Genomic DNA, 70882 nt, shown 5'->3' with positions numbered 1-70882 from the left:
ATTACGTAGGAAGGTGTGGGCATTCAGGGCTACAATCCGGGTCTGGTCTGGCTGGGCCACATCGGCAAAGATCACATCCACCATTGCTAGGGAGAAGGAAGTGGCAGTTAAAAGCTGGGTCTGCTGATCTTCCCAGCTCCTCCAAGGGGGCCTGCAGACTCCTGGCAGTCTTCCCTGCTTCCAGTCTCACTTCCCCCAACTGATCCCCCTCCGTCCATGGTGCCCCCAAGATGGGTCCAAAACCCAGTCACATTATTCATTCACGCCTCTTGTAACCCATGGTTGCCACCTACTCTGTGGCCAACCCTGGACCTGGCATGGGGGACAGAGAGATGAGTCATACCCGGACCCTGCCCTTGAGACCCTCCAGGGTCGGGGGGGGAAGGAGGGGAGGAGGGGGGGGGCGACAGACACATCATCATAAAGGCAAGGCAAATAAAGGTGAGCACTTACAGGCAAGAGCATTTGCAGGATTGTCACATGAAAACAAGTTGCAGGACAAGGGGTATGGTACAGGTGCATGGAAAAAAACTCACAGAAACCAGCAGAATGCAAAATAATATTTTTAAGGCAGTATGATTTAAAAAACCCAAAAACTTAAAAATATGGGAAGATGCTGTAATGAAACTAACTTTTTAAAGTTGGAAAAAGCAGACATCAAATTGTTCAAATGTCACCTCAGTGGGTGATTTTATAAAGAACTCCATTTTTACATCTTGCTTCTGAGTATTTTTAAAAAAAATCAAAATAATTGATATTTACAATGGGCTCCTCTGGGCCAGGCCACACTCAGTTGTGCTTTCTGGGTTATGATCTCAAAAAACGAGGACCTCTGAAGGAGGCTTTTTTGGTTGTTGTTGTTCTTACTCCTCACCCAAGGGTATTTTTTCCATTGATTTTTTTTAGAGAGCGTGGGAGGGAGGAGGGAGGGGTGTGTGAGAGAGAAACATCGATTGGTTGCCTCCCACACCTGCCTGGGGATTGAAACTGCAACCCAAGTATGTGCCCTTGATTGGGAATTGAACCCATGACCTTTCAGTGTGTGCGCTGATGCTGTAACCACTGAGAAACACCAGCTAGAGCTGAAAGAGGCTTTTCTACATAAGCCAGGGGCAGTGTAAAACTACCATATTTTAGAGGGAGGAAGGAAGTATGGGGCGGCCTAGGGAGAGGGGCACGAGATAAGAGAGGAGGCTGGCATCTGAAGGTGCCAGAGACCTTGAAGCAGAACCACCATCTTCTCAACCTCACCTGGCTCCCCCCACCCTTTTTATTCCTGCAGACTCAAGAGGCCTGCTCATCCATTCCAATTCCATCCAAATTAGGGCCCTGGCCTCTTCCAGGAAACCTGGAGTGGCCTATCCTACCCCACCTGGGCCAACCCCTGATCCCTCACCAATGAGCATGCGGTATTTGTGCGGGTGCCGAGCATCTTCAATGACAGGAATAATGTTAGTCCTCTTCTTAGCCAAGTTAATGAGGTCACGGCCAGAGCGGTGGGAAAACTCAACTGCATAGACCAGACCATCCTAAAATAAATCAAATAACAACAATGATACTAGTTCTCATGTATGGAGCACCTACTTTGGGCCCATACACTGCATGTAGCATATCTTCAAATCTCCAAATCTAAACCCTACCACTTAACAACTATTATTATTATGTCCATTTTACCGATGAATAAACTCAGGTCCAGAGATATGAAGTCGCTGGCTGAGGTTTATTCACTCCCACTTTGCCTGATCTGAAAACCCAAGCCCCCAATACAGGCTTAAAACCAGGAAGCTAGCGCACAGAGATGAAGTCATAACAGCTAAGAATATCTGCAATAGACCAGGCATTGCTCTAAGCACTTTACAGGAATTAACTCATTTATCTTCACAATAACCCTATTTTCCAGAGGGGTAACTTGAGGCCCAAAGAGACTTGTGAAAGTCATGTCACTGTTAAATGCCTGCACCAGAGCCTGGATTTTATAGGCTCTTAATGTAGATGAGCTGGAGGTCATGAAATGACATGCACAGGTAGCCTCTAAACAGGGAGCTTGTACAGCCACACCAAAATGCAGGCCCAGAAAATGAGATTTGTTCTTTCAAGAGAAACTAGAAGATCAGATTTTGGGGGCATAAATTTTTTAAAAGGGCAACTAAATCAAGTAGTCTGGTATATCCACGGTAGTCTGGTGTATACTCAGTTCTGGGCCTGGCTAACAACAGTCACCCAATACCCATGCCCCTTTCCTCTGGGCCAAGAATTCAGAAATGAAGCTGAATGAGGCTTTGGAGAGCAGGTAGTTCAAGCTGCTTCTTTTACTCACAGGCACTCTAGTAGGGAAAGGCCTAGCTCCATGCCATGCAATGCAGGGAAGGAGCCAGGGCCTCTGACTCCAGGTTGGCAGAAGCAGCAGCCTTCCTCTCCCTCCTACCTTACCACCAGCCCTTACTCATTATCTAATCCCCATAACTTCATCCACTCACCGGGCCTACGATGTCAGAGACATGAGAGACGGTGGTGCCCGAGGCAGCCCCAAGGTAGAGCACTTTGGCCCCTGGCTTGATGTGGATTTGGTCCACTCCGCCCAGGATCGCTGCTGCCAGCTTGGAGCGGAAGGGGTTCCAGGCACGATACTCGATTTTGTCATCTCCCTCCTAGGCCAGGAGAGATGGGATGGAAGTCAGTGCCAGGCTCTCCTGCAAGCCCCCACTGCCCTTAACCCTAGGGCCCTCAAAGAAACTCAATCACTGTACAAGAAACAAATGTGGGCACATATCAGTGACCACAAGAGATGCAGTGTCTGCCTTATAATGGAAGCTACTAACTCATGGAAAAGGGGCAACACTAGACAATAAACACAGAGACAAGATCATACCAGATCTATGCATTCCTTCCACAAACATGTGCCGTGCCAGGACATGCTGTGTGCAGACTCTGTATTAGGCACTGGGGATACATAGTTACCGAGACAAGACCCATGCCCTGAAAGAGTAAGTATGTAATGAACTGACTGACACACACAGTTGACATAGAAGCCAGTGACGGGAACTAAGGAGAAAGGATCAAGCCAGAGAAGTAGATATGAAGTACAGGGAGCAGGGCGAGAGACAGGTGAAAATGAGAAAGGGTGGCCAGGGAAGAGCCAAGAAGCAGACCTGAAGAAGGTGAGGGGCATTCAAGTTATCTTGGGAGGGAGAGCTCATTCCAGGCGGCAGGAAATACAGCAGAAAAGCCCTGAGGCAGGAATGCGCCTGGCCATAAAGAAGATGACATGGGATAATAGGAAAGGGGAACCTGGCCTGTGTGGCTTGGTTGGTTGGGCTTCAGTCTCCTACACAGAAAGGTTGCCAGTTCAATTCCTGGTCAGGGCACATGCCCAGGTTTTGGGCTCAACACCCAGTAGGGGTGTGCAGAAGGCAGCCAATTGATGCTTTGCTCTCACATCAATGTTTCTCCCTCTCCCTTCTCTCTCTCTCTGAAAATCAATTTTAAAAAATCTTTGAAAAATAGGGCGCCCTAGCCAGTTTGGCTCAGTGGATAGAGTGTCGGCCTACAGACCAAAGGGTCCCGGGTTCGATTCCAGTCAAGGGTTTGATTCACGTACCTCAGTTGCAGGCTCCTCCCTGGCCTGGACCCTGGTCAGGGCTCGTGCAGGAGGCAACCAATCGATGTGTTTCTCTCACATCGATGTTTCTCTGTCTTTCCCTCTCTTTTCCACTCTCTCTAAAAATCAATAGAAAAATATCCTCGGGTGAGGATTAACCAAGAAAAGAAAAATAGGGCAAGAGATAGGTGGTGAGGGCTGTTTTTTTTACAGACAGGGTAGTGAAAGATGGCCTTTGAGAAAGACAAGATCACACCTGACCAGACACGCTGGTGTAAGAGGGAACCAGTCACACACAGAGCTGGGAGACGAGTGTTCCAGGCAGGGGAACAGCAAGGTCAGTGGGCTAGAAGACACTCAGTCAGGGGGACAGTGGAAGGAGGTGAGGCCAGGGAGTGGCAAGGGGAAACAGAAATGTGAAGGGTCTTCCTGAAGGCAATGGGAGTCATAGAAGGCATGTGGGGAGGGAAGTGCATGATCTGACTTATGTATTAAGACAATGCCCTCGCTGTCCCATGTAGGACACATGGTGGAGGCAGGGAGACCAGTACAACATCAGCTGGGGCCCTGGTGGATTTGAGAGGAGCCCAGGTCTCACCGAAATTGAGACTCTCTTTTCTCCATAAACTGATTCTCCAGGGACCAGATTCTTGGTGACTAGGGCATCTTCCTTTCCACGACAAATGAAGACACCTAAGTGAGGGGATCAGAACAGCGGTGAGGACTCTGGGCCCCGCCCCACCCCACCCCACCCTCAGCAGGTTCCTTGCCTTCTTCACTCACCCTCATGCCGATGAGGTTCCACCATCACATTTTTCCCTGACTGATTTCCTCTTTTTCCTCCCCTACCACGACCCCGGTTGCCACCAGACTGGAACCCGCCACCTACAAGGGAGAGACCCAGTGAGAGAGGGAGACCCCACATTTATTCCCACTCCACCCCCCAAGCTCAGGGAAAGCCTCCTCCATCATATCTCCCAATCTCACTCACCTCTTCCTCCTCCTCCTCCTCCTCCTCCTCCTCGTCCACGGCCTCTGAAGCCTCCACCACGACCTCGGCCCCCACCAAAGCCACCTCGGCCCCCACCAAAACCACCTCGGCCTCCACCTCGACCCCCACGGTCACCAAAGCCCCCTCGGCCACCAAAGCCACCCCCACGGGGGCTGAAACCTGTAATGGAAACAGAAACAGGAATCAGGGCAACGAAGCTGGAAATGTTACTCCTGCACCTCACAATTCTACTCAGGAGAGAAAATGGAGAAACGTGTACCAGGCAGCATGTACATGAATGTCCACAACAGCAGAAAAATCAGAACTAACTCAAATGTCCACAGGCACAACGGACAAAAAAAAGGAAAAAAAGGGAAATATTTACAATAAAAATGAAAAGGACCTATAGCTACCTGCCAAAGATAGATAAATCTTAGAATCAAAATGTTACATGACAAAGCAAGTCTAAGAAAACCACATTCAATATAATATAATATCCTAATAAAGAGGGAATATGCAAATTGATAGTCACGCCATCACAAAGATAGCGGCGCCCAGTCCCCTCAGCCCCTCCAGAGTCCCCAGTCCTTTCAGCCCCATGGGGGGTGGGGGTGGGGGGCAGAAGCATAGTGCGGCTGGACCCATCCTCAGGTGGGTCTGGCCGCTCCTTGTGCCTGCCACCAGAGTCCCACAGTCCTTTCGGGGGGGGGGGGGGGGAGCAGGCGCATGGTGTGGGCAGACCCGCCCTCAGCCCCCCAGCTGCCCAGGGCCAGCCCGAGGCACAGGCAAGCCTCGGATGTTGGCTGCCCAGCCGCCCAGGGCAGGTCCAAGGTGCAGGCAACTGCCGAGGCTCAGGTAACCAGGGCCAGCCGAGGCTTGTGCTGCTGGCAGTGGCAGCAGCAGAGGCGTGATGGGGGCGTTGCCTTCCCCTGATCACCAGGTCACTTCCCGCCCCTGAGGGCTCCCAGACTGTGAGGGGAGCAGGCCGGGCTGAGGGACCACCCCCCTCCAGTGCATGGATTTTCATGCACCGGGCCTCTAGTCCTTTCTATAAAGTTCAGCAACTGAAATGAAACAATGCTATGCTGTGGTGACATATGTGGTAACTGATGTCCCACCTCCATTCCACAAAAGTCAAGGGATGATAAATGCAAAACCCATGATACTGGGTAATGGAAGGGAGAAATTATGGGGTTAGGATAGGGGAGGGGTACAAAGGTAGATGTATCTTACTGTCAATATTCTGTTCTTGGTTGAATGGTAGATGCACAGAATTCATTCTATATTCAACTAGAGGCCCAGTGCACAAAATTCGTGCACTCGGGGGGGGGGTGGCGGGGACCCTCAGCCCAGCCTGTGGCCTCTCGCAGTCCAGGAACCCTCAGGGGATGCCATGGAGGCAGGAGAGGCTCCCACCACTGCCACTGCGCTCACCAGCCATGAGCCCGGCTTCTGGTGCACTGACCACCAGGGGGCAGCTCCTGTGTTAAGTGTCTGCCCACTGGTGGTCAGTGCGTGTCATAGCGGCCAGTTGTTTCACATATTAGCCTTTTATTATATAGGACTAGAGGCCCGTTGCACAAAGATTCGTGCAATAGGCCTTCTTTCCCCTGGCTGCCAGCACCAGTTTTCCTCTGGTACCCGGGACCCAGATCTTCACTCTGGCCACCGCCTTCCATCTTCACTCTGGACACAGTCTTTGCTACAGCTGGAGCCTTCAGTCTTTGCTCCTTGCTCTGGCCGGAGTCTTCAGTCTCTGGCCAGAGCTGCTCCTGTAGCTCCTTCCACCCCCCACCTTCCCCCTCATAGCTTGATCGCTGCTTCGCCTGCAGACCTCACCGACGGGCTCCTGGGTCCCAGGGGGCCGCCTTGCCTGTGGCCCGGCTTTCTGATCACGATCATGAGCGGCAGGCAAGGCGGCTCCTGGGTCCCGGGGGGGCCACCTTGCCTGCAGCCTGGCTTTACGATCACGATCATGATCACGATCACGGGCGGCAGGCAAGGCGGCTCCTGGGTCCCGGGGGGCCGCCTTGCCTGCAGCCTGGCTTTCTGGCAGCTCCTGGGGTCGCACACAGGGGCCTGGATGGTGGCTCTCGGTGTCCTGCCCTGCCTGCAGTATGCAAATTAGCCGCCATCTTTGTTGGCAGTTAATTTGCCTATTGCGCTGATCAGCCAATGGCGATGGTAGCGAAGGTACGGTTAATTACCGTGTTTGTCTATTATTAGATAGGATAGTAATTAGTCTGCAGAACACTGCGCACGCATGTGCATGTATGTGTGTGCATATGTGCATGTGTGTGCGTGTTAGTGTATGTATGCATGCATGTGCTCCCTGGGATGGTAAGGTCAAACATCTTCCTATGCCTACCCTTGTATCTGAAACAAAAGTGCAAACACCCAAACAGAGGGGAGCTCGGTGTGATGCCTTTCCTGCTAACTGATCTCCTGCTTCCAAGACTGCAGAAGTCTCTGCCAGCTCAGGGAAAAATAGAAGGAAAAAAGAAAAACAAATTGTGCTTTATGGATGGGCAACAGTTCATAAGCAGTTTAGGGCTTATCAACAAGATTGAAAGTTTAAGAAAAAAAAGATTCAGAGACTTAATTTTCATCATTCAGGATAGTGCAAATATTCTTCACTTCATTGAGCACAAAACAATGTTTGAAGCAGACAGACTTCTGGTGCTAACAGATTCAATATGTGACTTTTGACAATTTCAAGAGCTCTTTAGTAACAGTCATGGTCAGGGCACATGCCTGGGTTGATCCCCAGTAGGGGTATGCAGAAGGCAACTGATCAATGGCTCTCTCTCTCTTCACTGGTGTTTCTCTCTCTCCCCCTTCCATTCTGAAATCAATAAAAATATATTAAAGATAAATAAAAATCAATGGGAAAAAATCCTTTAATGAGGATTAAGAAAAAAATTAAAAATAAATAAATAATCTGACTTGATATAAACTCTTCAATAGCAAACTTGCTAACGTTTTTGTAAAGGTACATTATATTCACTTCCTATGAAAACTTCATGCATGTTAATGGCATTAAAGATGAATATGTACAACTTCTTAATAGCTACTCCTAATAAATTGGTAAAAACTAAGTTTCAAAACTCCTACACATAACCAAGATTTGTTAACCTTTTTTCTACCCTCCCTCAGACTACTGTCCATGTGGCAGCTAGTGATGCCCTTTTTAAAATAGGGCATCAAGCCCTAACCAGTTTGGCTCAGTGGATAGAGCATTGGCCTGGGGACTGAAAGGTCCCAGGTTCGATTCTGGTTAAGGGCATGTACCTTGGTTGCAGGCACATCCCCAGTAGGAGGTGTGCAGGAGGCAGCTGATGGGTTTCTCTCTCATCGATGTTTCTATCTATCTCTCTCCCTTCCTCTCTGTAAAAAAATCAATAAAATATATTTAAAAAAAATAAAAATAAATAAAATAAAATAGGGCATCAGATCTCATCAGTACCCTTCCTAAATCTCCTCAGTGATTTCCCATCACATTCAAATGAAATCAAAATTCCTTTCTCTGGCTCCGAATGTCCTAAAAGCAGTGGGTCTAACCTTTGGCTAATCCCCGGAACCTAGACATTCTAATTGTCTTGGGTGGAAGCCTGGGTAGGGAGCTTTTAAAAAAAAAAAAAAAATTCTTTATTGATTTCAGAGAGGAAGGGAGAGATAGAAACATCAAATGATGAGAATCATCGATTGGCTGCCTACTGCACGCCCCTACTGGGGATCGAGCCCACAACCCAGGCATGTGCCCTTGACCAGAATCGAACCCTGAACTCTATAGTCCACAGGCCGATGCTCTATCCACTCAGCCAAACTGGCTAGGCTGGCCTGGGTATGGGAGCTTTTTAAAGCTGTCCAGGTTATCTTAATATGCAGCCCAAATTGAGAACCAACATCACAGGGCTCTGACTTCTGCTGAGTTTTCTAACCTCACTCTCTTTATGCTGGGCACTATGTTCTTCCTCCCAAGAACAAACTCACTTTCCAGCTTTTCAACCTTTAACATCTGCTGTTTCCACTGCCTGGATCCTGAACATCTGCTTGGCTCACCCACTCTTTCACTGTACTCAGGTCCCTGATTAAATTTTCCTTTTCTGGCTTTTTTCTTTTCTTTTCTTTCTTAATATATTTTTATTGATTTCAGAGAGGACAGGAGAGGGAGGGAAAGATAGAAACATAATGATGAGAATCACTGATCGGCTGCCTCCTGCATGCCCCGCACTGGGGACTGAACCTGCAACCTGGGCATATGGCTTGCCTAGGAATCGAACCATGACCTCCTGGTCCATAGGTCGACGCTCAACCACTGAGCCATGTTGGCCCTTTACCCCACTTTCTTTTTTTTCCCTAACAATGACCATCCATGGCATTTTTTTTAATTGATTGATTTTAGAGGGGGGGGGGAGGGAATAAGGAAGAGAGCGGGAGGGGGGAGATGGAGAGAAAGAGAATTTGTTGTTCTACTTATTTATATATATTCCTTGGTTGATTCTTTTATGTGCCCTGACCGGGGATTGAAGCCACAACCTTGGTTTATCAGGATGACGCTCTAACCAGCTGAGCTACCCAGCCAGGGCCTCATCCATGGCATTTTTAACATTATTAATGCCTGCCTCCCCATTAGAACCAAGGCCAAAAGAACAGGGATATTTAATTGTTTTAGTCACCACTGCATCCCCAGCACCCTGCATAACATCTGGCACAAAGTATAGGCTCAAGAAATATTAGGTACACCATCTGCTGATGACTCTTAAGCCTCTGGGTTCTGCTTCATGGAGAAAGCAGCCACTCTGTTCATTTAAGAAGCAGGAGATCCGATGGTGATCAGAGCCCTGGTTCCTCTCCTCAAGTAGTTCATGTATCCCACACAGGGAGATGGCCACACCATTTGCAATCCTAGAGGGTAGAGAAGGTTCCTGGAAGTCTTGAAAACATCTCTAAAATAGAGATATGGAGATAATGCAGTGCCCTCTTCATAGACTTGCAAAGATTAAATGGCAATACACATAAAAAGCTTAGTATACTGCCTAGCACACAGTTTGAATATTATTCAAACTTAAGGCAATGAATCCTCCCTCCTACTTAGGGGAGAAACCATTAGGTGTAAGAGACTTCTCTACTCAGGCCTGACAGAACAGAGGCCTAGAAAGTAGGGGCATGGCATGGAGTACAACGGGCATGACAATAAACTTTTAGTCCCAGACACTCAAAACCTGTCTTGATCCATTTCAAATCCTGGGGCTCTTATAAAAAAAATGTACTGAAATTACCCACTCCTCACCAAAAGCTTCTCCTCCCACAGCCTTCCCCATCTCAAAAATGGCAACTCTACCCTTCCAGTCCCACAGGCCAAAACCCTTGGTTATCCCTGACTCCTCTCTCACACCCACATACAAGCTGTTGATTTTGTCTTTAAAATCTATTTCCAAATGGTAACAATTTGTCAGCCAGGTTGATTGCTACTGCCCTGGTCCAAGTCACATCATCTCCTTGTAGATTATGGGAACCAACTTCCTACTGATGTGCCTGTTTCCACTCTAGCTCCCTTAAACTCTTTTTACAGGGGGTCCTTTAAAAAAACAAGCGTCAATCAAGTCTGACTGACATCGGGTCCTTGCTCAGAATCTCCCCAAAGCTTCCTCTCTTATTCAGACTAAAATCCCCCTGAAGAGCTGACTTCTGACAACTTCATATCCAAGCACACTGAGGGGAAGAGTTGGGAGGAATGTGTAGCCTCCATTCCTGGGAGAACCAGATCACAGGATGCCTGTGGCAATGCCAGGGTCTCAGTGGAGATACACTAGCACCTCCCACCCCACTCCATCAGCAGATCCCCAAACACGGAAGAGGAAGAGAACTTGGAAGGGTCCATGGATCCACAAACCCCCCTCACCAGGTGACCCAACCTCTCCACAGGCTGAGAGGGGGCAAAAGTGTCGGTAGCAGAAAACAGACGCTTTTGGTCCCAAGTGGGGAGACTTCCCCAACTCCAGTGGAGCAAGTTGGAGGGATGGGCGCAGGCTGACTGAGGAAGAGCTGAGATACCAGGAATAAGGGTCCTAATTGTGTTCCCCTTGAGAAAAAATATAAACATAACAATTGGAGCCAACACTATTGTGTCTCAAGCACTGTGCTATTTTTATCAGCTTTACTGAGCTATAATTTTCACATAACATTGTGTAAGTTTAAAGTGTACAACCTTTGATCTGATACACTTATATGCTGCAAAATGATGACCGCCCAGTGCTATTTTTTAACAAGACCTTACTAAATTGTAACTGGGCGCCATTTTATTGATGAGAAAACTGAGGCACCAAGAGGGAAAACCACTTGCCCAAGGTCACACAATAAGTTAAAAAGCAGAGCCGGGATGGAAACTGAACTGGGGCCTTTCTGCTGTCAAAGCCAGGGCTCTCAGCATTCCCTCCTGAGGGTGGTGGGGTGGGATCATCATCATCTGGAGAAAAATCGGATAAAGAAAAGCACTCCCGCCCGGTGACTCCCTCCCTCCCCGACCCCGCTAGTCCTACCCCGGACTTGGAAGTTTGCGCGCCGCGTACTTGAGCAGCACCAGGCCCACGCTCTCCACTCCATCCTCAGGGACCCGCCCCCCTGGGAGGAAGCGGAGCGGGAAAGTGGGCCAGAGGGAGGCGGACAATCAAGCCGGGAGTCCCCACCGTCTCCGGCCCCTCCGAGAAGGTAGTGGGTTGGGGGCCAAGGGGACGGAGTAGCGGCGGCAACCGGGGGGCCTCCTAGACTCAGCTCTCGGAGACAACACCTCCGAACCACGAGATTCCCCAAACCGAAGCCCGCAGAGCTCCGACCCCAGACGCCTGGACCCAAACTCGGGTCACGAACACCGACTGCCGCCCCGCTCCAACACCCGAGAACCTGATCAAGACCCCAATGAGACGGGTGTCAGTTCAGGACGCCCAGCCCAGGACAGACTCTCGACACACGACCGTGACCTCCGAAGCCAGTCACACACTCCCACGCCTGGACCCTAGGCTCAGAATTAACCACAGCGCGGAACCAAGACCCTCTCCCACACGGCACGGAACCAGGACTCCCTCCCCGCCGCGGACCCGGGCCTCAGAACCCCTGCCTCCAGGCCAAGGCCCCGCACCCCATTCCCGCCGGCTCCAGTCCCTGACCTCCGACCCCCGCCCCGCCCCGTCCCGCACCTGGCTTCATGGCGAGAGCAGAGCGGCGCGGGTCCGGTTTCTGCGGCGTCCGGAACCTCACGAGTAGGGGCTTTCGCACGTGGAAAGGAGCGCACGCGCGCGGCGACGTACGACGTGTGACGCAATCACGTAACTCCGCCCCTTGGAGCTCCAGCCCAGCCCAGACCCTGCGCTCTGTGGGCGGGATGCCTGAGCTCAGGGCTTTGGGACCGCTGGGCGCTACTCTGTTCCAAGCTTCCTCCTTCACTGGTTTGAGCACTCCAGTAATCAGGGCTCATCCCTAAGCCTTCGCGTGGGCTGTGCCCTCTGCCCCTCTTCTCTAGTCCTAGGTAACTCCCTAAGGTCCCCTCTACCCCCAAAACCTTTCCCTGACCCATTTCCATCCTCAAGAACGTGGGCCGACTCTGGACTCCCATTAATACATTAGAAAAGCATTAACTTTGCGCCTGTCTGTACCAGACACTTTCCTAGGTGCTGGGAATACAGCGGTAAACAAGACACGCAAATCCCCACTCGATACTTGCATATTAGCCATATATATATTTGATTTTAGAGAGGCGCGGGGGTCGGGGGGGAGAGAAAGAGAAGAGAAACATCCATGTGTGAAACATCTAAGGCTGCCTCCTGCATGCCCCCTACTGGGGAACCAGCCCAAGACCTACACACGTGCTCCCACCAGAATGAACTACCACCTTTTGGTTCAGGGGAGGACGCTCAACCAACTGAACCGCACCAGCCAGGCCTGGAACTCATTTTCTAATGGGGAAAGAGACACCAAACATGTTGATTGTTATAAGGCAATACGGGTGCTTTGGAGAAAATAACAGCAGGGAGGAGGATAGGGACCGTTGAGGGAGGAGTGAAATTTCTCATGGGGTATCCAACAAGCAAAAAGCTAAAGGTGATGAGGAGTGAGGCAAGCTCTTGCCTGGGGGAAGAGAGTTCCAGGCAAAGAGGATTGCAGGTGCATAGACCCTGAGGCAGGAAAGGGAACAAGAGTTGGAGAAACAGCAGTGTGGTTGGGGAAGAGTGGGAGGAGATGAAGGTAGAAAGGTAACAAGATATTGTGTGCAGCCTCCTGGACCATGGTGAGAACTTCGGCTTTTACTCTGGGTGGGAGGGACCTATGGGAGGGTCCTGAACACAGCATAAGCATGATCTGACATGGGGGTCATTCTGGCGGCATGTAGGAAACAGAGTGTGGGAGTAGGGATAAGAATAGGAAGGCCTTGGAGGGGCCTTCTTCAATGGATCAGGTAGAAGACAAGGGTAGACAAGATCAGGGTGGGGGCAGAGAAATGGCTGAAGCTTGAGCAGATTCTGCATAAGTATTGAGAATTTTTTTATAATATTAATATTTATGCTTAAATTCTTTCCACAAATCCAAAGAGTGCTATTATGAGAAGTTACAAATAACCTCCAGGAGAATCCACTGGTCTTTCATTGTTGTTTCACTCATAACTAGAACAGGGCCTGGCGCAGAGTGAGTGGGTGTTCAGTGGTGTTTTGAGTTCTCTGGGAAGGCTGTTCCAGAGCACAGAATCATTCCTGAAAATTTATTAACATGGAAAATCTGCTGAGTCTATTCCAGATTTCTAGGAGTGGTGTTATAATTCAAATGGCTCTGATCCAGGATAATGGTCCATACTTACGAATTTTACTGTTTGCCTTCCAATTAAACTTTTTTTTCCTTAAAGGACAAAAATACTCAGAGTACAGTGCAGATTTAAGGTTGCCAGCTCCAGTTTCTGGAATCTTGGCACTATCTCCTGGCTTGGAGGTATTTCACCTGCCAACTTGCTCCTCAGACCTGAAATTAGCACTCTCAGTGAGTAATTAGTGGGTGCCTTCTGGTCTTGTGCTGGGCACACAATGTTGACTGAAACAATCTTAGGCCTTGACCTCCTGGAGATGCCAGTCCAGTGGGGGAGACAGACTGGTCCCCAGACAGTATCAGCCCAGAGTGGTCAGGACTGGAATGGGGAAGATACAGGCAGAATGGTTAAGGCTGGGATGAGGGAGGCACCGGGGGCTTTCCCAAATACCTCTCCATATCCTTAACTTCCTTTGCCTTCCTTCTCTAAACACATCCTAGCTCTCTCCTGAAGACATGTTTTTCATGCAGCCCTTCTAAGCCGGGGCTATTTTTCTCCTCCTCAACTCTCATGCCTAACGGGCCTTAGATGGGATAAGACCTCCTTGCTCCTCATTGCCACTTTTAAACCATTCACTCTCTCTCTTCTCTAAGTCCCTAACTTTGAAGCTTATACATTCTATAGCACCTTTTCCCATCCTTTTTGCCTGCTCTATCACCACCCAAGTCATGTCATTATTTTAACTCCAGGCTCACTGCCACTCAAGCTGCTCCTATTATAATTCTTGGTGATTTCTAAATATCCAGGACTATTCTGGCCTCTTGGTGCCTTGGCTTCCTCTCCTCTAGAGATCTTGTCGTGTACCCAACCCTTCCTTCTCACAGTCACACCTGGACTTTGTGTGGGGGACTCGGTGGTGACTATGGCAGCCCAGGGGTCCCAACCAGGTTGGGGAGAAAGACCCGTTCCCAGACAATGATGGCGCCCAAACCGCAGCCCCTATGGAATTTTAATTACATGTATCTCGCTGTCTGCCCATCACTCCTGTCTCTCCAGCTAACTCCCTCTAGAGTTATTGCTCCCACAGTCACAGCCCCAACAATTCATTAGCCTGACCACCTTTTCCCCGGCCCTCACCCCCTCATGACCACACTACCCAGCCTGGCTCCCACCCATCATCATCACCACTCCTTTGCTCACACAACATATTCTTTTCTAACTTTGTCTTTTTCACCTTCTGCACCTGCACCCTGGCAGCTGAATGTGGATGGAGAAAAACACACCCACTCTGACTGGTCTCACATTGTGTTCATGACCACAAACCCAAGTGGGCCCTAAGCTGCCCAGCCTTTCCGGCACATGTCCCTAACCCATTTATTTTCCCATATTATTTTCCCCCTATTAGTTGTATTGGTAACCTGTGTTAATTTTTAAGCACTTTATTAAGATACAATTTACATGACATAAAACCCACCTGTTTCAAAAGTACAGTTCAGTGAATTTTAATGAATTTATACAGTTGTGCAACCATCACCACAATTCCATTTCGGGACACTCCCATTTTGTACAAATGGAATCATATAATTTGTAGCAGCATGTGTCCAGTTTTTGTCATTTTTAAAAAATATTTATTGTTCAGATCATTACAGTTGTTCCTCTTTTTTTCCCCCGAAGCTCCCCTCCACCAAGTTCCCACCCCAACTTCTGCCCTTACCCCGCCACTGTCTTCATCCATAGGTGTAGGATTTTTTTTCCAGTCTCTTCCCGCACCCCCACACCCCTTTCCCCCCCACCGAGAATTGTCAGTCCACTCCCTTTCTAAGCCCCTGATTCTATTATATTCACCAGTTTACTCTGTTCATCAGATTTTTTTATTGACTTAATTTTTAGATTCACTTGTTGATAGATACGTATTTGTTGTTCATAATTTTTATCTTTACCTTTTTCTTCTTCTTCCTCTTAAAGGATACCTTTCAGCATTTGATATAATACTGGTTTGGTGGTAATGAACTCCTTTAGCTTTTTCTTATCAGTGAAGCTCTTTACCTGACCTTCAATTCTGAATGATAGCTTTGCTGGATAAAGTAATCTTGGTTGTAGGTTCTTGGCATTCATCACTTTGAATATTTCTTGCCACTCCCTTCTGGCCTGCATAGTTTCTGTTGAGAAATCAGCTGACAGTCGTAGGGGTACTCCCTTGTAGGTAACTGACATTTTTCTCTTGCTGCTTTTAAGATTCTCTCTTTGTCTTTTGCCCTTGGCATTTTAATTATGATGTGTCTTGGTGTGGTCCTCTTTGGATTCCTTTTGTTTGAGGTTCTCTGCACTTCCTGGGCTTGTAAGTCTATTTCTTTCACCAGGTTGGGGAAGTTTTCTGTCATTATTTCTTCAAATAGGTTTTCAATATCTTGCTCTCTCTCTTCTTCTGGCACCCCTATAAGTCAGATGTTGGTATGCTTGAAGTTGTCCCAGAGGCTCCTTACACTATCTTGATATTTTTGGATTCTTTTTTCTTTTTGCTTTTCTGATTGGGTGTTTTTTGCTTCTTCGTATTTCAAATCTTTGACTTGATTCTTGGGATCCTCTTGTCTGCTGTTGGGTCTCTGTATATTATTCTTTATTTCAGCCAGTGTATGCTTAATTTCTAGTTGGTCCTTTTTCATATCCTCGAGGGTATCACTAAATTTATTGGCGGTTTCTAGAAAATTCTTGAAAAACCTTATAACTGTGGTTTTGAACTCTATATCCAGTAGTTTGCTTTCCTCCATTTCTGTCATTTGTGACCTGTTTCTTTTTCTCCACATTTTGGCTGCTTCCCTGTGTTGATAGAGTGGCTTTCTGTGCTAGGTGGCCTATAGGGCCCAGTGGCTCAGCCTCCCCAATTACCTGAGGTGGACACTCTTGGTGCACCCCTTTGTGGGCTGTGTGCACAGTCTTTTGTAGTTAAGCCTTGATTGTTGTTGGTATCACTGGGAGGAATTGACCTCCAGGCCAATTGTCTATGAGAATCAGCTGTGTCTACAGTGAGAGAACTTCTGTGCTGAAGACACCCTTATGGGGCAAGACTTGCTTCAGTGGGGCTTTGGTGCTCACTGAGTCTGCCCCCTGAGTGTGTCCTTTATGGATCTGAGGAGTTGTAATCTGGATGGTCCCAATCTGACCACTGGGTACACTGGCTCTTGGATGTCTAAGGAGGTGCTAATTTAGCCTCTGCCTGAGGCTACCCAGCAGGAGCTACGGAGAGATATGCAGATTCTTCTTCCTTGTATGGGGTTTGGAGGTGCCCAGATGAGGCCCAGCTGTGAAGCAATGCAAGCTGCTGTGGGGCCTTGAGTCTTCTTTTGGATGTTCTGGGTCTCTCTGACCCAGCTGCAGTTTGTTAGGTAATTTTATATCTCAAAGGGCCATCCCATTCATATGCAAAAGCCTCTGCTAGCAGCTTGGGTCCGGTGGGGTCTCAGGGAATTAACAGGGCGGAGCAAACAGCTAAGGCTGATCCTCAGCCCTGCCCTAAGAGGCCCCCGGGTCTCAATGTCCCGCGGTAATCACTGCAAGCACCTCTGAGAGAAAGTTGCCCTCGAGTTCTGCCTGCTGCTAGACAGTCCAGTTTCTCCCCATATGGGTCTGGGTCCCCAGAGACTTGCCCAGAACTGGAGTTCAGAGAAGTCGGGAGCTTGAGACTTCCTCCTGATTGAAAAAGACGCCGGCGTCCTCCATTGCTGGCCCTTTCCACACGCAAGCACCTCCGTACCTCTGCGCTTTACTTCCGTACCTCCTCTGAGTCTCAGTGTGCTTTTCTCTTTCCTTCTAGTTGTAGGATTTCCACTCAGCCAGCCTTCCTGTGGTTCTGGATGATGTCTGTTTTGTCTTTTAGTTGTACTTTTGAAGTGGTTGTGCGAGGCAGCAATTTCAGGTGTTTACCTATGCCGCCATCTTGGTTTCTCCCCAGTTTTTGTCATTTTTATATTCCATGTTGTTAAGTGTATCAGTAGATCATTCCTTTTTATTGCTGAGAATTCCATTGTATGGATCTATCACATTTTGTTTATCTGTTCACCGTTGATGGGCATTCGAGTTGTTTCCAGTTTGGGGATTATTGTGAATAATGCTGCTATGAACATTCATGTATACAAGTATATGTGTGGACATAAGCTTTGATTTTTCTTGAAAAGAGTCCCAGGAATCAATTGGCTGAGTCCCTGGGGTAAGAGTATGTTCACCTTTTAAAGAAACTGACACACTGTTTTCCAAAGTGGTTGGACCTATTTTCTTGAAAGATTATTTTACACTTTCTCCTCTTTCAAAAACCTTCTCCTGCCCTGGCTGGGTGGCTCAGTTAGTTGGAACATTGTCCCATACACCAAAAAGGTGAACATACTCTCAGTCAGGGTACATACCTAGGTTGCAAGTTTGATCCCCAGTCGGGCGCATATGGGAGGCAACTGATAGATGTTTCTCTCTCTAAAAAAAAAGTAAAACAAAACATATCCTCATATAAGGATTAAAACAAAACAAAACAAAACAAAATACCTTGGCCCAGCCAGTATGGTTAAGTGGTTGAGCATCAATCCATGCACCAAGAGGTTGCTGGTTCAATTCCGGGTCAGGGCATGTGCCCTGGTTGCAGGCTTGATCCCCAGTAGTGGGTGTGCAGGAAGCAGCCGATCAATGATTCTTTCTCATCATTGATATTTGTACCTCTCCCTCTCCCTCCCCTGCCTCTAAAAAACTACAGGAAACAATAAAAACATACATTTTTAAAAAGCAACCTTCCCCTCCTCTGTTACTCCTTATCTGATGACCCTGCTTCCTACTTGAATGAGAAGGTAGAAGCAATCACAAGAGAACTTCAATATTCTCCTATCTCCATTTCTACCAGCCAACTGCACCTATTAGCTCATATGCTGTAAAAGAAAATTCTTTCTGTCTTCATACTTTTCACTATGACACCAAATATGTGAGTTTTCCACACCAAGCAATTCTCCAAGTCTCTTCAGACTCCAACTGGTGTCCTACAATTCAGTTCAATCCAGACACTACCTACCCGGAACGAGCATTAGTTCTTACAGTTCAAAGGCTCAGTCCCTTAAGACTGCCCCCACTTCAGACACCAGTGGCAAGTCCAAGTCCCCCATACTTCTGACCAGCTGGTTGTAAATCAGTTTTCACAACCCTCTCCTCTGTTTGGTAATTTGCTAGAACGGTTAATAAGACTCAGGAAAATGATTTACATACTTTTACTGGTTTCTTATAAATGATACAACTCAGGAACAGCTAACTGAAGGAGATGCACAGGGCAGGGTGTGGAGGAAGCAGCATGGAGCTTCCATGCCTTTTCCAGGAGTGTCACCCTTCAAGCACCTCAATGTGGTCACCAACCTAGAAACTCTCCAAAGCTCATTTTTATGGAGGTTTTGTTACATAGGAACAATTGGTTCACTCACTGACCATTAGTGATTAACTCACCCTCCAGTCTCTCTCCCTTTCCCAGATGTGGCAGGTGATGAAAGTTTCAGCCCTCTAATCATGATTGGTCTTTCTGGAGAATTTTTCAGCCTAACACAAGACATCTCAGATTGAACACAAAGTAGGTGTTCAAACATATTTACTGAATGAAGAAATGGCCATAGCAGAGTCCTAAGGGTTAGTCTTATGTACACATTTCAGTGAAAAACTAAATGAGGACCAAGTATTCAGAACTCTTCAGAGGCTATTATGACTGGGACCTTCACGACCTGATTAATTAAAAATATTTTACTGCCCTGGCTGGTTTGGCTCAGTGGATGGAGTGTCAGCCTGCGGACTGAAGGGTCTGGGTTTGATTCCAGTCAAGGGCATATGCCCAGGTTGTGGGCTTGATCCCCAGTAGGGGTCATGCAGAAGGCAGCCAAACAATGATTCACACACACACACACACACACACACACACACACACACACACACACACATACACACACACACTAGAGGCCTGGTCCATGATATCCATGTACTGGGCTGGGGTGGGGGGGTGCAGGGAGCGGGGGTATGTTCCTCAGCCTGGCCTGCACCCTCTCGCAATTCAGGATCCCTCTCATAGTCGGGGACCCCTCGCTCCTTACCGCCCGCCTGCGTGGTGCTCCTTAGCACTTCAGCAGAGGCAGGAGAGGCTCCTGCCACCACTGCGCTGGCCAGCCATGAGCCAGGCTTCTGGTGAGCGGTGCTCCACCTGTGGGAGCGCACTGACCACCAGGGGGCAGCTCCTGCATTGAGCATCTGCCCCTTGGTGATCAGTGCGCATCATAGTGACCGTTCAGTTGATTTGCGTATTAGGGTTTTATCATATTTTAGCTCCACCAGCATGGCTCAGTGATTGACCTATGAACCAGGAGGTCATGGTTTGATTCCGGGTCAGGGCATATACCAGGGTTGCAGGCTCGATCCCCAGTGGGAGGCGTGCAGGAGACAGCTGATCAGTGATTTTCTCTCATCACTGATGTTTCTATCTCTCTCTCCCTCTCCCCTCTTCTATGAAATCAACAAAAATATTTTTAAAAAATATTTTAAACAAAATTTTAAATCCTACACAAAAGTAGAGAATATAAGAAACCTCCACTTACATATCACACAACCCCAACAACTATCAACACTTTGTCAGCCTTATCTATTGCACCATCTTTTTTATTTTTGGCTAGAGTATTTTAAAGCAAATCCCAATATGATGCCTGTTAACCCCATAAACTTAACTATGCATCTCTTTAAAAAAACACATTTTCTTACATTATCACACTTAACAAAATTAACAAGAAATTATTTTTTTAAAGAAATTCTTTTAATAATCGGGTAACGTCTACATTCCTATTTCCTCAATGGTCCAAAAATATGATTTTAAAAAATTGCTGCTTGTTCAAATCAGGTTCCTAACTACCCATCATTTGCATTCTCTCTCTCTCTCTCTCTCTCTCTCTCTCTCTCTCTCTCTCTCTCTCTCCATTTCTTTGCCCAAGAATCTTCAGAGATTATAATTGAGATTAAAATTTATTGATTTAAAACTTTGTTTGAGGTACTACATGCTTACAGAAAGATGCATGTAACTGTGCAGCTTTAAAAGTCATTGCAAAGGCAATAACTCACATAACCATCTCCCTGGTCAACAAATAGGACAGTACCAGTACTCCAGCCCCTTGCTCCTCCTCTTAGGTCTCTTTTATTGTGTACACTGTTCTAACCTTGCTTTCTTCACCTCACAATATATCTTGGAGATAATGCCAGAACAGTGTTTAGAGATCTTTTATGGTTTTCATTTATCTGCATAGTTGTCCAGCATGTAGATGAAGTGTAATTTAATCAACCAGTCCCCTACGATGGACATCTGAGTTGTTTCAGTCAGTCTTTTTCCATTATAAAGAGCAATGCAATGAACAACCTTTGGCTTACATCCTTTTATTGCCATTGTATTTTTGGGTTAGATTCCTAGTGGTAAGAGTGCTGGGTCAAGAGAAAAATGCATTTGTCATTTTGCTAGATACTGCCACATTTTGCTGCATTATTTCTATTGGTAACATGATAGTATTCCTTTCCTCATATGTTTCTCAGTAAATATAATGTTGAGTTTTTGTATTTTTGCCTATCTGAGAGGTGAGAGGTGGTGTCTTTGGGTCATTTAATTTGCATTTCTCTTACTATGGACAGAAACATGCATTTTTTAATCTTTAAGGAGCATTTGTATTTCTTTTTCTATGAACTGTTCAGATCTTTGCCCACTTTTCTATTGGATTGCTGCTTATTCTTCTTCATTTTTAGGACCTCTTAATTTTTTTTTCTTGAAAGGAAATTGAATCTAGGCGAGACTCAACAGCAAGAGCCAGTGGAAAGGACTGGCATTGGTGACACACTAAATCCAGGCTCCATCATTATCAACTGTTTGCCCTGGGGCAAGTTATTTAACCTCACTAAGCCTATTTCTTTATATCTGTACTCATTTTGTAGGATTATTGTGAAGCTCAGAATAACCTGATATTTTAAATGCATTCAACATATTTAGGTTTCTTTTTCTGTCACTTGCTTGTTCATATACTCAATCACTGTCTTTTTTCTTATTAATTTGCATATTGTAGATATTAATCCTTTATTAGGTATGTTGTAAATATTTCCTCCAAGTGCACCAGGTGGTGACAGTGGGCATGATAAGAAAGGCAGGCAACCCTAGCTGGTTTGGCTCAGTGGCTAGAGTGTGGCCTGCGGACTGAAGGGTCCCAGGTTCGATTATGGTCAAGAGCACATGCCCGGGTGGTGGGCTTGATACCCAGTAGGGGGCGTTCAGGGGGCAGCTAATCGATGATTCTCTTTCATTGATGTTTCTCTCCCTCTCCCTCTCCCTTCCTCTCTGAAATCAATAAAAATATATTTAAAACAACAACAAAAAAAAGGCTGGCAGATTTCAGGTATGTTTTGATATAATCTAAGTGGATATGTTGATGAACTGAGTGGAGAGCAAAGGGAAGGGAGAAAGCAAGAATAAGTTCCCATTTTCTGGCTGCCAGACTGAGTTGTGCTACTCACTGAGGTGGGGAAGGTTATCCATGGGGAAGGTGGGGACACGTTTGGGAAGGAAGAGAGACTTCAATTTTTTCCTTGTGGACTGGGTAAACACATTAAATCCTCATTCCAACTCTGGATGATAAATACTACTTTAAATATAATGCTATTGACTGACAGTTTCTGTCCCCTCAAAATTCTTTTTTAAAAAAATTTAGTTACATATTTTCATAAAGGTTAAAACAAAAAATATTGAATAAAATAGCTCTGTTTATAAATTACCAAATTATATTCCAAACAAATAACAAACCATATTGAAGGGGAAAAAGTACTAACTCAAGTAACTTTTTAACACAGAACTTTGATATATATACCCTTAGTCTAAAGATGAAAAGAATTACAAACAAATACAGAACTCTACCTAACAGGCTTGTTTTTTACAGTGGCATGGAGTAGCAGTTCTGAAATAGTCTCTGTATATTGGAGGATTGAGTAAAAGATGAAATATGTTGAGAGCCACGTTTCTCACTGTTGTAGGAGATACAGATATGAAATTGGGAAGGTTAAAATGCTACGGTATTGGACTGGAACTGGAGGTATAGCAAGAACTCCTGGGCTTGTATTTATGTGTGTATGTATTTCCTACTTCTGTCCACTGAGAGGACACAGAAACAATACCCACTGGGAACAATTCAAAATTCTTATGTTGGAACCTAATCCCCAATGAGATGGTATTTGGAAGTGAGGCCTTTGGGAGAGGATTGGGTCATTATGTTAGGGGCAAAAATAGAATATTGGGGACTAGCTATGGTTGTGGGAAATATTAATTATGTTCTGTTAACCATAATTGCCTTGTGTTGGTTAAAGTAACCAACATTACTGGACATTCTGACCTGGCTGGGAGTTGTATGCCCCCAGGGCCTGGGAGCCAGCCTCGGACCTGGGAATCAACCTTGAAACCATTCCATTCAAGAACTGCCTATTATCATGGAAAGATTAACAACCTTGTTGCCCAAACGATGGAGTCCCCCTCACCCCAGTCTCCTACTTCCTCATGCCTGTAATCCCTACTTCCCCGTGTAATCTTTGTCTTACCCTATATAAACAGCTGGCTTATCGGGGGGCTGCAGAGCAGATTTTTATGGGTGACCTGCTGCTCTCCCATACTGCCGGCAGTATTGGAATAAACACTCACATATGATTCAACCCTGTCTCTGCTTAATTGGCTCAAGTAGTGACAGGCAACACGGACCCACTGATTGTCCAATTACAATTAGCGTGGCACCTTTATGAATGACATTAGTGCCTTTATAAGAGGCCCCAGATAATACCCTTGTCCTTCTGCCATGTGAGCACACACAAGAAGACAGCCATCTATGAAACAGGAAGGCTTTCACCAGAACTGACTCTGCTGGTGCCTTGATCTTGGACTTTTCAGCCTCCAGAGCCTGAAATAAATTTGTTTATAACCCCCTCCCCTATTGTATGGTATTTTGTTACAGCAGCCTGAATGGACTAAGACACATGAGGAAACGAAGTGACAGAGAAATTAACTTGCTAGGGTTAGAAATGATAAAGCTGCCAGGCTGGCATGGCTCGGTGGTTGAGGGTCGACCTATGAACCAAGTGGTCCTGGTTCGATTCCTGGTCAGGGCACATGCCCAAGTTGCAAGGCTCGATCCCCATTGTGGGGTGTGCAGGAGGCAGCCTATCAATGATTCTCCTCATTGATGTTTCTCTCTCTCCCTCTCTGAAATCAATAAAAATATATTTTAAAAAAATGGTAAAGCTAGACCTATTCCATTTTCTACTCCTTCCCTCCATCCAATCATTCATCTTTTTATCTACCCATTCTTCTAGTACATTTCCCCATCTCCTCACTCCCTCATCCATCCCTCTCCCAATCCACCCACCTATGTCGTCACCCATCCATCCATCCATCCATCCATCCATCCATCCATCCATCCATCCTTTCACCCACCAATAAATATTCATCATGCGCCAGATTCCCCAAGCATCTGACCCTACTATGCAGGCAGGAAGTCAGGAATAAAACACATGGGTGCCCATCCAGTGTGGCTCAGTGGTTGAGCATCTACCTATGAACCAGGAGGTTATGGGCACATGCCTGGGTTGTGGGCTCAAGCCCTAATGGGGGGTGTGCAGGAGGCAGCTGACTGATGATTCTCATCATTGATATTTCTCTCTCACCCTCCCTTCCTCCCTGAAATCAACAAAATATACATGTATATAGTTAAAAAGACACATAGGCATGCAGCTTAGCTTAAGATATTTATTCAATGCTCTCACAATCAGCCTCAGTGGCTCAGCAGAGAGGGAATACACAGTGATACAGTGCATCCTTGAATTATTGCAGCCTCCAGAGGGATCAGGTCCTGAAGTCCTCATTTCCAGTGGATAACTGGTCAGTCACGACTGCAAGAGACAGACACTTAGCACTTGCTCTTACAGACTGAGCACCCACCCAACTGCTTCCTTCCCATGAGGATCGAGGTGCCCTGGCCCCAAGTAAACTGGCTTCCATGCTACAAACTCACCATGGGGAGAAGTCCGGTGCTCTCCAGTGCTCCACTGTTGTATTTCCCTGGGAGTTATGCCCATCATTGGTCTGGTCCCCGTCAAAGTTTCCACAGGCACCACACAGCATCCCAGCATGGTCACGGCTGACCATCACAGTCAGCTGCCCATTGGTGCCCAGCTGTACCCGGACCCCTGCCTTCTGCTGGACTAGCATGGAGCCATCCGGATTCCGATTCACAGACACAGATGTTAACACTTCAGCTGGGAGATCTACTCGGACTCGGAGACCATTCACCTGTGTTTTTTTTGGGGGGGGGGGCGGGGGGGAGACACAGAAGTTAGGCTAGAGCCACAGAAGAGCTGGGATGTTACTGGGATGAAGACCCCAAGCAAGATAACAAGCTCAAGGAGCAAAAGCAGAGAAGCAGATGCTGAAACAGATGAAGACCTGAAAGGATGGAGAGATGGACACATAATTTAGTTGGAGATTTGGATGGACGGAGAGAAGATAAGAGAGAGGATGAATGCAGAGATGGATCAACAGATCAATAAGCATATATACAAGGGGTTACTTTGTACCAGATAGACCAACAACCAATCAAACCCCAGTGTCATCCTGTGTACATAGTTCTAGTTTTCAAAATAAAAGAACCCTTGAGCATGTCCTGTAAGTTAGTGGTTCCCTAACAAAAGTAACTTCACCCCTTATTTGTTTCAATGCTGATGTCTGAAGCCAAGTAATGCCCTAGCAAGCATAATGATCGCATAGAAAATTACTGTTTCTCTATCACAGGCTGTAGACTCAGTTAACCTGGTAATCTTATGAGTTTTTTTCCTTTATATAACTGTTGTCTGTTTTCATTGATGAATTAATCCTTCTAAAGTTAGACTCTCTAGAGAACTTTGTTTGAAAGAAAGTTCTTTTTTTCTAAATGTTTTAGTATCTTGAGTCTTCCTCTGCCAGATGATTGAAGAGAGATGTAGACAGATAGAAAAGATAGGTAGATGGATCTGAAAAGATGGATAGATGAATGGATGAAGGAATAGACAGATGGAAGGAAGGAAGGAAGGAAGGAAGGAAGGAAGGAAGGAAGGAAGGAAAGAAGGGAGGGAGGGAAGGAGGGAGGGAGAGAGGGGAGGGGAAGGGAGGGGAGGGGAGAGGAGAGGAGAGGAGGGGAGGGGAGGGAGGAAGGGAAGAAGAGAGAGAGAGTTGAAAAATGGAAAGAGGTGGGAGAAGAGATGGCTAGAAGGAGGGAGAGAAGAAGAAGGGATGGATGCAGCGAAGGAGAGCTAGAGAGGTGAATGCAAAGTTTAACCAGGCTTCAAGCTTTAAAAGTATAAGGACTGGGTCTGAGCCATCTGTGTTACCCAGCACATGGACTGATGCAGAGGGAACAGGGATGAATGTAGTCAGAAAACCAAACTTTTCCTGGGCACCCCCTAGGGTCCAGGCCCTGATGTGGGTACTGGCGACAAAGTAATGACCAAGATGGACAGGACTCCTGCCCATCTAAGGATCATATCTAGTGATGAAGGAATGCAGCAACACAAACAAAGAAATAATGGATAACCAGATAGTGATAAGAGCCTTGAAGGGAATAAAAGAGAGTAATAGCATTGAGACTGGGATGAAGAGTGAGAGTGTCTGCAGGTATTCAGGAAAGATCTCCCTGTAGGAGCAATGCTGGAACTCAGACCTGAAGGACGAGCAGGAGCCAACTCTTAGAGTCTCTGGGAGAAGAGCACTGCTGCAGTGGGAACAGCAAATGAGAAGGCCCGAGGTGGGAACAAGCTTGGCTTTCTGTACAAATACATACAGGCCGTTTGGCCTGTTATTAGCATAACGAGGCAGGGAATGAGGCGGAGAGGCCAGAAGGAGTTGTTCTCTCAAGGACTTGTAGGGCATGGAAGGGAGGTGGCTTGAGTTTGGAACGCTGTTCTGGGAAAGCCACTGCAAGTTCTAAAGAGCAGAATGACCCGATCCATTTTATAATTTTAGAATGGATCTATTGGCTGTGTAGAGAATCATTTCTTGAAAGGGGAGGTGTCCGTTAACCTGAATTATGAATCCAGCAGATGGCCAGAGAAAAGGACTGATTGGTCCAGAGTACACTAATGAGAGAACTCCTGCCTGGCCAGTGTGGCTCCGTGGTTGAGTGTCAACATATGAACCAGGGGGTCACGGTTTGATTCTTGGTCAGGGCACAAGCCCAGGTCGTGGGCTCTAACCCTTGGTTGCAGGAAGCAGCCAATCAATGATTCTCTTTCATCATTGATGTTTCTATCTCTCTCTCCCTCTCCCTTGCTCCCTGAAATCAATAAAAATATATTTAGTCCTAGCCAGTTTAGCTCAGTGGATAGAGTGTCAGCCTGCAGACCGAAGGGTCCCGGGTTCAATTCCGGTCAAGGACATGTACCTCAGTTGCAGGTTCCTCCCCGGCCCGGGCCCTGGTCAGGACTCTTGCAGCAGGCAACCAATTAATGTGTTTTTCTCACATCGATATACCTCTCTCTTCCACTCTCTCTAAAAATCAATGGAAAAATATCCTCAGTTGAGGAGTAAATAAACACACACACACACACACACATATATATATATATATATATATATATATATATATATATTTTTTTTTTTTTTAAGAGAGAACTCCAGCCCCCCTACTTCCACCAGGCTGAGTCTCGGACCATCGTGCTTTGGTGGAAGGATGTAAACCATCCACTGGGGGAGGAGTGTGTGGAGCCTGGGCTTTATCTCCTGACTGGACCTAGAAGACACCAGTGGATGTCTCTGCAATCAATAGACAGGTCGTGGAAACAGAGATGTGCTCATCTGGGAATGTTAGTGCAACCCGACATCTATGCTTGGGTCATGGGCGCTATCATATATGAACGATAAATGAGGAGACTATGAGTCAGCATTAGTCCTGTTAAGCCAAACAGATTCTCTCTCTCTCAGAAATCTGGAATTGGGGTGGTGAGATCCATGGGTTTAGCAAATAAAAGGCAGTTGTAGGTGACAGGAAGTCAAGGGGCAGAATGGAGGGGGCACGTGGGGCTGGAACGGACTCTTGATGCAAACAATGGGCCTGAGGGGTCCCTAAGAGAAAGCAGAAGGATCACGTGGCCTGTGATTGACAGTGTCAGTGGAAATTCCCACTGAGCACTGTAGTTGGAATCCATCTTGGTTCCTTGCATCTACACACTTACCACCAGCGCCCTGTTCCCATCAAAGTGGTTAAGAGCATGGGTGCTGGTGGGTTCAAGCCTGGGTCTCCCAGGCATTCTCTGAGTGACTTGAGTAAATGACTTTGCCTTTTTGGGCTCTAGTTTCCCTCATTATACATGAAAGTATAAGTGAGGATAGTAACAGTTCCTGTGTCATGGGGATATTGTAAGGAGTCACAGAAAATGAAGATGATTTGGAAAACAGCAAGTCTAAAAGATGAAGGTACACATCCAGACAATACTGCCAGGGCACCTGGACCCAGCCTCTCCTGAGGCTCTCTCCCTGGATTTTCTAATCATGCGGGCCAATGAATTCACTTTGCTCAAGGGAATTTGAATTTGGTTTTCTGTCATTTGCAACCAAGAGTCAAAACTAACATCAAAACAAGTAAATGTCCCTGGCCAGGTAGCTCAGTTGGTTAGACCAAATCCAGAGACCAAACTGTAGAGATCTAGATAAAGAAAACAGAGAGCAAGATAGACAGGCAGCCAGGAATGGAGGGAGGGACACCGCAACAGGAAGACAAAGCCCAAGGGAGACACGCCCTCGTGCCAAGGCTTACCCACACGCCCTTGTTTGGGGTCACAGTCACCAGCCCATCCTGGAAGAAGATGTGAACCTGACCCACAGCTTCAACTTTGTCATGGCAAGAGTGCACATCAGCGAGCACACGGAACCAGGGGATGGTCTTCTGTATTCCTGGGCAGCGGGAAGAGAGCTCGTAGATGCCAGGGATTCTGACAGTACTGTGGGCTCCATCAAAGGTGGTGAGATTGGTGCCCATAAAGAGGGAACAGAGACCAGGGGGGACCCAGCAGTCCCGGGACCCAGCTTCGACCTCGCATACGCGACCCAGAGGGCAGCCAGTTGCCTGGCATGTCAGGCCAGTGCTTGAGGAACAGGAACAGCGCTCACTGCAGTCTGGGCTCAGCAGGGAGGAGTTCACCTGTGCACAGAGAGGGGCCAGGTTACCGTGGTGTGGTCGATTGCAACAATGACCACAATCCTTCAACCTTCTGGATGCATGCAGATCACTTTGCAACAACTCCCACTAAGAAATGTAGTTTATTTCCCCTTCCCCACGATCCAGGTTGGCTTTAAGACTATGCTTTGGTTTTCACAATGCAGCAGAAACAGTGCTGTGTCAGTTTCATGCCAAGACCTCAAGACATTACAGCTTCTCCCCCACTCTCCTTCCCAGCCACCATGAAAACAAGCCTGGGTCTGCCAGAGGACAAGAGACCCTGTGCAAGAGAGACAACAATCCCCACTGACGATGCTCTAAGCTAGCTCCAAGCTAACTCACTGGGGGACTAGAGTTACATGAGTGAGCCTAGAGGACAACAGAACCATCCAGGTGAGCATAGCCCAAACTGCAGGGTTGCAGAAATGTGAACTAAATAAATAGCAATTTTAAGGCACTAAGTTCTGGGGTAGTTTGTAACCTAGCAAAAGCTAACAGACACAGGTAGGGGTGAGCAGGAAACATCTCAGAGTCCTGGCACCCACAGTCCAGAACATAGGGCCCTGGAAATCCAGTTCCAGGAAACTACTTTCTCCTGTGTGTTTTTTCCCTACGTAACCAACTGCTCTTTCTTCACCCATTTTCAAGTTCCTCCCAAATCCTTAATGCTTCCTTGCCCAAGGTTCAGTCCTTAGATCTTTTTTTTCCTTTCTATCTTATTTACTATCTGATGATCTCAACAAATAAACTGATAAACAAAATAGATCCAGGGACATAGAAACATGGAATAGACTGACGAATCTCAGGTGGGGAGAGATTAACCAAAGAATTCATATGCATATGCATAACCCATGGACACAGACAATAGTGTGGTGAAGGCCTGGGAGGTGGTGGAAGAGAGGGTCCATGGGGAAAAAAGGGGGACACCTGTAATACTTTCAACAATAAGATAATTATTTTTTTAAATCTCATGAAAACTAAAAGTAGTGTCTGCTCCTTAATTGGACCTGATCCTGGGGGTGGGTGATTGTTATAAAGGACATTATGGGGACAAGTGGTGAAATTAGAATTATGTCATCAGATTATATAATAGTATTGAATTAGTGTTAATTGCCTGATTTTGAATTGTACTGTGGTGGCATTAAACAAATTTCCTTATTCTTAGAAAACCCATGCTAAAGCACTTACAGGTAAAGGGGCACTGTGTCTGTAACATATTCTCAATGGTTCAAAAAATGTATATATATTTATATAGAGAGGATGATAAAGCATACATGGCAAAAGGGCAACAGTTGAGTTCTTTGTACTATTCTTGCAAGTTTTCTTTAGTTTGAAGTCTTTAAAAACAAAAGTTCGAAAACTTTAAAATCAAGGAATGAAATGAAACAAATAAATACCATCTCTAAACTGATGACTCCCACATTTGTATCTCCACCCCAGATGCACAAATCCAAAAAACCCTTCAGCACTGGCAGAGTGGGACGGAAAAAGACAGGGGGCTGTGGGAGTCCAGAGGTACCTAACCCAGCCTAGGGGGTCAAGAAGGGCTTCCTATTGGCTGTGAGACCTGGAGAAGCAGAAGTTTGGCATCTCTTTCTCCAGAAGTCCTGCACATCCAGACCCGCTAGCCCACCTTTTTGCCATTAGTAACACTGGGATGAATGAGAGTGAATGTGGTTACCCACCTTTCTCTTATTTAGTAAATACGCTTTTGAAGAAGTAGGATGCCTAGTAGTTCAGAGGGGGAGCCCAGCTGCTGACTGTGCTTCGCAGTATCACCACTTTCTAATAGGTAGCCTGGAGCTGACTTCTCTTTATGCAATTTTTGTATCATTCAAATGTCTCATGGGATATTATGATTATTAAATGAATTAACATTTGTAACAAACTTGGTACAGAGTAATGAGGTAGGTAAGTAGGAAATTAGGAAAATTCCCTGGCAAGTGGAATGAGGAAACTGAGACCAATGGTTGAACAAACGGCCGGAACGGCTGAGCAATTAACAGCAAGCTAATACATCACAAAACCCTACCCTCCCTCATTGAAGACGCCTAAGAGCAAATGGTTTAAATCACCACAGTCATGGAGGTAAATGACAAAACCCAGTTAGATCCAGACTAATTCAAGATAGAGGTAAAACTGGCCAGACTCCATTATATGCCCATTTAAAATATCAGCATACTAAATAACACAGCCAGAAATCTAATGAAAACTCTGTGGAGATCCTCCCCTAGCGCCTCCCCTAAAATCCCTGCCCACAGAAAACAGATAAAACCCCGCAGGACAAAGAACACCAGCCAGCACATTTCTTCTGAGTGTGCCTGCACTCCTTTCCTCAGGTGTGTCCTTTTGCCTTCTTTATCCTAAGCTCTAAGACAGTGGTTCTCAACCTTGGCTGCACATTAGAATCACCTGGGAATCTTTTTAAAATCCTGATTTCTGGGCCTCATCCTCCGGAAATTCTGTTTCTTTGTTATGAGGTGGGGCCACAACATTAGTAACAAAGAAACAGACTTTCCGGAGGATGAGGCCCAGAAATCAGGATTTAAAAAAGATTCCCAGGTGATTCTAATGTGCAGCCAAGGTTGAGAACCACTGCTAAGAGTTCTGATGAGACAATCAGGAAAGCAGTGGGCAGTGGCAGCTCATCTCAGGTTTACCTCCTGATCCTGTCTCCAAGGACCTTCTTTTGCCTCACTGTCCTAAGCTTTAATAACTCACTTTCACTTTCACCTGAACTTTATCTTGAATTTTTTCCTGCACAAGTCAAGAACCTGGAAGTCACCTGACATGCAAAAGGTCCCAAACCTTGCCAGAAGCAGTCTGGTAACAAGAGTAAGAGCTCAAAAAAACATAAATAATAAAAATAAATCACCTATAACAAAAATAAATTAACTTTCAACTTACATTATTAAACTGTTTTTAGCTGTACTACCTACTGCACTGTTGTAAATTTTACTGAGCAGTGGAGGGCAAGGTCCAGTGCTCAGTGGGTGCCTTTCATGTGCAAACTGCACCCAATCCTCAGACACCAATGGCTCAAGGATGATGATAAACCCCATTTTACAGATGCAAAAATGAGGCTCAGGGAGCGGACTGTCGTAGGTGAATAACAACCATCCAGCCCCCTAAAGATATCAAGTCCTAATGGCTGGAACCAGTAAATGTTACCTAATATGGGAAAAGGGTATTTGCAGATGTGACTAATTAAGGATCTTGAGATTGAGAGATTACCTGGATAGGCCTTAAGTGCAATCATGTATATCCTTCTAAGAGAGAGGCAGAGGGAATTTTTATGTCACACACAGAAGAGGAGTATGACACAGAAACAAAAACTGCAGTGATGTGACCATAAACCAAGGAATGCCTGCAGCCACCAAAAGCTGGGAGAGGCAAACAGTGGATTCTCTTCTAGAGTCTCTGGAGAGGGTGCTGCCCTGAGCACAGCTTGATTTTGACCCAGTGATCTGATTTCTGATTCATGGCCTCCAGAACTGTGGGGGGATAATTTCTCTTGTTTCAAGCTACCAAATTTATGGTCATTTTGTCACCACAGCCACAGGAAACTAATACAGGATGTCACAGCTAGGAAATGTGGATGGCTCCTCTGTCCCCATCCTTGAGTAGGTCAGCACAGAAGTTCTGAGTCTCCTTCAAGCCCCTCCACCCTCCCTGCCCACCTCAAGCCCCTACTCACGGGCAAGTATCGGCCGTCATGGGTGCAGCCACAGTGCTGGACAGGGACGCAGATGCCCTGGGAGAGCAGGTAGCGATCGTCACACTCACAGCCCTCAAAGCAGTGGGAAGTGCAGCCCGTGAGGCCCGAGAGGGCTGCACAGGAGCCCTGGCAGGAATGTGTACAGATGGAGTAGTGGCTGTGGGCAGGGCACTTGAGTGCTGCAGAGAGAGAAGGCAGGGTGGGGTCATGCCTGCACACTGAGCCCTGGGGACACAAGTGATGAAGACAGCTCCAGGCCCTGCCCCGGAGATCACCTCAGTGGGATAAACAGTGCTGGCCCAGGGAGATCAGAGCTGCATCGGGGAAGTATAGGCAGAGTGGTCAGGGCGAGGATGGGGCAAAAACGGAGCTGAGGACCCAGGGGAAACCTTCAGGGTGGGGCGCAGGGCTCTGGCTGAGCAACTGGTGGATGGTATGGCTGCCCTGAGGTAAGTACCAGGGTTGGGAAATAAGAGGATCAAGTTTGGGATAAAAAGCTGATGTCATATGGGAACACAGCAGGTATGAAGAACCCTAAGGACGCCCAAGAGGAAGTGTCCGGGAAGCCACTGGAATCCTGAGGCTAGCAGTCAGGAGAGGTCAGGGCTAGAGACGGACAGTGTCCATGCTCAGCACTGAAGACAAATCTAAGGCCATGGAGATGGATAATGGCCCTGAAAGTAGATCCTGCCCTGAGGAGAACGAAGGAGACACAGCCCTGCCAGAGAGGCATGAGGGTCCACTGCCTTGTCCTAGAGATGGGAGGGGACACAGCCCTGTCCATGGGATCTGAAGGAGGCAGATACCCCCTCACTGGGGGGCATCTGAGAGGTAGAGTCCTGGGGATCTGAGAGGGCTGCAGCCTTGTCCTGGGGGATGTGAGGGGATATGTTCCCATACTGTGGGGTCTGGGTGAGTCGCAGACTCAGGCTGTGTGTGCACTAAAGACCTGCCAACCCACCCTTCCAGGTCACCACAGGAAGGGTCCAGGATGAGACCTAAGGAGAACGGCATCTGAGGTTTTGGAGAACGGGACCCTGAAGGAGTCTGAGAAGGGCCAGTCAGCGAATTGGCCAGAGAGAAGCCAGTAGGGTGTGCTGAGGGAGAAGCTAGGGTGGAGGTCCTTCAACAGGGAGGGACTGTGCCTAAGATGCAGGCAGGACTGGAAGCAGATCAGGGGGCATCCTCAAGCCTGGTCTGGAGGCCTTTGGGGAACCCTACGGGCACTTACGGCAGAAGCTGTCTGTCCTCCAGGGCTTCACGGCCTTGTTGGCTGCCTGGCAGGCCGCTGTGTAGGCAGCCAGGCTACGGCAGAGGAAGGAGCTGTTGCCCTTATGGGCGCACAGGTCAAAGACGCACTGGCGGAAGTACTCAGAGGGGCTCAGCACCGGGTGGCAGGCTGCGAAGGGGCCCTTGGGGTCCCGGAGCTGCCCGCAGGCCTTGATGCTTTCATATGGCGCTGTCTCCTCTGCTGAGCACACAGGCCAGCCCTGGGGCCCAAATCCTTCGCCACATCCTTGGGAGGAGCCGGGTGCCCGCCATGCAGCTCCAAAGGCATCCACACTGGGGGCCACAGTGCCACTGGGCAGAACAAAGTCGTCACTCCAGTTGCCATTGAAGTTTCCACAGAGGCCACAGATTCGGCCATGGAAGGGGCCGGGGATGGATATGAGGATGTAGGCATCACCATCAAAGAGAAGCCGCAGCCCCTTGGCTGTCTGTAGAACCATGTTGCGGCCCTCAGCAGTCACCTGTACATGGCCCACAGCCGCAGGCAGGGCTACAGCCTCGCCATCCACAGTGACCTGGGTGGAAGGATCAGGTGGGTCAGGGACTCACAGAACCACAGATAAGGCAGGATAAGGCTGTCCCCTTAGACTCCCAGGGTGGAGCTGTGTCCCTCTTGGTCACTTTGGGGTAGGGCAGTGTCCTCCTTAGACCCCTAGGGGGAACCATGTCTCCCAGAAACTTCCCAGGGTGGGATCCTGTCCCCTCAGTGTCCCCAAGGCAGGGCCCCTTTCAGATTCCCAGGGCAAGACCATGTCTACTTACCTGCAGGCCGTGAGCCAGGCCCACAACCTGGCCAGCCACAGTAACCACCAGGCGCTGGGGATCTCCAGCCGCATTCTTTTCAAGCACAATGGCAAAGTCCTCATCCCCAGGCTGTGGGTGGCAGACTCGGGCCAAGACATAGGAGCAGGAGCCATGCAGATCATAGACACGTCCATCAAGAGTAATGTAGTGGATGCCCCCACTGACCACACAATGGCCACAGCCTTTAGGGTGACAGGCCTGGACACCGTCCTTTATTTGGCACTCCTCATAGGGCTGGCAGGCTGCGCCCTCCTGGCAGCTGACTTGGCCGCCCGGCCCACACTCACAGCGCCGCTCGCACTCAGGGCCTGGGTAGAAGGCCTCGCCCAGGGGGTAGTAGCGGCCCTCGTGGAGGCAGCCACACTGGCCCACAGGCACGCAGGTGTTGCCACTGAGCACAAAGCCGGCATCGCAGACGCAGCCCTCCCGGCAGGTTGACTCACAGCCTTCTGGCGCCGAGAGGCTGGGGCAGCTCACAGGACAGGAGTCACCACAGAGCTCGTAGTGGCTGTGGGCAGGGCACTGGAAGGCTGTGGGGACAAGAGGGGATGGTCCAGGGGGAGGTGCAGAGTGGAAGCACCTGCCCACCTGGGTCTGCATGCTCTACCTGCCTTTTTCATGAGTGAATCTGTCCAGGGATCTGAGCGGGTGTCAGATCCACCACATCCAACCGGGAAATTCAGTGTGGGGCTCCGGGGACCAGGTCTCTCTGACCACGTTGTGTGCCAACCTGATCAACCTGACCATGCATATCTATGCGGATCTAAGCCAGCTGTGGGTATTCAGGATGTGAATCTGACTGGGGGTGGGGCCAGATGTATCTTGGGGTGTGAATCGTGTGAATCTGTATCTACCTGCCTAGGGCTCTGTCAGGGTCAGGATTCCACCTGGGTGCATCTGCCCGGTATCTCTAACCAGAGTCCCTGTCTGATGTTACTGGACCAATTCCTGTGTATTTCAGTGTCTGAAACAGTGCAGGGGCATCTGACCAGGTGTAACTTTCAAGGTCTCTGTGACCAGGGGTACCTGGGAGAATCTACTTCACCAGGTGTGTCTCGCTGTGTAGCTCTGACGGGGGTCAGCCAACCCACTTTATCTGCCTCAGATATCTGAGCGCATGTTCCCCGAGGGTCTGCTGGACCCAGGTTTTCTGACCAGGTGATTCAGCGTCTCTCCCACTGCAGTAGGTGAGCTGGTGCATTTAGCGAGTGAAGGCCAAGATGTTTCTCTGAGGGAGCTAGCTGGCTCGGGAGAGGCAGGTGGAGGAGAAGGCTCTGGTCTCAGAGCCCTGTGAAGGGTGGAGGCGGGGAGACCCCTACTCTGCGACCCACACATGGATGAGTACTCACGGCAGAAGTCCGGCCGCCTCCAATCGCCGAGCTGGGCCCCAGCGGCCTGGCAAGCTGCCACGTAGGCGGCCACGGCCGGGCAGAGGCCTCCGGGATGGCCCTGGGCCTGGCAGGCGTCCAGCAAGCAGGCCTGGAAGTACTGCGCGGGCGGCAAGAGGCCATGGCAGGGCGCCAGCGGGCCGTCCGGGGCCAAGATCACGCCGCAGGCGTCCGGGCCGCTGAAGGGCTTCTGCTGCTCCGGCGTGCAGGGCGCGGGGCACGGCCCGGGCACGCACTCCCCGCAGCCCGCGGCACCGCCCACCTGCCAGCGCCCGGGGTCTCCGCCCACCGCCGTCAGGTCGTCGGCGGGGTTCCGGTTGTAGTTCCCGCACAGGCCGCAGAGGGCGCCCGCGTACGCCGCCGGCACGCGCAGGCGCACGTTGCTGTTCCCGTCGAAAGCCAGGGAGAGCCCGGTGGCCGCGGCCACCACCACGTCGGGGCCGCTCAGGTGCGCGCGCAGGCGCGAGTCCAGCTGGAAGGGCAGCGCCACGAGCTTGCCGTCCACCTGCGGGCGTGTGGAGTGGGTGGAGGCAGTGACCGGCCAGGACTCAGATTGGAATCCTGTCTCCTACCTCCTGGGTGTGTGGGTGGGAGGGGGCAGGAAGGGGCGTGGGCACCCTGAGCACGTGACCTCCCTCCTTGTAATAATAGCAATAATAGTAATAATCTTTAGTCACGATGCCACTGGCTCCTCATACCACCCTCTGAAGCAGATACTTTTCTTAGAGGAATAAGCAATAGCTCAGAGGTGGGGAAGCCACCGCTCCAAGCCATCCGGCTCCAAGGCCTGTACTCTGAACCTGTGCTTGGTAATCAGGGATTGGCAGGCCACTCACTCCCAGGCAACTTCAGGGTTGGCATGTGCTCCTGTCTGACCCACAGACCCCTTACCTGCAGCTGTCGGGGCCAGCGGGCGCTGAGGGTCAGGTTGTGGTTGTAGATGTGCAGGGTGACGCTGCGGGTGTAGCTGACGGCCTGGCTGCCCCTGTGCTCGTTGGCAACAGTGACGGTGAAGTTCTCAACACCAGCGGGTGGTGCGTGGCAGGGTGCACTCAACAGGTACTCACAGGTACCTTGGAAGTCGAATCGGTGCCCGTCCAGAGTGATGTAATGGGGGTCGCCCCAGGCCTGACATTCAGCCGTACTAACAGGACGGCAGCCATACTGGCCTGAGGGCAGCAGGGCACACACTTCACCAAGCCCACACCTGGCAGGCTTGCAGACCAGCGAGCCACCCCCAGGTCCGCAGTGGCACCTCTGGGAGCAGGTGGTACCAGCCCAAAACTCACTGCCTGCCTCGTGGTAAGTGTTGTTGGCCCAGCAGCCGCAGCCCCCATCCAGAGGAACACAGCGGTCTACGCTCAACACAAAGCCCGCGTCACACTGGCAGCCCTCAGCGCAGGGGCCCTCACATGGGGCTGGGATCGTGGGGGGCGCAGGGGACGGGCAGCTGGCAGGGCACGGTGGGCCACAGAGCTCGTAGTGGCTGTTGTTGGGGCAGGAGATCTCTGCAGGTGGATTAAGGAGGGGGAGGAGGAGAAAGAGAGAGAATGGTGTTAGAGGGCGGGATCGGAGGATAGGGTGGGAGGAGACTGAGATAGAGTCCCCTAGGGATGGACAGAGAGATAGAGAAACAGAGCAAGAGATACACACAGAGAGCGAACAGACACCCAGCGACAGGAGAGAGAGAATGAGCAATAGAAACAGAGAGACAATCAGGAAGGTGCAGGAAAAGCACCAAGAGACAAAAACAGAGAACGAAATAAAAAGACCCAGAAGGACTGGAGTGAAACCAAACCAGCCCTGCAGAGACAGGACCCGCACCCCCAAGTCCTGCCCTGTTCACCCCCGCACTCACCACAGCCGGCCTGTGTCCTCCAGTCCTCGATGACAATGCCAGCAGCCTGGCAGGCAGCAGCATAGGTAGCCAGCGCCTGGCAAAGTATGTCATGGGCCCCACCGCCCAGGCAGACATCCAGAACACAGCCCTTGAAGAAGCTCTCAGGTGCCACATGGGCATGGCAGGCTGCAAAGGGGCCTTTTGCGTCAGCGGCCAGGGGTCCACAGAAACCAGGGCCCCGGTACTCCTCCAGCTGGTCCTCAGGGCATGTTGGGCAGGACCCCTGACACTCATCCCAGCACAGTGGGTCCCAGCCTGGGGCTCGCCAGCTTCCACCCCAGACGGGTATGGAATGAGCCAGTGTGCGGTTAGGGAAGGCTTGGTCATTGTTGGGGTTGCGGTCCATGTTCCCACAGAGCCCACACACGGCACCATGATAGCTACTGGGCAGCGTCACCTCCACTCGCCAGTTCCAGTCATAGCTGACCCGCAGCCCAAAGTCGGTTGCCAGGATTGCTTTTGATGCTCCCTGAGTCACTGAAAGCCGCCCACCAGCCACAGAGGTAGGCAACGCTGTCAGCACACCATTCACCTGGGGGGAAGGGGGGATCGGGAGGTAAAGAGAGGTCACTCAAGGTGCGGAGGCCCAGCCTGGCCTCTGCCTCCCTCGCTTGGCCTGCATGGCTGGCAGCTGCCAAGGCCTTCCTCACAACGATGGTCGCATAGTCATTTGACGAACATGGACATCTGCTGTAGCTCAGGTCCTGGGGAATGAAGCCTACCTCTGCATCTTTTTCTAGATCTCTCTTGATTGCCATCTCCCTCCCTTCCTCTCCCTGTTGTCTCTCTACATCTAGATCTCTTTCTCTTTCTGGGTTTCTCTGAGTGTGTGTGCGCGCACTCTCTCTGGGTCTCCATCTGGTCCTTCTCTCTGGGTCTTTTTCTGGGTCTCTCACCCACTTGCTCCCTCCCTCCTGATTCCCTGGGCACCTCTGTGTGTCTGGGCATCTCTTCCACTCACCATCATTTGTTGAGTACCTACCCTGCTCCACACCTCACTCCCGCCCGCCCTCCCCCGTGAGCTGCCATTAACCTGCATCTCCATTACCCCGGGCAGAAAGGGTGACCCATCTCTCTCTCTAGTTCCCTGAATGTTGCTCCACATTGGAGTCTCTAGGCCTCTCATTTGTTCCCTACAAATATTCATGGTGGCTTCCTGGGGTCAGACCCTCAGCCGAGCACTTGATGTGTACCCCCTCACTGTGGGGCAGGGCCTGCTATGATCCCCATTCCTAAGATGAGGAAACTGAGACCCACCAAGTAATCACTTGCCCAATATCACACAGCTCAGACGGAGAGCCTGGATACAAAGCCAGTTATGGAAAAAGGTAAAATGCTGAAGTCCGACATGAAAGCCCTTTGCAAAGGGGTGAGCTCATTGAATTCCCAACAGAGAACTAATGTTGTTGCTGTGACTGTTGCTTTGCTTCCATTTTGTTTCAGGCCTAAGTGAAGAGAGCACTGAGCTCCTGACTGTGGCCGGCAGGACCCCTCCTGCCCAGCTGGGGGCTCAGGGGACCACGCTGGGGGACTTACCCGGACTTTGCCAACTTCGCCTTTGTGGATGGAGATGTTGACGTTGAGGGCAGTCACAGTGACAAGCCTCACATAGGACACAGCAGGGTTGCCTCGATTCTCATTCTTGGTGGTGATAGTGAAGGGTGTCAGGCCCTGGGAGTTGACCCCTGGGCAGCTGGTTGTTGCCAGCACGTAGTTACAGGTGCCCTGGAAGTCAAAGTCCCAGCCGTCGAAGGAGTGGTAGTGGGGGTCACCCCACAGCCAGCACGTGGCCTCATAGTTGGGCACGCACACACCATGGCCTCCCTTCTCCTGGCACGTCTCCTGTGGCCGACACGTCACACCATGGCACAGTTCTGGGGGCAGGTGAGAGAGGACCTTGAGGGGCTGCCTGGCATGAGCCTGGCTGCTCCCCAACATCTACTCCCATCTGACTCTGGGGGCCAGGGGCATGCGGCCAGAGGCATGTGGGACACCCACTGAGCAGCGGGTATTTTCCTGCTCGCCAGCTCCCGCCTGCACAACCTCTTGGCCATCCAGTGGGCTACAGTCACACCTTCCAATGAGACCTCCTCTCAGCCTTGGGGTGGGCCCTCTTCCCATTCCCTCCCTCTCTCGGTGCTCTGCTTTAGCCTTAGGGGCAGGGGCCGTATCTGCTGCGTGTTCCTTAGTGTCCATCCTCATTACAAGGAAAGAATTCCTTCTATCCAGCTTTCCCTATTCAAGCTGCTGTGTGGTTTCTGTCTCCTGATTAGATTTTGACCAATATACCCCTCCTCCCTAGGAGTCCCTGTTACCCTGCCCATCAGCCCTGAGGTCTCAGTCTGTTCTGGAGGTTCCATTTCCTTATCCTCAGAAATAAGGCAATTATTCTCTGCCCGTCACCCTAAGAAACCAGTCCCGGGGGTGGCTTTGTATCTTAGATTTAGTCTGGGAGGTCCCCATGTCTAAGATGGTCTCCCTAAAAGTCCTGATCCTCCACTCAATGGGGCCCTGTATCCAAGACTCAAGCCTTGGTGGGGTTTCTGCTTGAGACCTCAGGACTCTGTCCCTGTCCCCGTGGGGCCAGTCTCTCAAACCCCTTGGGGATGGTGTCTGAAGCCCCAAGACTAATCCCACATATCAGTAGTCAGCAAACTGTGGCACCACCAGCTGCCTGTTTGGTAACTAATGTTTTATTAGAGCTACGCCTCCTATTAGACAGTCTGTGGCTGATTTCATGCCATGATGGCAGAGTTGAGTGGTTGTGACTGAAACCGCATGGCCTGCGAGTTTAAATATTTACCAGCTGGACCTTTATGTTATACATTGAGTGACCAGATGATTATGACTGGCCAGATTACTATGACCACCCCATCGGTACAATGAAGTGAATTAGTTATGCAAATAATAATAATAATAAAATTTTGAGAGTATTTGCTTAGGAAGTTTTCAATATTCAGTATTTTTGGAAGTGTCAATGAAGTACTGATGGGGTGGTCGTAATTATCTGGCCACTCAGTGTATTTTTAAGTCTTTTATTTTTTAATTTCTCACCCAAGGATGTTTTTAAAATTCATTTTAGATAGAGGAGAGAGAGAGAGAGAGAGAGAGAGAGAGAGAGAGAGAGAGAGAGAGAGAGAAACATCAAAGTGTGAGAGAAACACCAATCGGTTGCCTCCTGTAAGTGCCCTGACTGGCAATCGAACCCACAACCTTTTTGGTGTATGGGACTATGTTCAACCAACTGGCCAGGCACCATCTGGCCCTTTAGAGAAAATGTTTGCCTGTCCCTCCCTTATGCTGAGGGTCTCTGACATCTGCCCAGCTCTGAGGGCTCCCACAGCCTGGACTCCACCATGAGGGTCCCTGCCTCCCAGCCTGGGGGGCCTCTGCCCATGGCCCTGGGAATCCCAGCCCAGGTGCCCCAGGTCTGAGACCTCAATCCTTAGTCCTCTGTGCCTGCCACCATAACGATCCAGGTCACCCACCCTCAGCTCCAGAGTCGCTGTGCTCTGTTCCAAGTCACAACGGCCCCAGCCCTAGCCCATCACCTTTGACACAGCTCAGGATGCCTGCCACAGACTGGCACACGTGCCCCGCCTCACAGGTGTAGTTCTGGCACACCAGGCCTTTCCCAGCGTGGCACACACACTGCTGCCGGCAGCTGTCGATGAGTACCGTCTGCTCTGGCTGTGGGGACAGCGGGCACAGTCATCAGTGCGGGATCTGTGCCCTCTGCCTCCAGCATCTGGTGATCTGGGCACAGAGGGATCCAGAGGACAGGAAAGGGACATCTTTCATCAGGGTGGTCCCTTGTGTGTGAAACTAAGGCACCACATGGCCTTGGGGTTCAATTCATTCATTCACTCACTTTCATTCATTTACTCATTTGTTTATTACAAAATAGCCACTAACTATCTGCTGCCTCGGATAAATGGTGTATCAGAGTGAAGAGGGCAGAGGCGCTGGAGCAGGCCGCCTGAGTCTGAAGCCTGTTTTTGCTCTGCTCCAATCATACCATTCTGTGCAAGTTACTCAACTTCTTTATGCCCCAGTTTCCACATCTGTAAGTTGCGGATAATAGTTACACATACCTATGAAAGTATAACTGAGTTAGCAATACATATAAAGCACAGATGAAATGAGAAGGATTTTCTTGAAGTCATACAGATTGGAGAGAAAGTGGGTAGAGATGAAACAAGATTGGGAAAATGTCGATTTTTTTTAAAGCTGAGTGATGGGTATGTGAAGATTTATTACAGTTCTCTTTTGCATATTTGAAAATTTTCATAATGAAAAATTTGTATATCATAGTATAGTATAATACACATACAGCACTTAACACAGTAACCGGAACGTAGTAAGCACCATCTGCCTATGTGCTATTATTAGAATTCATATGAGGAGAACTTCAGGGAGGGCCCTGTCCTCATGGTGCTCACAGTTTTTTGAGGGAGACAGACTTTACCAGCGGTTCTCAACCTGTGGGTCGCAACCCCTTTGGCAGTCGAACGACCCTTTCACAGGGGTCGCCTAAGACCATCCTGCAGATCAGATATTTACATTTCGATTCATAACAGTAGCAACATGACAGTTATGAAGTAGCAACGAACATAATTTTATGGTTGGATCACAACATGAGGAACTGTATTTAAAGGGCCAGAAGGTTGAGAACCACTGCTTTAGACAACCACATTCAAATCAAAAGAAAAGGTGTAGCTGTGAGAGTGGGAGACAGACTTTAGACAAACACATTCAAGTCAAAAGAAAAGGAGTAGCTGTGAGAGTGGGAGACAGACTTTAGACAAACACATTCAAGTCAAAAGAAAAGGTGTAGCTGTGAGAGTGGGAGACAGACTTTAGACAAACACATTCAAATCAAAAGAAAAGGAGTAGCTGTGAGAGTGGGAGAGGGCAGCAGAGGGAGTTAGCCACTGGTGTAACAGACAAAATCTAGACCCGGATACAAAGCCAGAACTTGACCTGGGAAGCCAGGTCACATTTACAAGTCTTTCCCACCCCCATGGGGACATTGATCAAAGGAAGCAAAAGTGAGAACTGGGAGGAGCCAGGTAGGAGGGGACACACTGGATCACAGTGGGGCCATGGGTTGTGGAAGAGGGATGGGTGGGAGGGACAGGAGGGATGCCAAGTGGACAGGCTGAGAGGTTGATAGGCAGTGGGAAGGGCAGGTCCAGGATGAGGCCCCAGATCTGCTCAGGAGGACCAGTTCCTACCTCATAGTAGACACCATTGTGGTAGCAACCACATTTCTGGATGGGCACGCAGGCTTGGCTGTCACTGAGGAAGCCAGGGTCACACTGGCAGCCCTCCGCACAGTTATCCGGGCACTGTGGGGCGGCACTGAGTGCTGAGCAGCTCAGGGAGCAGGTGTCTGCGCAGAGCTCATAGTGGCTGTTGGGGGGGCACTTCATCGCTGTAAAGAGTGGGTGTCGTTCAGAGCCCCTGGGAAGGAGGGTGCAGGGCCCAAGGTCTTCCCCTTTTGTGCCTCAACCCCAGCCCCCCCCCCCTTTGGTCTCTGCCTTCTCTGCCCCTTACTCACGACAGAAAGATTCATTCCTCCAGGGTTTGACGTAGCCTCCAAGCGCCTGGCAAGCACTCACATAGGCATGAATGTTACTGCAGAGAATGTCTTGGCTTCCGTCACCCACGCAGAGGTCAAAGACACAGTCATGCAAGGGACCCTGGGGATCAAGCAGCTTGTGGCAGGCGGCCAGTGGCCCAGTGGGGCTGGTGAGGAGCCCACAGAACTGCTCTTGCTGGTACTTATTCTGCAACTCAGGTCCACACTCTGGAGGATTGCAGTCTTCGCCGGGCTTGCAGGTGGGTGGCCGCAGGCAGGGAGAGCCAGGCACGGCCTCCTCCCAGGAGTTACCAAACTCATTGGGGCTGCCTGCCTGCGAGCCATCAGGCTTCTGGAAGTCATCCTTGGGGTCGCCATTGTAGTTCCCGCACAAGCCACATAACTGCTGGTAGTAGTTGCCTGGAACCGTGACCCGCACATTGTACATGAGGTCGTAGGCCACACGCAGGCCAAAGTCGGTCTGGATCACAATGTCTGAGCCGTGCTGGGAGGCACGGACCCGGCCCTGGGCCAGCACCACCGGTAGCTTCATGTCCACACCATTCACCTGGGAGGTAGGAGATGCCATACTTCAGAGGGTACACTTTGAGAGGGCAGACCCCCTGCCTGACCTGAAGATGTGTAAGACCTTAGTTTCCATATTTGTAAACTGGTTATAATAGGGTCTTAGAGTGGGCTGAATGGTGGTCCCCAAAAGATATGTCCACCCAGGACGTTAGAATATGACCTCATTCTAAATAAGGGTCTTTGCGAATGTAATTAGGATAATGATCTTGAGATGGGATCATCCTGGATTAGGGTGAGCCCTCTGTCCAATGGCAAATGGCCTTATAAGAGCCGGAAGAAAAGACACAGAAATACCCAGAGAAGGCCAGTGAAGATGAATACAAGGATTGGAGTGGGGAGATGCGGTTACAAGCCAAGGAACTCCTGGAATCTCCAAGAGCTGGAAGGGACAAGGGAGGATTCTCCCCTAGAGCCTTTGAAGGGAGTGCAGCCCTATGATTTTGGACTTCTGACATTCACAACTGTGAGAAAATAAATTTCTGTTGTTTTAAGCCACAAGAAACTAATCCAGGTCTCAACGGAATAAAACCTTACCAGTCATTGTTTAGTCACCACTTACTGTGGTGCCTGACTCCAGAGACACCTGCCTGGGTTCAAACCAGCTCTGCCCCTTACAGTCTTCCTGTGACCTTGGGCAGGAGGGTCACCTCTCTGTTTCTGCTTCCTCACCTACTGAGTGGGAATGAGGTACTTACCCCATAGTGCTGTTGTCAGGATTTGATATATTAATATTTGCCAAGTGCTAAGAAGCGTATCTGGCATAGAATGGGTGTTCCTTCAGAATGGGTGTTCTGGGAACACTTGCGATTATTATTAGCTATGACTGGAAGTTTTTATTTTGAAGAGTAAATGGGTGCTAAGGGTTTTTGCCTTAAGCATCAGTGAGTGGAAAGTCAGGTTAAATTTCTAGGGAAATGACTTCAAGTCCATGAACCAAAAATCACTGGTTTCAGTGTAAGGCTGCTGGACACCAACAAAGCCTTGCAAATCCACCTCTGATTAACGTGCTTGCTCGGCCTTTTAAAACGCAGACACGGTGAACATTAGGTTGTTTTGAAGTGTGAGGAATCAGAAGAGAAGGTAGGAGAAAGACATGCTCCTGACTGAGTCTCCTAAATAGAGCCAACCATTCTTCCCAAGCAGGAATGGGCAGTGGTTAAGGACAAGTGACTTACCCCCCTCTCCCATGCCTCAGTTTCCTCATCTGTATAGTGGGAATATTAATAGTTCCCACTTTATGGCAAAGCTGGGGGATTCAATGAGGTGAAAATAACAATACCAACAACTCGTGCATTTTGAGCCAGGAATATGCCAGGTGGTATTCTAGGAGCTTGCTTATATCAGGGACTATATATAAACATGAAATCCATGAGCACATGAAATAGTCAGCTATTCATCAGCATCCTCATTGTCAATATTGCTACTAGTACAACAGCCATGTGCCTGAATTGTAGTGGGATCTCTGGGGGAAAACCCTCTAGTGTAATTGAAATGCCAGTTCCCATCTGAGACCAAATCCTTCTCGACCAGAAAAGCATCAAAGCACCCAGGGCCCAGCATGCTGTCTCCTGGCACAACATCTTGGGTTCAAGTCCTGCTTTTGCTGGGGGCCTTTGGGCCAATGATGAGACTTCCCCTCGAAAAAATAAAGCAAATCATGGCACTCTAGCTACTGCTGGGAGGACCAAATGACACTATAGGTATGAAGAGCTTAGCCGCCAAGGCCTGGAGTCAGCTGTTTAAAACCATAATTCTCTAATTTGTTGTGGTTGTGGCTATTAAGGAGTGATGGCGTTATCCACAGATCATCCTCTGTCCTTGACCCCTTTCCCATCCTTGAACTTTACCAACCTCTGATTGCATCATGTTCTGCCACAGGCTGGGAGACTAGGGAAGTGGCTGGGGCAAGGACCAGGATGGAGGGGAAGATGGAGGGGAAGGAAAGAGGGTGTGGGAGAGACATTCAGAGGGAATAGTCAAAGGGCAGAGAGAGGGAAGACTGAGCCACATGAAAACAGGTCTCATGTCCCTTGGCTCCCCACTCTGGGCTCTGATTGGCAAGCCCTCGTCTTGGGAGCCCCATGCCTCCCACATCCACTCTGAGCCCTATGTCTCCTGACCTTGGGCTGAGTGCTGCCTGGGTCCCACCCCCACCCCCTTCAGGTTCCATCCCTGCTCTCACCTTGATCTTCCACTGTTTCTGTTCCAGCCGCAGGGTGAAGTTAGCCACCTGGACAGTGACCACCCGAGTCACACTGACTTTCTTATTGTTCCACTCCACATTCTCCTGCAGGACAGCAAACTGGTCCAGGCCAGGCCGGGTCCCACAGGTCTGAGCCAGCACGTACACACAGGTGCCCATGAAATCAAACCGGCGGCCGTCGAAGGTGGTGTAATGAGGGTCTCCTGACGCCTGGCAGGTGGCAGAGCCCACAGCCACGCAGCCCAAGATGCCACCAGATGGCTGGCAGGCCTCATGCGGGCCGCAGGTGGAGGGCTTACAGGATACCAGGCCACCCTCCTGGCAGTGGCAAAGGGAATCGCACCCCGGTCCAGGATAGAAGGTCTGGCCCGGAGGATGATAGATGCCCTGGTACAAGCAGCCGCAGGAGGACAGGGGCACGCAGGACTCACCATTGAGCGCAAAGCCCTCATCGCACACACAGCCCTCATGGCAGTCAGAGCCACAGCCCCCGGGCACTGGAAGGTCTCCACAGGACAGTGGGCAGCCACGGGAACACAACTCGTAGTGACTGTGGGGCGGGCAGCTCAGTGCTGCAAGGAAAGTAGCTGTCAGAATTGAGAATCCCTGACTCCGGTGACACAGTTGACTTCCTGACACACATGCATGTGCACACACTGCACACACACACACGCACGCACATTCACACATACGTGGTCCAGCTGCAAAGACTCCCTCTGTTGAGTGGGGCCTGGGGAAACAGATTATATCACAGTTCATCTAATACTGATAATTAGGATTTTTTCTTATTTAGCCGTGGTTCGGGTCATCTGTAATGTTTTCAGTGATCTTATTCAAATTGGTAACAAGTGCATATGTGGTACGTATTTTAAACATATGTATGCATGTATATAGTGAGTGTGTGTGTGTGTGTGTGTGTGTGTGTGATCTATGCAGTGTATTTGTGAATGCAGTGCTCTTAGCTTTTTTATTCTATAGTAGGAGTAGTAATTCTATAGATTAAAATATTTGGCCATGTTGTAAAGAAAAAATTAAAAAATCCCTGTTCCTCTCTCCAAACCCTACTCACTCCTAAAAGAAAACCCACCACCACCAACAACAATGAGAAACTAAAACTGAACCCAATCAGAGTCCTCTATCTGTGCAGCTCAATACAATAGCCACTGTGGCCATTTAAGTGTAATGCAATTAGAATGGAATAAAATGGAAGATTTAGTTTCTTGGTCACAATAGCCCCATTTCAAGTGCTCAATAGCCACATGTGATAGTGGCAACCATATGAGACAACTCCCATACAGAACATTTCCATTATCACCGAAGTTCTATTGAGTAGCACTGCTCTAGATCTAATATCCAGTTTACAAGAAAATCCAGCTACACCAGTGGTTCCAACCTTTTTTTTGGCCATGCCCCACCTACGCATCTCTAAAATCCTGATACACCGCCCCCTCCACCCCCCGCCCCCGTGACACATTATTCTTATTATTCAAAAAGTGAACTCCTAGCCCTAGCTGGTTTGGCTCAGTGGATAGAGTGTCAGCCTGTGGACTGAAAGGTCCCGGGTTCAATTCCAGTCAAGGGCACATGCCTGGGTTGTGGGCTCGATCCCCAGTAGGGGGTGTGCAGGAGGCAGCCAGTCAATGATTCTCTCTCATCATTGATGTTTCCATCTCTCTCTCCCTCTCCCTTCCTCTATGAAATCAATAAAAATATATCTTAAAAAAAGTGAACTCCTATTTTCATGGATGAAGCCTAAAAGGCCATTAATTTGGTCTAAACAAGCTTCCAAAGAACATGGCATCAATGAAAGAGAAAAATAAAAGAACAAAAGGACAGTTGAAGTACTAAGGAAGAAATCACTAAGAAATTGTTAAAAAAAATAATAATAATGCGAGTGATATGAAAAAATAGCAAATAAAATTTCAAAACATAATAGAGACCTGAAATGCATAAATATGTCACAATATACTAGTATACTTATATGCTGAATATGAGGCCCCTAGAACCATAAGAAATGCAAAAAATTCACTGTTAATAACTCATTCTCGAATTTCCCCCCTTAAAAGTCAAATTGCCCCCCTGTGGGGTGCATGCCCCACATTGGGAAGCACTAGGCTAGACAAAGGGACAAATTAAATAACACTGTAAAGAAGCAACTAGCCAAGTCCAGACAATAGGAAATCTGGGCAAATGACCTGTTATTTTCCAATAAATAAGTGGCATGAACAAAAGGGAGGGTGGATAGAGGGATAAGTATGAGACAAAGAAAATATAATAAGATACAGACTGTAGAATCTTGATGGCAAGTATAAAATTCTTTTTTTTTTCTTTTTCTTTTTTAATCCTCACTTGAGGATATTTTCCCATTGATTTTTAGAGAGAGTGGAAGAGAGAAGGAAAGACAGAGAGAAATATTGATGTGAGAGAAATACATCAATTGGTTGCCTCCTGCACACGCACTGACCAGGGCCCAGGCCAGGGAGAAGCCGGCAACTGAGGTATGTGCCCTTGACTGGAATTGAACCCGGAATCCTTTGGTCCACAGGCCAATGCTCTATCCACTGAGCCAAACCCACTAGAGCTAAAATTCTTTCAACTTTTCTGTATGTTTGAAAAATTCCATAATAATATATTGGGGGAGAAGGGAGGAGACTGTTTCAGGGTAAAAGTGATTTAAGAAAAATCAAACCAATGCACTGTGTGGGCTTAGTCTGAATTCAGATTCAAATAAACTGGAAAAAAAAACATTTTTCTTAGAGAACTGGGGAAACTGAAACCCAGGTTGGGTTTTGGATGATGTCAAGGAACTGGTGAACTGGTTTTTAGTTTCAACAGTATTTAACCTATTGTAACATAGTTATATACACTGAAGTCTCTTTTTTGATCACTGCATCAGGTAGCTTTTGCTGGGTAACAAACATCCCCAAAGCTTAGTGAATTAAAACAACAGGTACTTATTGTTTCTCATTATTCTGTGGAATGGAAACTATAGATGTAAACTTGCACTTATATTAAGTTCAGAAACTTTAGATGTCAGAATAGTGGTTACCTCTTGGGTTATAGGGCCAGGAAGAGGGCATGAAGGGGCTTCTGAGGCAGTGGAGGGGCCTTGTATGCTCTTTTTTATGATTCTTGGGACAGGTTATGCAAATTTGTTCTCTTGCTGAAAAATGGTTAAGCTTCTACTTATGTATATTTAAACATGTGTTTTATATTTCAACAATAAATTTTAAAATGTAAAAATCAGGTGAAGGGATGCATGGCTTTGTGAACTTCTCTTATAGGCAAGCAAAACTGTGTGAAGACCATTCCTGCAGCCACATCAGATGCAAGGGTCTCAAATTGACTACCCAAGGGGCCAGGCAGATGTTGTACATGAGTGAAGTAGACCAGATGGGGACCAAGAAGAACTAAAAGAGGGAACAGGGCTCCTTCTAAAGGCAGTACCACTGCTCATCTCTGAATGACAACTGCCTTATGGCAACCAGACCCGAGGCCACCAGATGTATCCAGTCACCTTACAAATATTTACTGCATCTGTGATTTTCTAGCTGCCATGATCCTGGGCATGTAACTGATCCTTTCTGAGCCTCAGGTTCTTCATCTTTTAAATGGGCAAAACCACAGTTCCTACCTCATACGGCTGTTATAAGAATTAAGTGAATTAATGATATTTATATGTTCATGAATACACACAGGACTGAGACCCCAGTTTCCACTACTGGTACTCACGGCAAAGTGTCTCACTCCTCCAGGGGTGCACAGTGGCCCCAGTGGCCTGGCATGCAGCAGCATAGGCAGCTAACGCGTCACACAGTGGCCCAGACTGGCCTGGTAGCAGGCAGAGGTCGTAGACACAGTCACGCACAGCACCCTGTGGGTCCAGCTTGCGGTGGCACTCCCGGAAGGGCCCTTTAGGGTCAGCAAGGATCCCACACTCCTTCTTGCTCTGCAGTTGCTGGGCCACCAGAGAATCCAGCTTGGGACAGTCACCTGGCTTGGTTGCTTCACAACCTGGCCTTGTCTCCTCCTGCCAGCTGTTCCCAAAGTCCAGTGCATTGTCAGCTTGGCCCCCACCCCGCAGAGCTAGATCGTCATCTGGGTTCCCATTGAAGTTCCCGCAGAGCCCACACAGGGCCCCGGCATAGCTTCCAGGCACCTTGGCAGTCACACGGGCATTCCAGTCATAGGTGATAGTCAGGCCAAAGTCTGTGCGAATGACTACATCTTGGCCCTGGCGGAACACCTGGACCTGCCCATCTGCTGCCTGGAAGGGCAGGTACTGAAGGATGCCATCCACCTGGGTAGAGATGCAGGAGAGCCAAGGGGTCAGGGTGTATTCATGGCTCTGTAGCCCAACCCTCATTCAATCAGCTCCAGCTAGTCTCAGCTTCTTGCTATTCCCTTGAGCACATTACGCTTGGTCCCCCCTCAGAGCCTTTGCACTTGCCGTTCCCTCTGCCTAGCACACCATTCGCCTCTCTTCATACTTCAAGCATCAACTTAAATCCAAGTCCCTAACTCATGGCCTTCAAAGCCTTCAGACTCTGTCTCCCCATGACCTCCCTGACCTCACTTCTTCACACTCTCCTCCTCACTTATTCTGCTCCAGCGACACTGGCTTTCTTGATATTCCTCTAACTCTTCCAATTTTGTCTAACTTTAGGGCCTTTTTACGTTGCCAAGAACATCAGCTAGTACTTTTGTCCTGGCTGCTTTCCCTTCATCCTTCAGTACTTGGCTTAAATCCAAGTCCCTACTCTAGAAGGTCCTGCTTAACCTTGGCTCTCTCCACCTTTGTGCCTGCAACACCTACCACCTCACTCGCTTAGCCTCCTCGATGTCTCCCTGAACATATCAAGTACATTCCTACCTCAGGGCCTTTGCACTTGCTTTGCCCTCTTCCTAGAATACCACCTATCACTCTTCACTTGGCCACCTCTACTTCACCTTTTAGGTGTCAGCTTTGCTCCAAACCCCTTACAATGGCCTAAAAAGCCCTAGATGATCTAAGACCCACTACTCTTCAACTTAATTATCCCATTCCCCACCTCTGAAACTCCAGTCATGCAGGCATTTTGATATTCTCTTGAACTCACCCAACTCAGCCCAGCCTCAGGGCCTTTGCACTTGCTATACCCTTCACTGCCACATTTCTACCCTCTTCCTCATCCCTATTCTTTGCCTGGCCTCTTTCACCTCTCAGCTTAAAATAGAACCCTTCTACCCACCAGGCCCTGCTTGTCCCCACTTTTCTGATCTCATCTCCTAGCAGCCTCTGTATTCCATCTTCCTAATCTCACTCTCTCAGGGGCAACCTCATTGGCCCCATGCTGTTCTACACTCTTCAAGCTCAGCCCAGCCTCAGCCTTTGCACCTATTGTTCCCCCTGCCTAGGAATAACTACTTTTCCCCTGGTGGTCTCTTCCTCATCTTTTAGTTTTTAACTTAAATCAAATGCCTCTATCACAGCAATCCCCTCCATTATCCCCTACCTCGTTCTTCCCTCTCTCCCTCTATTCTAGCCCCACTGGCCTCCATGATGTTCCGCTACCTCTCATGTTTGTTCCTCCCTCGAAGTCTTTGCACTTGCTGTTCTTTCTAGCAGGAACACCTTTCCATCCACTTATCGCCCTGCCTGTTCCAGCTCTTTCTTTGGGAGAGGCAATAGAAGGTAGTGTTTGAGGGTATGGATTCTGGAGAAGCTTGGCTTCAAATCCTGGCTCTGCCACTCATTGGCTGTGTACCCTTGAGTAAGTAGTCACTTAACTTCTCTGTGCCTCAGTTTCCTCATCTAACAAGATCAGCTATTTCACAAGGTTGCTGTAGAAATTCATTGAGTTACTGTAGGTCATGCATTTAACACATCGAAGTAAGAATATATGTTGGCTATTATTATCCAAGCCTCCGCTTAAATGTCTTTTCAGAGAGGTGAGAACATGAATATTGGCATTTATGTCCTCTGCTTATCAAGGGGCTTCTCCATGTCAAACACTAGGCTTTGTGGGAAGAATTTCCTTTACTCCAACAGCATTGGGTTTACAGGATTAAGAGTTAAGGCCTGTAAAGTGTTTGGCACAGTGCCTGGCACATGAAAATTCCCTTGGTTTTCCATTTCCCATTCATCTTCCTCCTGAAAGCCTGGGCCGCTGCCCAACCTTCTCGATAATAATTATCAACTTATTGTTGTGAATCTTACAACAACCCCACCTCCCGATTTTTATCTTTTTTTAAAAGAGTGAAGCAGTGGCTCTTGACGTCTGCTGGGTGGTGGGCCACCTGAGAGCCTTCTGCCCAGAAGCATGCTGCTCTTTCACTCTCCCCTCTCACCGCCAACCCCCCCGCCCCCCCCCCCCCCCCCCCCCCCGGCCCCAAAGCCCACACCTCTAGTTCCCGACCTTTTACAGGTCGCCTTACCCTCTGAAAATCAACCATAAAATGCAAAAATCTATAACTTTGGAGGGTTCACATCAACACAATATTAAGTTAACATTTACTGAGCATCTGCTGGGCCTCAAGGGTCTTTTAAATACTCTACTAATATTAACTGGGCTAATTCTCACAACCACCTTGTGAAGGGGCTTCTACTCAGGCACCTTCTTATTATCTCATTTAACAGAGGACAAAACTAAGGCCGGGAGAGCCAACGTCACACAGTCAAGGAGAGGCAATGGCGCCTGACTGGGACCCCGGCTTTCCTCACTGACCACGGGCCTTCTAACAGCCCCACCCACTCTTGGGGAGAAATGCCCGCCCTCCTTCTCCACTGGGCCGGGTTGCTTGGTGCTCACCAGCACTTGCCCGGGATGCTCCCGGCGCACCGCCACCTTCACGCCGCGGGCCTCCAGGCGCACAGCACGCGTGTAGCTAACGGTCTGGCTACCCCGATGCTCATTTTCCACCAGCACCCGGAAGGAGGGCAGGGCCGCGTTCTGGCCGCACGAGCCGGCCAGCAGGTAGGTGCAGGTGCCCATGAAGTCGAAGCGCCGGCCATCGAAGCTCACGTAGTGCGGGTCCCCAGACGCCTGGCAACTCCCGAAGCGGTCGGGATAGCAGCCCAGGAGGCCGTTCTGGACGCGGCAGCGCTCTCCAGCTGGACAGCCCTGCGTGTCGCTGCAGCTCACCTCCTGCGTGGCGCCGTTGCAGGTGCAGCGCCGCCTGCACCGCTCATCCGCCCATACCTGCTGGCCCGGAGCCAGCGGGCGGCCCTCGTAGATGCAGCCGCAGGACGAGGCCGGCACGCACGCGCCGCCGCTGGCCACGAAGCCCGGGAGGCACGCGCAGCCCTCCACGCATGGGCGCCCGGAGCAGTTGGCTGGAGCAGCAGTGGGGTTGCAGGAGGCGGGACAGGCGGGGCCACAGAGCTCGTAGCGACTGTTGGCAGGGCAGGACAGGGCTGCGGGGAGACAGGGATAAGGGGTCAGGCCAACGCAGTGGGGCCCTCGAGGGACTCTCAGTCGGGAAAGTGCCAGGGCTTCCCTCCCCAAAGAACCCTGCTCTTCCCCCAGCGCTCCCCATCCTTCAGGCGCTCAGGCCTCAAACCTCAGAGTCAGAGTAGACCCCTCCTCCCTTCTTTCCCTGGACAACCAACCTGTCAGTAAATCCTGGGAGCTCCATATTCAAAGTCTACCCAGAATCTGCCCCCTTCTCCTATCATCACCGTTCCCGTCCCCTCCGCCTCTGCCCCATCCACTCCAGTAGCCTCCGCCCTGCTCCCCTTTGCCCCCTCACTCGCAGCCATGGGGACCCTGTGAACACCTGAGTCAGATGACACCCGTCTCCTGCTCAGAGCCCATTTGTGGCTCTATCTTGTTCAGAGTGAAGGCCAGAGTCCTCCTGGTGGCCCAGGAGGCCCCACACCATCTGCCCTCATCACCTCTCATCCTCTCCTCTCATTTTCTCTCTGCCTTACTCTGCCCTAGCCACAGGGGCCTCCTCACGGATCCTCGCACTCTCCGCTCAGGCCCCTATGCCTGTGTTGGACTTCCCTCGGAAGGCAGTACAGCATGTTATTAAGAGAAGGCTACTGAAGCCCAGATGGGCTGGGTTCAAATCCTGGCTCTCCCTTCTTAGCTGTGTGATCATAAGCAAATGATTCCAACTGCCCTGTGTTTCAGTCTCCCTCTCAGTAAAATGGGATAATAATAGTACCGACCTCACAGGTTGTTGGGAGGAGTACATGAGTTCGTCTGTGTAGCATCATTGGTATTACTTAGCTGACTCTGTTGCCTTATCCTTAGTCTCTGCCCCTGTGTCACCTCCTCAGAAAGGCGTTCCCTAAGCACCTTCTTCATGATCCTCCCATTTGCTCTTATTACATAAACTTTATTTCTTTTGCTCTCTGGAGATATTCCAGCTTATTGCTTGCTGGCTGTCTTCCTGATAGGACATAAGTTCTGTGAGAGTGGGGACCAGGTCTGCCCAATCACAGCTGAATCCTCAGCACCAAGGACAGGGCCTGGCCCAGTGCATGAGTGAACTCCCTGGTTCCTCTTCTGCACTAGGCATTAGGGAACTCTGCAGAGGGGAGTGAGAATTGGGCAGCGAGGACACAACAATGACCAAGACAAACCCCAAATGACCTCAGTATCTACTCCAGACTTACTCCCCCTCAAGCCTTGGGCCTGGGCCTGGATGCTTCTTCCTTCCTCCCTTCTAGCCTTTCTGCCCCTGAGAACCTCACAGGGGCAGGAGCAGGTGGGTGAACATCACCAGCTCGGAGATGGGGACAGATAAGGACTTGGGGAATGCTTGTTGAATGAATGAATAAATGAGTGAAAGAATGATTAAGGGAATGGACACCTGGCTGAGGAGCTTGGTATTTATCCAGAGGACATTGGGGAGTCATGGAAGGGCTATAGAGAAGTGTTCACATTTCTGCTTTGAGGATGACCTCTCATGCCAAGCTTATCATGTGCTCTTACTTCAGCCTGCAACTCCCTTCCCGCTCCCCTTTTCCTATCTAGTTCCTAGTCTTCCTATGGGTTGTTGATTGGGTGTTCTTTTCTCTAATAAATCCTCCTTACTCCCCCAGACTGAGTCTGAAAACTGCTCTAGTCTCCCATAGACCCCTTGGACTTCCCCATGCTTTCCCTGACTGTTCTGTCTATGCCTCCACCAACCTAGCCATGACCATTCTGGACTGTCACTGTCAAGTGATATGTCTGCCCCAACCTTAGGCTCACTGTGGGCACAGCCTGGCCATCTTGGCCATCTCCATGTCCCTGCCATGATCCAGCTCCAGGCTGAACCACACTAAGTGTTCAGATGTTGAGCAGATGTAAGGGGTCCCCTGCCTCTCTCCATGTGTTCCCAGCCCCCACCAGGACATCACTCACGGCAGTTGGCTGGTGACCTCCAGTCCTTGATAGAGATGCCAAGCTCCAGACAGGCCTGGGCATAGACACTGAGGCTACGGCACAGGCTGGAGCGGTCCCCATTGAGCACACACAGGTCGTATACACACTCCTTCAGGAAGGGCCAGGGGCTCAGGGTATCATGGCAGGCGGCAAAGGGGCCATTAGGCTTGGTCAGCATGCCGCAGAGACGGTCGCCCTCGTAGTGCTGAGCCTGGCCTGGGGTGCAGGTGGGACAGTTGTCTTGGCAGCCATCCTCACACAAAAAGTCCCCATCATCCAGCTTCCAGCTACTGGCAAACTCCACAACGTTAGGAGCCTGCTCCCCATCAGGTGTGAGGAAGTCGTCAGTGGCATTGCCGTTGTAGTTGCCACACAGTCCGTACACCTGGCCTTGGAAGCGTGTGGGCAGGCTCAGTGCCAGCTGGCAGTCCCAGTCGTAGGAGACGACCAGCCCGAAGTCCAGCTCCACTATGGCCCGCCTCCCACTCTGGTACACACGAAGGCCACCCTCAGCCAGGGAAGCAGGCAGGCGCGAGCGCTGGTTGTCAATCTGCAGAAGGATGAGAAGGGAGGGGAGTGGTCACATCTCATGTGGTCCAGCCTTCAGACCCTCTCCAGCTGCAGTGGGATTCCTCCCTCCTATTACTGCCACCAATCAAGCCTCAGGATCTTTGCTGTTACTATCCCTGTGGAATAAAATGTTCTTCCCTAGTCAGCGGTTCTCAACCTGTGGGTCGCCAACCTGTGGGTCGCGACCCCTTTGGGGGTCGAACGACCCTTTCACAGGGGTTGCCTAAGACCATCGGAAAACACATATATCAGCTGTTCTCAACCTGTGGGTCGAGACGCCTTTGGGGTTCGAATGATCCTTTCACAGGGGTCGCCTAAGACCATCGGAAAACACATATATAATTACGTATTGTTTTGTGATTAATCACTATGCTTTAATTATGTTCAATTTGTAACAATAAAAATACATCCTGCATATCAGATATTTACATTACGATTCATAATAGTAGCAAAATTACAGTTATGAAGTACCAACGAAAATAATTTTATGGTTGGGGGTCACCACAACATGAGGAACTGTATTAAAGGGTCGAGGCATTAGGAAGGTTGAGAACCACTGGTAGATGCACACATAGCTCACTTCCTGGCCTCTTACAAAAGCTTTCCTCAAATGTTACCATCTCAACGAGGCCATACTTGACCATCCTATTTTATATGGCAACTCTTTCCTGCTCTATTTTGTTCTCATAGTTTCTAACCTTCTAATATATCATTTGCACGTATCATCTGTCTAACTCCATAGACTGCCAGGGATCCACAAAGATAGGGATCTTTGTCTGCTTTGAACCCTACTTCATTCCCAGTGCCTAGAACAGTGCCTGATAGAACAGTAGGCACTCAGTGAGTGAATGAGGGCACTGCCCTGTCAAGTAAACACTCACCGGGCACTCAATCTGCCTAGCCTGTGCTGGGAAATCATGGAGATCCAGCGATGACCAAGACAACTGACCCTACTCTCATGGGGCTCCCAGTCCAATGGTGAAGACAGACATTCCACTAGAAAGGTCAGAATGGACAGGCTGGGGTGAAGGCACAGGAGGCTGTGGGAACCTAGAAAAGGGCAGACCCAACCTTGCAGGTCAGGGGAGTCTTCCTGGAAGAAGTGACAGCTGAGCTGAGCTGTAAAAGATTAGTAAGAGAGAGCCATAAAAATAGGGACTAGGAAGAGTATTCCTTCGCAAATGTCCCAGTGGAGAGAGTCTGCCAGAGATAAGGAATATGTCCCTCTGTCCCTTGGACCCATTTCCTTTTCCTGAGCATCTTTCTTATGCTTTCTCCACATATTCTCTTCTTAGACAAGAGTATGGGGTATAAAAATGGAGTAACAGGCAGAAGGAACAGCATGAATGGTGGTCTGAAGATATGATAATTCATTCATTCATTCATTCATTCAGTTAATCAGCAAAACCTCCAAGAGCCCTACTGTGTATCCAGGTCTGTGTGAGGCAGCGCTGTGGACATAGCAGTGACTGAGACAGCCCAGGGCCCCACACTTATAGGCTAGCAGCCCAGGGATCACTGTTCAAATCTATTGCTCTGCAAGAGCAGTGATCTCCATTCTAACTAATAAAAGAGTAATATGCAAATTAACCATCACTCCTCACTCCGTCAGTCAATCACAAAGATGGCTGCAGCCACAGAGCTGGAGTGAGCAGGAGGCTTGCATTGCCCCCAGCGATGGAGGAAGCCAAGCTTCCCGCCTGCCCTGGCCTGCCCTGAGCTCCGCTCAAGGCTACAAAGTTTCAATTATAGAAGATAAATAAATCCCAGATACCTGAATCCAGCCAGCGTGGCCTCTGCTCAAGGAGGGGCTGGGGGCCTTGGTTGCCAGGGGCAACCCAACCTGGGACCTGCTTAAAGCTACAAAGTTTCAATTATAGAAGTTAAATAAATCCCAGATATCTGCTTCCAGCCCGTGGGCATGGCCAGCCTGAAAATGGCCATCAGCCCCTTACCCAGGCTGTCCAGGCACCCCAGTGGGACCCCCCCCCCCCCGCCACCCTGAAGGGGCTGTGCCCAGCCTGCAAACAGCCATCAGCCCCTCACCCTGGCTGGCCAAACCCCCATGGGGTGAGGGTCCCCACTGGGGGGCTTGACCAGCCTGCAAACAGCAATCAGCCCTTCACCCATGCTGGCCAGGCACCCCAGTGGGGACCCCCACCCTGAAGGGGGTGTGACCAGCCTGAAAACGGCCCTCAGCCCCTCACCCAGGCTGGCCAGGCACCCCAGCAGGACCCCCACCCTGATCCGGGACACACTTCAGGGCAAACCAGCTGGCCCCCACCTGTGCCCCAGGCCTCTATCCTATATAATAAAAGGGTAATATGCAAATTTACCCTAACAGCAGAAAGACTGGGAATGACTGGTCACTATGACACACACTGAACACCAGGGGGCAGATGCGCAATGCAGGAGATGCCCCCTAGTGTTCAGTGTGCTCCCACAGGGGGAGCTCTGCTCAGCCATAAGCCAGGCTGATAGCTGCCAGCACAGCGGTGGTGGCAGGAGACTCTCCCGCCTCCCCAGCAGTGCTAAGGATGTCCAACTGCAGCTTAGGCCTGCTCCCCGCTGACAAGTGGACATCCCCTGAGGGCTCCCAGGCTGCCAGAGGGATGTCTGACTGCCAGCTTAGGTCTGATTCCCCGGGGAGCAGGCCTAAGTCAGCAGGTGGACATTCCCTGAGGGGTCCCAGACTGGAAGAGGGCACAGGCTGGGCTGAGGGACCCACCCACCCCCGCCGAGTGCACAAATTTTTGTGCACTGGGCCTCTAGTTTTTTTTTGTGTGTGTGTGTGTTTTTAATATATTGTATTGATTTTTTACAGAGAGAAAGGGAGAGAGATAGAGAGTTAGAAACATCGATAAGAGAGAAACATCGATCAGCTGCCTCCTGCACATCTCCTACTGGGGATGTGCCCGCAACCCAGGTACATGCCCTTGACCGGAATCGAACCTGGTACCTTTCAGTCCGCAGGCCGATGCTCTATCCACTGAGCCAAACCGGTTTCGGCTAGTTTTTAAATAATACAAGTAATATTTGTTCATTACAGAAAACTTCCAAAATGTGTATGAGCAAAACAGAAAAGACAAATCACCCATATTGCTGTAGACACACACACACACACACACACACATTTGTAAGTCCTGAAATATTTTTGTCTTCTACCTTTAAATACTTTTATATTTTTCTAAAAACAATGAGACCATGCTAATGTCACCATTTCATGAACTCCTTTGTTCTCCTAACATCTTGTGGACATCCTGCCATGATTCAACCAGGAGCTTTACACTTGTGTCAGGTCACTGACAAAAGCAATGGACCCTCTTTCATGTGCAAAATTCTGCACATAATTTCAAGGGATTTGAAGCCCCCCTTAGTTTGTGCTCAATCCCCCTCGATCTCAAGAACACCTACTTTAATCCACCTGGCTGTTAATCTCACAGATCCACCTGCACACTCATAAAATGAGTGAGGTCTGAGAATATTCACTGCAGTACCATTTGCCATCAAGAGCAAAGTATCCATCCATGGGGGACTGAGTTCAATGAACTATGATGCACCCATGTGATAAAGAAGGGTGCAGCTGTGAGAAAGAAGCGAAGGCTCTCTATCCATCGATATGGAAACAGAATGAATAGTTCAGTGCAAAAAGCGAAGTGCAAAACAGAGCACACAGTAAAGCACACTTTTCTAAGACAGGGGAGAGGTAAGAATGTATGCTTATGGTTGTTTGTCTTGGCATAAACAAACCCTAGAATCTAGCGGTTCTCAACCTGTGGGTCACGAACAATGAAAATACATCCTGCATATCAGATATTTACATTACAATTCATAACAGTAGTAAAATTACAGTTATGAAGTAGCAACAAAAATAATTTTATGGTTGGGGGTCACCACAACATGAGGAACTGTATTAAAGGGTCACGGCATTAAGAAGGCTGAGAACCACTGCTGGGATGGACACCCAAGGAATGAGTAAAGTCGTTACCTGTGGGGAGTGGGAGAAGGTCAGATGAAGATAGGCGGAAAGCAAGACCTCTCACAACATGCTCTTTCTTTGTTTTGAGCTATGCGAAGGCTTTATCTATTAAAAAATTAATTGCAGTAACATGGGAGAACCTCAAAATTATTATGCTGAACAAATGAAGCCTTACACAAAAGGCTCCTGAGACTGGATGATTCCATTAATATGAAGTTCTTGAAGAGACAAGGGGAAAAAAATCAAAACTGTGATTGCATCGAGGGTGGGTTGGGATTTGTTTGGGAAGGGGCATAAGGAAATGTTCCAGAGTGATGAACACATCCTGTATTTTAATACAGGTTTGGGTTGCACATTTGCCAAAACTCAGTGAACTGTACATTTAAAATGTGTGGCTTTTATTATGTATAAATTTAATTTCAAAAGTAAGCAATAAGAAGTGTAAAAATAATGTATTCCAGTTATGATATGGATGTTGAAGTCTTTAGGGGTGAAATATACTGGTGTCTGGAACTTACTTTGAAGTGCATAAAAAATAAGATGGAGTGTTGAAAGGGAAGAGAAATGAGCAGATGATAGATGTGTGATAAATCAGGAAGAGTAAAATATTTAGAATCTAGATCAGGGGTGGGGAACCTTTTTTCTGCCAAGGGCCACTTAGATATGTATAACATCACTAGAGGCCTGGTGCATGAAAATTCATGCACTGGAGGGGGGTGGTCCCTCAGCCCAGCCTGCACCCTCTCACAGTCTGGGAGCCCTCAGGGGCAGAAGGCAACCCAGTGATCAGGGGAAGGCGATACCCCATCACACCTCTGCTGCTGCCACTGCCGGCAGTGCAAGCCTCGGCTGGTTACCTGAACCTCGGTTGGCCCTGGGCAGCTGGACAGCTACCATCCAAGGCTTGCCTGCACCTCGGGTTGGCCCTGGGTGGCTGGGGGCTGAAGGGACTGGGCATCACCATCTTGTGGCCGTGGGCACCACCATCTTTGAGGGTGTGGCAGTAAATTAGCATATTCCCTCCTTATTGGCTGTGGGCACCACCATCTTTGCGATGGTGTGAGGGTCAATTAGCATATTCCCTCTTTATTAGATAGGATTCTTGAGCCATACAAAATTATCAACTTAAAAATTAGCCTGCTACATTTGGCCAAACATTTAATTAACTCACCCCTAATGCCTTGGCAGGGTCAGACCAAATGATTTCGGGGGCCTTTTATGGCTCACAGACCAGACATTCCCCAACCCTGATCTAGATGATTGGCATACGAGTGTTTACTGCACAGTGATTTTAGCTTTTCAGATGTTTGAACATTTTCATAATAACATGGTGGAGGGAAATGAATAATTGCTGTAGGCTGTTATTGTATTGACTGAGTAGTAATCCATTTACCAGAGGCAAAAGGACTAGAGGTTAAGAATAGGGACATATGTGTTAGCCTACCTGTATTCCCAGCTCCATCTCCTATAGCTCTAAGATCATCGGAAATCACTCATACCTCTGGATCTCAGTTTCCTCATCCTATCTAATAATAGACAAACATGGTAATTAACCATACCTCCGCTACGCTTCACATTGGCTAATCAGGGTGATATGCAAATTAACTGCCAACAAAGATGGCGGCCAGCAGCCAGGCAGCTGAAGCGAACATGAAGCTTGCTTGCTCCAGTGATGGAGGAAGCCAAGGTTCCCCGCCTGCTGCAGCCCAGCTCTGAGCTCCAGTCTAAGCAACAATGTTGCAATTATAGAAGCTAAACAAACCCCAGATACCTGATTTCAGTCAGCTGGCCTCGAGCTGGAGCCGCAACAAAGTTTCAATTACAGAAGGTAAATAAATCCCAGAATTAAAAAAAAAAGAAAGAAAGAAAGAAAGGAGAGACTGGGAGCTTCAGTTGCAGGCTTGGCCCGCCTGAAAACAGCCCTCAGGCCCTCATCCAGGCTGGCCAGGCACCCCAGTGGGGACCCCCACCCAGTGGGGTGTGGGCAGCCTGAAAACAGCCATCAGCCCCTTATCCAAGCTGGCCAGGCACCCTAGTGGGGACCCCCACCCTAAAGGGGGTGCAGGCAGCCTGAAAACAGCCCTCATCCCCTCATCCAGACTGGCCAGGCACCCCAGTGGGGACGCCACCCTGAAGGGGGTGTGGGCAGCCTGAAAACAGCCCTCAGCCCCTCATCCAGGCTGGCCAGGCACCCCAATGGGGACCCCAACCTTAAAGGGGGTGCGAGCAGCCTGAAAACAGCCATCATCCCCTCACCCAGGCTGGCCAGGCACCCAAGCGGGACCCCCACCCTGATCCGGGACACCATTCAGGGCAAACCAGCCGGCCCCCACCCGTGCACCAGGCCTCTATCCTATATAGTAAAAGGGTAATATGCAAACTGACCCTAACTGCAGAAAGACTGGGAATGACTGGTCACTATGACACACACTGACCACCAGGGGGCAGACACTCAATGCAGGAGCTGCCCTCTGGTGGTCAGTGCGCTCCCACATGGGGGAGCTCTGCTCAGCCACAAGCCAGGCTGATGGTGCCAGTACAGCGGTGGTGGTGGGAGCCTCTCCTGCCTCCTCAGCAGCACTAAGGATGTTCGACTGCAGCTTAGGTCTGCTCCCCACTGGCAAGTGGACATCCCCTGAGGGCTGCCAGGCTGCCAGAAGGATATCTGATTGCCATCTTAGGCCCAATCCCGCAGGGAGCAGGCCTAAGCCAACAGGTGGTCATCCCCCGAGGGGTCCCAGACTGAGAGAGGGCACAGGCCGGGCTGAGGGACCCCCTCCCCCCAGTGCACAAATTTTTGTGCACCGGACCTCTAGTCTATACTAATAAAAGGCTAATATGCTAATTAGACTGGACGTCTTCCAGATATTCTTCTAGACGTCCTTTCAGACAAAGCCACAGTGGCTGCAAGGGCCGAGGACCTGCAGCCACTGTGGCTGTGAGGACCAGTCCAGCACCGTGGTCCCTTTTGCAGAGGCCGCGGGAGAAGGTGCCGCAGGAGAAGGCAGAAAGGAGAAGGCCAGTGCCGCAGGAGAAGGGAGAAGGTGGCAGTTAGGCAGTTAGGGGGATCAGGCCAGGAGGGGAGAGCAGTTAGGCAGTTAGGGGGATCAGGCCAGGAGGGGAGAGCAGTTAGGCAGTTAGGGGGATCAGGCCAGGAGGGGAGAGCAGTTAGGCAGTTAGGGGGATCAGGCTGGCAGGGGAGAGCAATTAGGGTGATATGTATAGGAGGGGAGAGCAGTTAGGCAGTTAGGGGGATCAGGCCAGGAGGGGAGAGCAGTTAGGCAGTTAGGGGGATCAGGCCAGGAGGGGAGAGCAGTTAGGCAGTTAGGGGGATCAGGCTGGCAGTGGAGAGCAATTAGGGTGATATGTCTAGGAGGGGAGAGCAGTTAGGCAGTTAGGGGGATCAGGCCAGGAGGGGAGAGCAGTTAGGCAGTTAGGGGGATCAGGCTGGCAGGGGAGAGCAATTAGGGTGATATGTCTAGGAGGGGAGAGCAGTTAGGTAGTTAGGGAGATCAGCCAGGAGGGGAGAGCAGTTAGTCAGTTGGGGCGATCAGGCCAGGCCAGGAGGGAAGAGCAGTTAGGCAGTTAGGGGGATCAGACCAGCAGGGGAGAACAGTTAGGAGGATAAGGCTGGCAGGGGAGAGAAGTTAGAGGCATCAGGCAGGCAGGCAGGTGAGCAGTTAAAAGCCAATGGTTCTGGATTGTGAGAGGGATCCCGGATTGAAGAGGGTGCAGGCCAGGCTGAGGGACCCCCACTGCCCCCACCCACACAAATTTTGTGCACCAGGCCTCTAGTTGATAATAATAATAATGCCTATCCTGAAAATTCTGTGAATATTAAGTGCATTAAAACCTGGAAAATGCTAAGAAACAAGTCTGGCACATAGTGCTCACTAAAGTTAGTGTTTGGTCACTTAAGAAATTCCCCATTTTGGGACATTTTGTTTTCTTTTTCCCTACCATTATTATTGTTGTTGTTGTTATTTGCTATTACAAACCACATTGGTATAAACTTTTTTCCCTAGCCATATCTCTGAGCATCCTTAAAACTTTTAGAAGTACAATTGCTGGACAAAAGGGGTTTAAGATTCTGCCATGGATTTTCAAATTCCTCCTCCCAACCCCTACATCCTGGGTCCACTTCTTATACCCTCTACTCTCGGCAAAGGGCTCAGATTAGGGGGCCCCGACACCCAGGCTTTGCTCCTCCTTCTAACTGATGGGCATTATAATGCTGAAGATTCCTTACCCGGGCGAAACCAACTTCCCCGCGGGCCAGCGACACGGAGTGGCTGTAGGCGTTCACGGTGACGAAACCCACATAGGAGACCCTGCGGCTTCCACGGTGCTCGTTCTTGGCCTCCACGCTGAAGGCTGGCAGTGCCTGGTCCTCGCTGTTCAGCTCCACCATCATGTACGAGCACGTGCCCATCATGTCGTAGCGACGGCCATCGAAGGTGGTGTAATGGGGGTCACCCTGGGCTCGGCAGACGGCCACGGGGCCTGGCATGCACTTGGCGTGCCCATCCACCACCTGGCAGATCTGCGAGGGAGGGCACTGCACACCTTCGCAGGAGGGCTTCTCCGCAGACAATAGGGCTGGGGTGGGAGGAGAGGTGGTGAGGGAGAAGTTAGGAAATGTGCACATGGGTGGGAATCCTGGAGCAATCCCGCTGCAGGGAGTTTGGGCAATGTGCTCACAACTACCCATTTTAGAAGCGGGGAAACTGAGGTCTGGAATCTCACAGGGAGAGAGCTGCTCAGGCCCAACCCAAGCCCAGGTTCCCTGATTCCCCAGTTTAACACAGCTCAGCCCAGAAGGACTGGAAGGTAGTGGAAAAGGACCGGCAGGAACAATCATGGCATAGCTAACTTGTTAATTTTCTCCTCTCCCCTACCTTCTCACTCAGGGCAAAATGCTAAGGCAGAAGATGGAAGACAGAAACTGTTCAACAGAAAGGAAATGACAGTGAAGTCAGGCAGCCCAGGTTAGAATCCCAGCTCAACCAATTAGCTGTGTGACACTGGACAAGGAATGTTCAACTCTCTGTGCCCCACTTTCCTCACTGGTGACGTTGATGACAATGATACCTTCTTCACAGGGATTTTGGGGGAGGGGGTGCTGCCAGGTTTAAATAAGCTAAAACTAAGTAGGGCTGGGAACTGCCCCAGGTGTTATAATTGATCACCTACCCTCTCGCCATTCTACTATTGAAGCCCAAAGTGGCCCTTTGAAATTGAGTGGATTTATGCCATGGAGGGGTGGAGGGAGGGACATTTTTGCCAGTATTGGGAACCCTAGTGTCTAGGTCCTAGCTTAAGGGGTAGGGGGTCCAAATAAGGAGAAACAGTTTCTCCTCCTCTGCTTCCTAGTCTTCAGAAGCTCTTGCCTTCTGTCAACTCATAATCGCAGCTTACCCTTCCGTAGCCCTACTCACTTGCCAGGTACCCCCAAAGTGCTTTACAAATGTTTACTCATTACACCTGTGGAGGGGATGTTGTTATTACCCCCATTTTACAGAAATGGAAACTGAGGCCCCCAGAGGTGAAGTCATATGCCCCAGGTCACACAAGCAGAGGTGGTATTTGAACCCTAGAAGCCTGGCTCTCCCATCTGTGCCATCAAGCGCTGCCCTGCCTGGAAGCAGCTTCTCAATGTGCTGAGCCTGAGGCTGCATATAGGGCCAGGTCCTAGAGATGAACTACTTTAACGGCGAGGCACCTGGTATATTGAGAGAGAAATACCCTGGCATGGGAGGCATCATTATTATTATACTTTTAGGCCTTCTGAGTTTGGGCATAAATATTCCAAAGCAGGTGTGGGAGAGTATCAGTTAGCAACTGGTATAGTTGTGTATCAGTTGCTAAATGTAAAAATATTTATAAACAAATTGGTAAAAAGCTTTAACCCGTCCCTGTCCCCCCCCCCAAAATATTCCTCTCTCACACACATTGGCTCTCCCCTAAGACTCCTTCCCCAACTTCTTCCCAAAAGCAACAGACCAAGGGCTAATGCCAGATACCATGGGGCTTCTAAGACCCTGCTTCATGTGCTGGTATCTCTTCTGACTGGTTGGGACCCTGGACCACACCTGTTGCTAAACATTTAGAGTAGAGTATTGCTTGGTGAGGGGGTATAGAGAGGGGCTGGGAAGCCTTAAGGAAAGGAAGGATGACAGAGAGGATGAGGGGTGTGTGTGTGTGTGTGTGTGTGTGTGTGTGGCGGGGGGAACAGCCCAGCTGAGCCGGGAAGCCACAGGAGAGCAGGTGGGTAAGAAAAGGGAAAGGTGAGAGAGACCACAAAGGGGACACCTGGTGGGCAGGGTGTCGTTCCCCATCACTCACTCTGGCCGCAGGCAGCTGCTGTCCCGTAGCCCCCAGATTGGGTCAGCCAAAAGGTGAGCAGCCCGAAGCTGGTATTGGCCATGGTCATGTGGATGATGTTAGTACTGTTGAGGTCCACTTCGGCATACGAGAACTCACTGCCTGGAACAGTTACCCAGGTGAGCCTGGTCCCCAGCCCGTGTCCATCAATGGTCAGCTTGTCAGCAGCCTTCGTCTGTGCCACCACTATGGCCACACCCTTAGAGCCTGGGAAGCTATTGACCACATAGGCAGGACAGTAGGCTTCCACATCTGGGATCAGGACCAAGTAGGGGTCATAGGTCACTTTGTCCCTTGTGCCACCCGTGCCAAACAACAGGACTTGGATGCCCGCATCTGCAGATAGGAAGAGTGGCCAGGATGGCCGGACCTCAAACTCAATCACGTCCCCCTCCTGGAGTCCCCTGGAGCCGATGATGTTCCCGTGGTTGTAGGTCAGCTTCGTGGGCTGGCCGGCCATGGCATAGACCACATCGAAGCGGGTCTGGGAGGCCAGAGGGGGCACCACATAGTGGGTGCCCCAGGCAGACGTGGGTAACAGCTGCTCCACCACATGGTTGCAGCTTGTGTGTTTCTGGGCACAGCTGTGGCCGGAGAGGACAACCACAGGGCTACTGGCTGTGACCTTTGACCCTGAGAGATCAGCCGTGCTCTGTACCTGGGCCACTTGGTAGGGCTGGAGAGTCACAGTTAGGACACTGCCCCCTGGGTAGAAGTTGCCCTGGAATGTCACTGCCGCCTTCAGCTGCACACTGATCGAGGCACCCTTTGCACCAGCCACCACAGCAAACTCCTTGACATTCTTAGCCGAGGCACTAGGGGGTGTGAACACAAAGTACTTTGTTCCCAGGGTGCTGACAGGCCGCAGCAGTGTCAGATCCTCTGTGTTGGGCTTAGTGTTTATGGCCTGCACAGAGATGTTGCGATCCGAGCGGACCAATACCGCGTGCTGGAAGATATTGCTGCCGATCATCTCAGCCTTGGTGCTGATGTTGACCATGACCGACTGCCCAGGCTTCACTGGTACATTCTGCGAGGTGCCATCTGCCTGGCTGAGGACGGTAACTGAAGCAGATCTGTCCGACAGACTGGTGATGAGGAGGTAGAGCTTGCCCTTGACATACCCGGGCTGGTAGTTCTGCAGGAAGGCTGTGAGGAATTCCGCCCCTTCAGCATTGCTGGGGTCCACTGAGGCCTCCTGGGTCAACCCTGGGGTGAGAAAATGCACTCATGGGTCTATTTCTCCATCAGAGAAGTAACCCCTTGCCCTGTGCCTGGATAACCTGTCAAATATTAACTTGGGCTTTTCTCCCTCTTTTCTCTTTCCTTTCTCCTTTTTCTTGCAGCATTTACCTACCAGCCTGTCTGACTTTGTCTTCCAAAAACCTGAATGCTTTGGACAGAGAGCTCAGATTCAAGTGTGAAGCAAGTAATGTCAATATGGGAAACAGTTTGGGTGGCAATTGTGCAAATGGAGCGTTCAGGCACATCAAAAGTGGGGCGTTGCTACTAGCTTTAGCCTGTTGTTATTTTGACAGCGTATCGACTCTTTTTTCCTTTTTTTATGCCAGATTTTACCTTTTTTTGTGTGAGAAACTTGCTGTCTGAATTTCCATGTGAAATCTCCAACCCAAAATTGTTTTAAGCTCTATGGGGCTGGATTCAGTTGCCAGTTTGTGATAATAGAACTGGAGGTGGGGTGGGGAGTGTGAAGTGGGTAAAGGGAAGAAAGGAGTTATGGAATGTGAGCAAAATGTCTCCAAGAAATAGAGAGCAGTTTGGACTTTTCAACACCCCCAAATGGACAGGGATGCTCCAGAAGAGAGAGGAAGGGGGAAAGGAGAGAGAGAGAGAGAGAGAGAGAGAGAGAGAGAGAGAGAGAGAGAGAGAGAGAGAGAAGGAGAGAGGAGAGGAGAGGAGAGGAGAGGAGAGGAGAGGAGAGGAGAGGAGAGGAGAGGGGAGGGGAGGGGAGGGGAGGGGAGGGGAGGGGAGGGGAGGGGAGGGGAGGGAGAGAAAGAAGAGTCTATGGGGTCTTGGAGAGAGTGTGGGAGTTATAGAAGAAGTGCCTGGTGAACAAGGGGGGCCTTGAAGGGTATCCTAGTGTCCATGGGGCCAAGGAATCAGGTGTCCCATCTTGGTGTCCCATCCTTCCCCCAGTCCTTTGGTTTACTTAAGACTCCAGTCCTGGACATGACCCTGGAGAACTGGGCACCAAGCCCACCAAGAATGACTTTAGTGAAATTCTCCATTAACTCAGCAGAATGATTGTTAGGGTCTAAACTTTGCTTGAGTTGCAGAAAATCAAGGGAGTGGTTGTTCTTGCACCTTGAATTGGGGACTAACGTGTTTGCCTCAATTCTGCCACACTTCTCTGCAGAGCCCAAGGGCCCTCTCTCCCATTGCAGCTAGCATAGGGTGACGTTGGGAGAAGGGTTTGTGGAGGGGACACAAATGGAGGGTGCTGACCCAGGCAGGCAGAGTCAGGAACAAGAACAGGGGTGGGATCTTGGCCTTACTTACCCCACAGAAGGGTTGCTCCAGCCCAGAGTGTCCACCAGCTCCACAGGAAGCCCATGTCTGCAGAGGGGAAATAAAGCGGGGTCATAAGAAGCTGATCTGCCCCTCCTGACAGAGACCATCTCAGAAACAATAGAAGGGCCCAGTCTCAGGACAATGGCCACCTGGACAGCAGGAAGGCTTGAGTGGGCTGGATCCAAGGGTCAGTGTGTATAGGGTAGTCGGATGTCCAGTTGGTCTGGGGGTGGGGTGGGGAGGGCAGGACAGGGGCAAGGATAGGGAGTTGGATGTCCGTTGGGTCTGGGGATTGGGGTGGGGAAGCCTGGAGTCAGGAGCAAGAGTAGGAGACCTGATGTCCTATTTCCAAAGGAGACCCAGCCTCTCTTACCTGCAGGTCCCTGGAGCTTCAGGGTTAGCCCCTGGGCTGGGCTATATAATGGAGTTTCTGGGCTCCTCAGGCCACACCCCACCTGCCAGGCAGATGGTTCCAACTTCCGGGAGGAGGCTCCTGATCCCAGAGCCAGGTGGAATGGGGATCCTGAAGGCCTGTGAAGGGTGGAGGGCAAGCCTGGATGCCTGGGGCCTGAGGATATGAGAACAGCTGGTGGCTGTGCCCTGAGAGCCTGCTGGGAAACTCAGTCCTAGAAGGGTGGTGGTCCTGAGAGAAACAGCTGGGGAGCAGGGTGCTCAGACCCTAGGTCCCGGGGGGTTGAGATCTGGGTGGAAGACGGTATTTGATCTTGTTTGCTGACCAGAAGCTGCCTGCAGATTTTTCCTTTGGCTTCTGCCAGGTATAACAGCAAAGGACCTGCATGCGGGTTCTGGCTGCTCCCTAGTTCCTATTAGCTGATCTCTGGTCCCCAGCCACCCACATGCTGTTTCCAGGCACCACTACGGGAGTGTGTGTGATGGGGAGGTATCTGAACACCTTACTCAGGCCTGTGCAGTGAGACACAATGCCTCTACCCCCAGTCCAAGAGCCTCCTATGAAATGGGAACTTCAAAACTAGCCTCACCGGGATTATTTATCTCCCAGAGGGAGCTCTGCAAACTCTCAAAGACTGTGGGTGGGCGGCAGGCATCTCTGTGTGGCAACTGGGGGCTGGAGCCGTGTGCAAAGAGAGACAGAGGCCTCTGTTTCCTGGTTCCACACAGACACCAGGTTCCACTTCCTGGAGAATTCTTTGTTTTCTGGCCCTGAAAAGGGACTGATTGAACAGATTGTGAGCACCTCCATCGCTCCAGAACCTGCCTGGGATGGGAGGTGGGTCTAGGTCGCACCCAGAGAGAAGGGACCACTGAAAGGTGGTGTGGGCTTTCTCAGATGCAGTCTGCTCCTCCCGGGGCCTGGCCGGACCCGTGCCCTGCTCCCACCCTCCTGGCCTAGGACTCATTGTTTGCTGGGGAGTCTCCCCTGGAAACAACAGCTGCGAAGCCTGGGTGTTCTCTCACACAACACCCAGCAGCTGCCGCCCCTAGGGCTCCTCCTCTCTTATCACCAAGGCCTGGGCTTCTGTGCAGCCAGGGTGGGTGGGGCTCTGACACCCCCCACCCAGGGCAGGTTCCCAGAGGGAGAGATAAAGGCTCAGAGTCAACCAGGGACCCAAAGTCAACCAGGAAAATGAAGTGAGTAAACAGGAGACTGGATAAAAGCCAGAGCTATCAGGAAGGGCGGGGGACCTACAAGGGGTGAGAGCTTTGGGGAAAGGGGTGCCTGGGTCCCTGAAGAGTCTGGGGGTGGGTAGAGGGGTCATCTGAGTTGCCAAGGGAAAAAGGGAGGGGGCTTCTGGGATTCCTAAGAAGGAAGCAGCTATTGCAAACCAAGATGTCAAAATCTTCTGTGTCAGATACTCCTCTTATAGTCTGAGACACTCAGGGAAATGAGGTGGGGAGGGAGACAGACAATTAGGGAAAGTCTCAGGGGTGATTGAACCCCCGCCTCCCTCTCCCAATCTCCTCCAAGCTTGACTCCA

The 70882-nt window shown here is 49.7% G+C and overlaps 2 protein-coding genes across 3 annotated transcripts in view; both read right to left on the bottom strand.

The window, feature by feature from the left end:
• FBL (fibrillarin) overlaps positions 1-11909 on the bottom strand; it is a 13126-nt gene extending 1217 nt beyond the window's left edge. For both annotated transcript variants that reach the window (XR_004973651.1, XM_036346342.1), the window contains exons 1-7: positions 11786-11909; positions 4590-4769; positions 4382-4483; positions 4197-4291; positions 2478-2648; positions 1397-1529; positions 1-86 (exon numbers count right to left, since the gene is read on the bottom strand). The exon at positions 1-86 is cut by the window's left edge and continues 27 nt beyond it. Coding sequence is in view for 1 of the 2 variants with exons in the window: in XM_036346342.1 (XP_036202235.1) it covers positions 1-86; positions 1397-1529; positions 2478-2648; positions 4197-4291; positions 4382-4483; positions 4590-4769; positions 11786-11795 (777 nt within the window). In the remaining variant the exon portion in view is untranslated. The remainder of the gene's footprint in view (positions 87-1396; positions 1530-2477; positions 2649-4196; positions 4292-4381; positions 4484-4589; positions 4770-11785) is intronic.
• Positions 11910-24173: 12264 nt separating this feature from the next.
• Positions 24174-68967, bottom strand: LOC118674514 (Fc fragment of IgG binding protein). Its single transcript, XM_036346402.1, has 20 exons — positions 68913-68967; positions 66354-67601; positions 64258-64607; positions 55439-56009; positions 52892-53496; positions 49833-50400; positions 46080-46672; positions 43289-43877; positions 42963-43162; positions 41277-41415; positions 39262-39599; positions 37684-38257; positions 36717-37333; positions 35787-36330; positions 34396-34967; positions 33575-34148; positions 32323-32522; positions 28224-28607; positions 24453-24730; positions 24174-24330 (listed from the first exon to the last, which is right to left on the bottom strand). The coding sequence occupies exons 1-20, from the start codon at positions 68965-68967 to the stop codon at positions 24321-24323; spliced, it is 9009 nt and encodes a 3002-aa protein (XP_036202295.1). The 3' UTR covers positions 24174-24320.
• Between the last annotated feature and the right edge of the window lie 1915 nt (positions 68968-70882).

This window comes from Myotis myotis, unplaced genomic scaffold (assembly GCF_014108235.1).
Source record: "Myotis myotis isolate mMyoMyo1 unplaced genomic scaffold, mMyoMyo1.p scaffold_m19_p_19, whole genome shotgun sequence".
NCBI lineage: Eukaryota > Metazoa > Chordata > Mammalia > Chiroptera > Vespertilionidae > Myotis > Myotis myotis.
The sequence above is the reverse complement of the archived record's forward strand: the minus strand, read 5'-3'. Positions and strand labels throughout refer to the sequence as shown.

Bases quoted from the DNA above. Each gene is read 5' to 3' on its own strand.
- LOC118674514 (XM_036346402.1), bottom strand. From the start codon at position 68,967: ATGGGCTTCCTGTGGAGCTGGTGGACACTCTGGGCTGGAGCAACCCTT. The intron at 53,497-55,438 runs GTGAGTGATGTC...GTCTCCCCGCAG, and splicing joins GAGGTCACCAGCCAACTGCC to CCCTGTCCTGCCCTGCCAAC. The intron at 41,416-42,962 runs GTAGGAACTGGT...CTGTCCCCACAG, and splicing joins ACAATGGTGTCTACTATGAG to CCAGAGCAGACGGTACTCAT.